Source organism: Nycticebus coucang, chromosome 11 (assembly GCF_027406575.1).
Source record: "Nycticebus coucang isolate mNycCou1 chromosome 11, mNycCou1.pri, whole genome shotgun sequence".
Taxonomy (NCBI): Eukaryota; Metazoa; Chordata; class Mammalia; order Primates; family Lorisidae; genus Nycticebus; species Nycticebus coucang.
The window spans coordinates 22383785-22455873 of record NC_069790.1 but is presented as its reverse complement, the minus strand read 5'-3'; the positions used below and the strand labels follow the sequence as shown (position 1 = coordinate 22455873).

Here is a 72089-nt window from a genome sequence, read left to right as displayed (position 1 = left end):
CGATTATGGTGCTGGGGGAAATCAAATTGCTCATGTCAGTTAGAGTTTCTCTTATAAATTGAGGTGCATTCTGGTTGGGTGCATAGATGTTGATAATTAAAATCTCATCATGTTGAGTGTTGCCCTTAATAAATAAGAAGTGATCATCATTGTCTTTTCTTACTTTGATTGGTTTAAAGGCTATTGTATCTGCAAATAAAATTACAACACCTGCTTTTTTTCTGATTTCCATTTGCCTGAATTATAGATGACCATCCCTTCACCCTGAATCTATGTTTATATTTAAGGTAAGGTGAGATTCTTGAATGTAGCTTATGTCTGGCCTAAGTTTTTGTATCCAGTCAGCCAACCAGTGTCTCTTTAGAGGGCAATTTAAGCACATTAATTGAGAATAATGATAAACCTGACAGAGTTTTGGGTATCCAGTTTTTCGAAAGTCCAGTAGACATTTTTAATCCTTTTGCCACTATGGAAGTTAGAATTTGATCAAAAGTTTCTGAGGGATTTTACTTTGGTGGTGGAGGATTGTGTTGTTCAGTATGGAGGATAGGTCTGAGAATTTCATGAAGAGCTGATTTAGTTATGGCAAATTTCTTCAACATGTGAATGTCATTAAGGTATTTAATTTCTCCATCATAGATGAAACTCCGTTTAGCTGGATATAGGATCCTGGGTTGTAAGTTATTTATTTATTTATTTATTTTTTATTGTTGGGGATTCATTGAGGGTACAATAAGCCAGGTTACACTGATTGCAATTGTTAGGTAAGGAGAGTAAAGGTCGATGACCACCCTCTTCTAGCTTCAAAGGTTTCAGTGGAGAGATCTGCAGTCATTCTAATGCTCTTCCCCTTGTATGTAATGTTTTTCTTATGTCTTACAGCTTTCAGAATTTTCTCCTTCATATTAACTTTAGTGAAATTAATTATAATGTGTCTATGAGAATTTTTATTTGGGTTGAGTCCTGCTGGTGTTCTGAAACTGTCTGCTATCTGAATTTCAGAATCTCTGGGCATGTCTGGAAAATTCTCTTTAATTATTTCATGAAGCAAAGCATCTGTATCCTTCGCAGCAGCCGCATCACTTTCAGGTATTCCTATAAGGTGAATATTAGACCTTTTCAAATTATCCTGGAGCTCTCTGAGAGAATGATCTGTTTTTGTTCTCCACTTTTTTTCCTCTTTGAGTGTTTGGGAGCGTTCAAAAGCTTTATCTTCAATATCGGAGATCCTTTCTTCTGCCTGCTCCATTCTGTTACTGAGGGATTCTACTGTGTTTTTTAGATCTTTGAGGGGGGCAAATTCTTGCTTTAATGTGTCAAAATCTTTGGTGATTTTGTCTTTAAATTTGTTAAATTCTTGAGACATCATTTGAATTTCTGCTTTAAATTTTAATTTCATGTTGAACTGTCTTTGCATTCCTGGGATAAGTCAAACTTGATCATAGTATATTATCTTTTTAATGTGTTGTTCAATTTGGTTTGCTAGTATTTTGTTAAGGATTTTTATGTCTGTGTATATTTACCTTCAGTTTTATCTTTCCCTCCCTCCCTCTCTCCCTCCTTCCCTCCCCCCCTTTCTTTCTTTCTTCCCTCCCCTCCCCTTCCCTTCTGTCTTTTTTTTTTTTTTTTTTTTTTTTGGTATCCTTGTCTGGTTTTAGTGTCAGGGTGATGCTGGCCTTGTAGAATGAGTTATGGAGAATTCTTTCCTTTTCAATTTTTTGGGGGGAATAGATTGAGAAAAAATTATATCAGTTCTTTTTTGTAAATTTTGTAATGAAGTTATCAGGTTCATGTCTTTTCCTTGGTGGAACACTTTTTATTATTTGAGTCAATCTCATTAATTGTGTTGCTTTGTTCAGGTTTTCTTTTTTTTTCTTTCTTTTCTTTTTTCTTCAGTTTCTTCCTAATTCAATTTTGGTAGGTTGTATGTGTACAGGTGGTGGGTTGGTTGTGTCCAGAAATTTATCCATTTTCTCTAGGTTTTTGTTTGTTAGCAAAGAGTTGTTTGTACTAGTGGCTGATGATCTATTGTATTTCTGTGGTATCAGTTGTAATGGTTCCTGTTTCATTGCTGATTTTTTTATTTGCATCTTATCCCTTGTTTAATTAATCTACTTAGGAGCTTATCAATTTATTTGCAAACTTTTTTTTTATTGATCCTTTTTTTAGTCTTTATTTAATTTAATTCTGATCTGATATTTATTATTTCTTTCCTCCTATTAGTTTTGTGTTTGGTTTGTTCTTGCTTTTCTATTTGTTTGAGGTTTATCGTTAGATGGCTTATTTAAAATCTTTTGTTTTATGTAGGTGTTTATTACTATATATTTCCCCTTTAGCATTGTTTTATCTGTGTTCCATAGTTTTTAGTATGTTGTGATTCCATTTTCATTTGTTTCAAGAATTTTTCTGATTTCCTTCTTTATTTCTTTTTTGACCCAATGGTCATTCAGGAGTACATTGTTTAACTTCCATGCATTTGCATTGTTTGCAAAGTTTCTCTTCTTATTGATTTCTAGTTTTATTCTATTGTGGTCTGATAAGATTCTTAATATAATTTTATTTTTTTTTTAATTTGTTAAGACTTGTTTTGTGTTCTAGCATATGGTCCATCCTGGACCATTTTCCATGTGCTGCTAAGAAGGCGTATTATTTGTCAGTTATGTCCATTTGATCTAATTTGAAGTTTAAACCTGATACTTCTTTGCTAATTTTCTGTTTAGTTGATCTGTCTAATGATGAGAGTGAGGTATGAAGTCCCCAACTATTATTGTATTGCAGTCTATACCTCCCATTAGATCTATTAATGTTTTCTTTATAAATCTGGGTGCTCGGGCGGCGCCTGTGGCTCAGTTGGTAAGGCGCCGGCCCCATATACCAAGGGTGGCAGGTTCAAACCCGGCCCCGGCTGAACTGCAACCATAAATCTGGGTGCTCCAATTTTAGGTGCATATATATTTAGAATTTTTTATCCTCTTATTGAATTAATCCCTTTATCATAATGTTATGACTTTCTTTGTCTCTTTTCAACTGTTTTGATTTAAATTCTATTTCATCTGATACAAGCGCAGTCAGTCCTGCTAGGTTTTGACTACTGTTTGCATAGTTTATCTTTTTCCATTTTTTTGCTTTCTATGTATATATATCCTTATGTTGAGGTTGGTTTCTTCCAGTACATATAGGTGGACTGCATTTTTTTTTTTTTATCCTTTAAGCCAGAGTGTATCTACTAGTGGAAAATTTAATTTGTTTACATTTAAGGTTATTATTGATATGTGAGTGCTTATTCCTGACATCTTATCAATTAATTTCTGGTTGTTTGTGTGTCTCTTGTTCTTTTCTTATTGCTTATTATTTTAGTTTTGGGGTATTCTGCAGGGTAACACTTGAGTCCTTTCTCTTTCTTATTTGTGTGCTTGCTCTACAAGTGGGTTTTATACTTTCATGTGTTTTTATGATGGTAGATATTGTCCTTTTGCTTCTTCGTTTAGGAATCCCTTAAGCATTTCCTTTTTTCCTTTCCTTCTTTCTTTCTTTTTTTAAATTAATTTATTTATTTTTATTGTTAAAACATAGCTGTGTACATTAGTGCAATCAAGGGGTATAATGTGCTGGTTTCATATACAATCTGAAATATTCTCATCAAACTGTTCAACATAGGCTTCATGGCATTTTCTTAGTAACTGTATGCAGGCATTTGTATTCTGCATTTAGTAAGTTTCGCCTGTACCCATTCTAAGATGCATCATAGGTGTGGCCCCACCTATTAGCCTCCCTCCACCCTAACCTCCCCCCTCCCTTCCCCTTCCTTGGCCCTTTCCCCCTAGTCTTGTGCTATAGTTGGGTTATAGCCTTCATGTGAAAGCTATAATTTAGCTTCATAGTAGAGTTGAGTACATTGGATATGTCCTGAGATACTTTGCTAAGAAGAATATGTTCCAGCTCTATCCATGTAAACATGAAAGAGGTAAAGTCTCCATCTTTCTTTAAGGCTGCATAATATTCCATGGTATACATGTACCACAATTTGCTAGTCCATTCATGGGTCGATGGGCACTTGGGCTTCTTCCATGACTTAGCAATTATGAATTGGGCTGCAATAAACATTCTGGTACAGATGTCTTTGTTATATTGTGATTTTTGGTCTTCTGGGTATAAACCTAGTGAGGGCAATCTGCCTGCGACATCTGTCACCCCATTGATCACCAGGGTTGATTCGGCTGATCTGGCTGGGTAGGCGTGTGTCCCCTTCCTCCCTCACTGGTCCATGTGTGTCCCTCCTGAAGCTGTGCTCTCGGTAGAAGAGGACGACCTTCCCTGATAGAGGAGGACAATTCTTCTGTCAAGGGTATATGAGTAGCTATGCTCCCCTGCTAGAACCTCTAAACAAGCTCTCAAGGTCCATTTTTTTTTTTTTTTTTTTTGAGATAGAGTCTCACTTTGTCAGCCTCGGTAGAATGCCATGGCATCACAGCAACCTCCAACTCCTGGGCTTAGGCTATTCTCTTGCCTCAGCCTCCTGAGTAGCTGGGACTACAGGTGCCCGCCACAATACCCGACTATATTTTTGTTGCAGTTTGGCTGGGGCCGGGTTTGAACCCACCACCCTTGGTATTTGGGGCTGGTGCCCTACTCACTGAGCCATAGGTGCCATCCCCCTTAAGCATTTCTTATAAGGCTGTTCTAGTAGTCATGGATTCTCTCAATTTTGCTTGTCTCGGATGTCACTGGAATTTTCATGTGAAGATGGGAATGTGAACATGCCAGAGCCATTGGGGTCCAGGGCAAGATGCAGTCTAATGGGGACTGGGATTTCAAAATATAATTGTTTAGGAATTGCAGTGTGAGGGACATAGTTAGAGCTCCCTCTCTGGAACAATGCCATTGCACAATCTCCAGGTAGCTCCCTATTTTAGTCTCAGGGCCCATGAATGTTGAGGGGCTTTCCGATGGCTAGGATTATAGGAATCTGGTAGGACTATAATCCACTAGTGATCTCTCACTTACTTTCTCCCCACATTGGAGAGCCTCTGGGGGCTCTCCTCTGATCATGGCCAACCCAGCTGCCTTATTCCCCTTTCCTTCCTTGCCATATGTGTTTCCTGTCTCTTCTCTGTTGAATTCCAGCATTCTCTCTCAGATGTGATAATCTACTCACAATTTTGTGGAAGAGACAAATACCAGATGCCTCTAGTCAGCTATATTGAAGCCCTTAATATTTCTAGTTTCTTTTTAATTGCTGAATAATATTCCACTATAATTTGCTTATGCATTCACCTATGAAAGGCTATCTTGATTTCCTCCAGGTTTAGCAAATATGAATAAAACTACTATATGCATTCATGTGTAGGCTTTTGTATGGACGTACATTTTCAAATCAGTTGGGTAAATACTTAGAGTGAAATTGTTGGATTGTATTCTAAGACTAAGTTTAGCTTTGTAAGAAACTGCCAAATAGTTTTCCAAAGTAGCTATACCGTTTTGCATTTCTGCCAGCAATGAATGAGCATTCTTATTGCTCAGAATTCTCATCAACTTTGGTATTGCCATATTTTTTCTTTTGCATTTTTACTATTTTTATATGTATGTAATGGTATCTTGTTGTTTCCTTAATTTATTTTTTAAGATGTGTTTAGGATATTTATTTTTTACAATTTTATTTATTCTAGCATAAGGATGGAATTTAGTACTTTTTACTTTCTTTTTAACATGTGCATTCTCAGTTAACATTTCTATTCATTCAAGTATCTTTGTGTTATGCATTTTTGATTTTGCTTTTATTTCAATTATTTTGATTTATTTATCAAAAAATTAATCATTCTGAAATTGGGTTCTATTCATTATCCTCTCACTACTGTCATCTGTAACTTTTTTTTGTTATTTACTCCTGCATCATAAGAGAGCTTATGAAATTTGACCTTTATAACTATGACTAAAGATTCTAAATTCAAATTTTGTCTTTTAATGGAAGTTTTAAATTCAGGTGCTGGATTTGCCTGTCTAGTTTGCTTATAGCATTCATCTCTCTTTGTATTTCTGTTTTTATTTCATTTCTGGTGATGGTATCATGTTCCTTTTTTTTTTTAATTTTAAAAAACTTTATATTTGTGTGACTATGTTTGTCTCTCATGACTTTTTTTTATTGTTGGGGATTCATTGAGGGTACAATAAACAAGATTACACTGACCATGTTCCCATTTTTAAAAACTCAGTTTATTCATAAAATAATTTTTTGGTAATATAATTCTCTGAAGTTTTTTAAATGATGAGATAGATTTATTGTTTGCCAAGAGTCATGTTTTATGGCTTGGCTTTTTCACTTAATTAGTGATACATTTTTTAAGAATCTTTCCTTTATTCTCAAAAAACATAAGCCATTGATAGATTATGCAAAAATATTTAACACAGGCTGCATTATGGTATTTTCCTCCAAAGGAAAATTTAGAAAAGTATCAAAAACACTACAATCTTTCATCTGCTTTGTCTAACTCATTGTTTTCTGGGGGTTGAAATCTCTGAAGCTACTTGACAAAGAAATTTTGGAGTGGGTGAGGGACAGTGTCTCATTACTTCAAAATTATAATGTACTGCCACAGAGAAATGGATTTCTTGTTTGGGGGTAAAAAAGGCCTGGGTTTCAGATGTTCAGTCAAAAATGTGCGAGAAATTTCATATTCTTTATTCTTCAGTTACTTTACCATAAGTGAAAGACATATGCAAATCTCTTTCATATTCTAATTCTCATTTCTGTTTCATACATTTTTAATTAGTAATTTCACAATTAGTGGTTTCACAATTTGTCAACACTTACTCCTGATGGTCTATCATTATGCTGACTGTCAGCCTTAGTTTTACATGTAGTTACAAATTACCATCATTTCCCAAGTTTCCATAGATATTCCCTTGGGAATTGAGTGACATTAAATTTTAAAAAGCTATTTTGCTAAGACATTTACATTCCACATAAAAATAAATAAATAAATAAATAAATAAATTTTAAAAAGCTAGCCAAATGCTATAATATAATGGCAAAAAAATATATATTTCAACAGAAATATAGGATGTTTTCTTACAAATACATCTTACAAGGCAGAAAATTTGTATAAAATACAGAAAAATAGGATAAGAAATCGTAAGGAAATTATGTCAGCAATAATTATATTTAATGAATTAAATTCACAATATTTAATGTTAATGAAATAAAATATCCTAGATAAAAGTATTAATCTAGTGTTATGCTAGCATTTTTTATGGTTTTCCCAGAGACTAAAACAGATTTTGAGATGCTTAGGGAGAAACTGAAAAAAAAAATTAATGAATAATAATAAATAATAATTTAGAATTTTAAAGTGGCACTTGAAAGCAAAAATTAGAGGCCTCTAGACACCTCCATTCATTTATAGGCATTATTAAGAAATAAAAAAGGATCTTTAATTAGTGTTTTATAACTTTGTAAGTGTATAATTTTCATACAACAAAATTCACCCATTTTAAGTGCAGTTTGAAGACTTTTGGTAAATGCATGTAGCCTTGCAACTGTCAACATTATCTATCACTCTGGAAAGTTTCCTGATACCACTTGGCAATCAATCCAGGCCACCAGCATCATTTTGGAACCACTGGTCTCCTTCCTGTCACTCTAGTTTGACCTGTACCAGAACATAACATGAATGGATCATACATAATGTGCTCTTTTTTTCTTGGCATCTTTCACTTAGCGTGATGTTTCTTAAATTTGTCTGTATTGTTAGTATTTCAGTAGTTGTTCTTTCTCTATTTCTGAGTGATAAGTTCATTGTATAGTTATCTTACATTTTGTTTATCCATTCAGCAGTTCGTAGATATGTTTATTCTTTTCAGTTTTGAGTTAATGTAAATAATGTTATAAACATTTGCATAAGTTTGATTAGCAAATGCATGTTTTTGTATCTTTTCAATTATCAATTTGGTAATGGAATTGCTGGGTCATATAGTAAGTTTACTTTTGATATTTGAAGAAACTGCCAACATGTTTTTTCAAAGTGGCTGCACTATTTTGAATTCCCACCAATAGTATATGAGGGTTGCAGTGGTTTCACAATTTGTCAACACTTGATATTGTCAGTCTTTTTAAATCTAGCTATCCTAAGTATGAAGAACACATTCAAAGGCAAAAGCATATTTGCTTGTCTCTCCAAGGTTGCACAAGCTTCCCTGGGGTCTCACAAGTTTATCAGTCAGCCAGACATGTGTGGACTGCTTACTATCTGTTTTTTATAGATCTCTGGACTTTTAGTTCCAAAATCTTTCTGTTAAATTTTCCACAGTTTCTCTGTAACCAACCCCAAATTGAACTTACCCACTGTGTTTGGGAAAAATGTGGGTTTTAAATATACATCTGTGGGAGATAGAGGAATGGCCACAGTATAAGGCCGCAAACCATTTTTAACAAATGAAGAATCAATTATTCTTGAGTAAACCTTTTCAAGTTGTTGCCTACCTTTGGCCTATTTCCTATGCCCTTAAATTTTTGATTTTAAAAATATTTTCAAAAAAGCTGTACTAGTTTTCAACAGTGCATCAATGTACCCCTCTCTCTGTAGCCAAACCAGAATCTGTAGCTGTGGGATCCTGTGATGTGGGCTATTTTCATAGAGGTTAGGTGATATCTCAAAGTGCTTTTGATTTCCATTTTCCTGATAATTAGGTATGATAAGCATTTTTTTCATGTGTTTACTGGCCATTAATCTATCTGGTTGGGAAAAGTTTCCATTCATGTTGGTTACCCATTGATTAATGGTTTTTTTTTTTTTTTTGCTCTTTTTTCTTATTAATTTGGTTGAGTTCTTTGTATATTCTGATTACCAGCCCTTTGATTCATAACGTGAATATTTTCTGTCATTCTGAAGGCTGTCTATTTGCTTTGTTGATTGTGTCCTTAGCTGTGCAGAAACTTTTTAATTTGGTAGACTTCCCATTTGACCCACAATCTCATTACTAGGTATCATTTTACCATAAGGACATCTGATTTAAATATTTATAGCAGTTCAATTCACAATCACAAAGATGTGGGAACAATTCAAGGGCCCATTCATGGATTAATAAACTGTGGTATATGTGTAACCACAAAATACTATTCAGCCATAAAAAGATGAAGACCTTGCATCTTTTGTATTTACCTGGATGAATTTGGAGAACATTCTCCTAAGTAAAGTATTTCAAGAAAGGAAAAGCAAGCATTCCATGTACTCAATACTAATCTGAAAATAGTAGACCAGCAACTCTAGTCCTACACAAGAAAAAAAAAACACAATTTAACTCAGCGAGGGGTGAGGGGTTGAATAGGTCCCACCTCTTGGATACAGAGTAGTGGGTATATGGCACACTTAACCAGGTGAAGGACTCAACCGCAGCTCAGACTCTGGACTTCACAAATGCAAATAATATTATCTATCATATGTACCCTCATATTAACCCATAATATAAATAAATAAATAAAACATGTGTATTACCACACACACACAAAAAAATGTTTTCAGTTTTTACCTGTTTTCTATGGAGGAGAATCTCCCCTCACTATACTTTCACTACCAGAAGTAGTATTTCATTTTTCATGAAGTGGGAAGATTTATGTATAGACACATACATATGTATGTACTCCTTAGAATGATGCTGAGTGCCATGTTGTTCTACCTTATCCACACAGTGCAGGCTCCAACCAGGAGTATAGCAGAGGCTACAGAAGTATTGGAGCTAAGGGTTTTCAGTGCAGGACCACAGGTTTTTATAGACACCTGGTCAGGGAAAAGCGTGAAAAAGGGTAAATCACAGTAAGGATGAGTTTCATTCTGCACATCAGAGGAGAGTAAAAGAACAGGAAGAATAAAACAATGAATGATTTGGCCATCTGTGAATGTATTCCATGTTATTTTAAAGATAATGATAGTCCATTACTCTGACTTCAGTTATAATTTTAATATACAGGAAAATGGTTAAAATTAAAATTAACAATAAAGAGAAAGTTCCATTGTTAAATATTTGAATGGGCCAGAGGGAGAAGTTATAAAACTCTCTTTTCCTTTTGTACATTAAGAGTAGGAAAAATAAGTCGGCAGCTTGAGGGTTGAACTCAAATAAAGATGAACTTGACAAATACTTGATATCATTTCTAGGTGTAAAAGGCAATAATTAAGCTATAAACTTTGATAGGATTTTGGAAAGGCATACATGAAAAATTACCTAAAACTGTTTCTAAGTAGATGAGGTCCAACTATGATGATTATTACAATGATTTCTTACACTTTTCCAATGACTATTGTAGTATTCAATTGGTTACATAAAAAAATCACATGACATATTAGAATTTTTAGTTATGTAAGATCATGAGAGCCTAGCATATAGCCAGAATATAGGTTTTAAGAGAAAAACATACCCATTTTATACAGCAAAGCCTTGGTATTACCACTATTTATCTTCTGACTACCTCCTGTTGGCTTTAGCTTCTGTATTCTGTGCCTTTCACCAAAGTAACTGTACATCTGAGATAAGGCAGTATTCACTGCATAGACTAAGAACGAGCAAATCACTATGTACCCTGTGTATTTTTAGAAGGGTAAATATTGTATGTGGGTCAGACAAAAAAAAAAAAAGAAAGAAAGAAAATTGTGCGTGTAACAAAAAATTGTCTTTGGTGATAGATGTAAGCAAATCTAAAGGAAGTCATTATAAATAAGCAGAAGGGTGACTGTCCCACCCACATTTATACCATTCCTTTGCTGTTTGAGGCTGGAGTTTTATTTTCTCATTTATATTTATAGATTTTTCATTTAGTTATATTGACAACACCCCTACTTCCAAGTACTTTATACATTTTGAAACATTTTCACTTTATCTGTTTGATCACAACAATTCTGCCATTCTTCTCAGCATACAGATGGCTTTCAGGAGTTAAGTAAGATAATTAGCATGTGGCTATGTTAGTCATAATTCTATCCAATAGCAAACACAGAATTTGCACCCAAGGATTTTTTTTAAGCCAAGTCAAATGTTCTTTCCATCTTCAATGCTAATGCAATCTTTGGAGAAGTCATTGTTTCTTTGGCAGTCAGAAAAATGGATGCAATCAGAAACATCAACAAGAGACATTCTTTTTTTTAATGGCATTGTTAGACACCTTAGCAAGAACTCAGTCATCCAAAGATTAAGTTCTGCTTAAACATTCACAATGGGAGGGGGGGGGATCATTTACAAGATCCACAAACTTTTGTTTCTATAGTACAGTCTTGTGTCACATAACAATGCTTTGGTTAACAATAGCCTGCATGTAGGACAGTGGCCGCGTAAGATCACAATATCGTAATTTTACTGCACATTTTCTGTTTATCTCTATTAGATAAAGATACATACAATTACATTGCACTTAACTACAGTGTGTGGTATAGTAACATGTTGTAAGAGTTTGAAGGAGTTGTAGGCTATAATGTATAGTCTAGGTGGGTAGCAAACCATAGCATCTAGGTTTGTGTAAGCATACTCCATGTTGTTCACACAGCAATGAAATCATTTAACACATTTTTCAGAATGTATCCTTGTCTTTAAGGCAATAAAGCTTTGAATGGTACTTTATCTGCACCAATCTAACACCCTTATCACAGTCTAATTTTTGTTATGGTTTTCTCTTCATGTATGTTTTTTCTCTTACTGAACTATAAATTACCAAAGACAGGATTTATGTCTATTTTTATTATGAATTTTACACCGTGTAGTTCATGATAAGTTTGTTAAATGAAATAATTACGCAATCGTACTCTTACCACTTATGTACTATCGTTATATTTCTTTGGTCTATTGACAAGAGCAATCAGATGAGTGTGTGCATCCCTGAACGAGTCTGAGAATGACGCACGAGTAAGCTACAAATGAAGAGCTAATGTGGATGGTATATAAGAAAATGTTACCAACATCAGGAAAAAAGCTAAAGAAAGTCAGGGAGAACTGGGAGTTAGCAAGAGGAAGAATGGGGTCCTAATAGGCCAGGGACCAGTACCAGTCAGCAGCTTGGTGGTTGGTGACCACAGAACTCTACTGGGTGTGGAAGCAGAAGGAAACGAAGGTAAGAATGATCTTTCCACTGTTAAAACAGATGAAGATCAACTCAGTAGCTGCGACTTCAGCCACGTGGGACAAATATTAAAACGGAGTTTAAGAAATAAAAAAGAAGCATGTAGGGTAATGACAACTGCAAATCTAACAGGAAACATCTCACAAGCGTTTAAAGAAAGAAAAAGATGCTGGAGGAGGTGGCTCACACCTATAATCCTAGCACTCCAGGAGGCTGCAGTAGGTGGATTGCTTAAGCTCAGGAGTTCAAGACCAGCCTAAGCAAGAGTGAGACCCTGTCTCTAAAAAATAGCTGGCACTGTGGCAGATGCCTATAGTCCCAGCTACTTGGGAGGCTGAGGCAAGAGGATTGCTCAAGCTCAAGAGTTTGAGGTTGCTGTGAGCTGTGATGCCATGGCACTCTACCCAGGGTGACAGAGTGAGACTCTGTGTCAAAGGGGGAAAAAAAGGAAAAATTAAAAGAGAAAGAAAAAAGAAAAAGATGGTTCCTTTAAGAGGAAATCACAGAATTCCTCTCCGAGAGAACCTGGCTTCTATGAGGGAAACACCAGCCATGAGTGATGAAAATGAGGCTGTTGGGATGGCACACACAAGTAGTAAAAATGTTTTGCCTAAGACTGATCAGCATAGGGGGTTGAAGGTGAGTGAGCTAGATGAAGGAAGATGAAGATCGAAAGAGAAATAAAAGCATGGAACCTTGGCAGGAGATCTGAATACTAGCCAAAGAATGATCAAAGCTTTTTTTAACCCAGAGATGTTTAATATACAATTTTATGTAATTTGCTGCGTGATTTGGAGATGTGGCCCCTCTCCATGATCATGAATCTTCAGTAAAATGTCCTGAATATTAGCTAGACTCAAAAATACTAGCAGGAGGTAAACAATTGGCTGCTATCCAGTTTGAGTGTGGAGGAGGTATAGAAAAATATTATGCAGGAAAAGAAAGGCAAATCAAAAATTTTCAGTCGAGGCAGGAAGTGAAAGTGAGAGAGGACTAGAGAAATACTGCCTCCCTGCCCAGCTTTCTCTCTCTGCAGTATCTGAGGGTTCTCTGTCTCCCACTATTTTGTTATGGTGGTTTGAGACAATCTTCATGGGAGAGTGAGCTGAAGAAGTGAAGTACTGGGATATCCAGGGGCTGCCATCAAGGTTCCATCAGAAGTTTAGGAAAACATTCACTCACTCATTCAATAAAGAGGTTTCCTGCATGAAGCACGATTTAGGCAGCGGGGACTGGACTTCTACTCAACTAACCCTGATCAGAGGACAGCTGAGAAAGAAAAAAATAGCTGGGTTAGCAAGAGGGGGTCTGGAAGTTAATTTCCATGTGTATATTATTGCTTGATGGAAAACCTAGCTGTAGAGTTCATAGAATGATAAGTCTCTTCCAAGAAGGTCCCACAGACTCTAGAATTGTGGGAACATACTTCAGTCAGGTAAGTCTTCACCTCCCAGGATTATTCACCATGTCTGACATCAATGACTAAAGAAGATAAGAGACAAGCAGGAAAGTGTGGCTAAGATTCCTGGACTTGGTTTAAAAAGAAAAAAAGATATTTCGACATATAGAGAGTCCATAACTGAGCACTCTGATTGGAACACACCTTGTTAATCTTGTGGAAGGCCCTGCAGGCCGGCCCCTTGCCTGCCAAGATGAGTGCAGGTGTGTCTGTGAGTGCTCACCTGACAGATGGCTGCTCATGGGAACAAATACCGGGAATATGTGAGATGAGAAGACATATGAGAACATGAGAGGATACATTTTCCTAATAATAATAATAATTATATTAACAATGTGCAAATACTAGTTCTCTGGATGGATGTATTACCTGTTTGTGCCTCCCATAAAATCCATCATTATAAGATCTTGCATTTATAAATTTACAGGGTAGTTTATATAATATGTCCCTACTCTTTTTCCTTCAGGTCACTGTATCTTTCCTTGAGCTTTTCTCACTGGGTGGTAATAATAGGTAGTATTTACTGGGTGCACACTAATTGCCAGGTGCCTGTGCACACTGAATCGGACTCGATCTTCACCAAAAACTCTAGGAGGTCATTGTTATTATTCTATTTTTTATAGATGAGGAAACTGCAGCTTGGAGAGTTTATTTCTCAAGGTTAAATGAATAGCAAATGGCATATCACTGACCGAGGACGTACAGATTTGACGGGACACTTCATGACAAGAATTAAGGGACAACATGGTAGTAACAAAGCTATTACTGAAATAAAGCCCTTATATCCTGGGTGTCAATAGGACACCAGGTAATGTTCAAATGCTTTCCTGTAGTCCTTCGTCATGGCACAAACTCAGTGTTGTCAAAATTAAGGTTTTCTTAAAGCGGATGGAGATGCTAACATGTAAAACAGTGTTTGTATTTATTTTCTGAGCCCATCTTGTGTTTGGGAAAGGTTACAGTCATTCCAAAGAATCACAGGCAGCAAACTGCACCGTGAGATAAACAGAAAGCCTAAAATATTGAGTGAAGAAGCTCAGCACATATGTAAACTGAAGCCAGATTAGCCCTTACAAGCACTCTAAACAGGTAGAGTTTTTGCTTTAAAATACATTCACACAATGAAATGGTCTGGGATAGTACAACATTTCTCTTTTTAAGTAAATTAACTATTCAGTATTTCTCCAATCAGTTATCCAAACTGGCCCAATATTTGATTGATTACTCCCCAGTGACCAGCAAAAAAGGCTGTTTGTACAAAGAGACCACTTATCCAAACCATCCCTGAAGATCCTGCACGCCAAGATTAGCATCAGTGTAAGCCCTGGGATGTACGAGTAATTAGGTGAGGTGTTTACTGAGATTTTAGCTCCAAATATTCAAAGGAAGAGTCACCTAATTGAAAGTATTTTCCAAAGAGGATTTTTTTAGCCTCCACTCAAGTCAGGTTTGGCAATGAACAATATTTAATAAAAGGGGCTCCTGGGCCAGGGAATAAGTCAACATAGAATTCGAAGTTTCTCTTCTCATGTGTATTTTTATTCCCTTGGGATAAACGTATTAGCAGAGAAAACTAAGAGCTGAGCATGAAGGGCTATTCAAAATTCAGATACTCATTTCTGTCATGGTACCTGAAGTTCTGATGATGAAAACAAAAAATACAGCAGCTCCAGAAAAGTCTGATTCAGAGAAGAAAGAAGGCTCAAAGCATCGTGAGCTTCAAGTTCAGCTTCAGAGTTTCAGTCCTTCCCTTTGCACAGGGAAAGAATTCAAAAATAGACAACTAGCAAACACGAAAGACAAGGAGAAATTTTAACCACCTGTATTATAAAATCTGACTTTCCAAGGGCTGGTGTATGAGGTCTATTAACTAAGTTAAAGAAACTACAGTTACCCTTGAAGTATTCCCCCTGGCCATCTGGTGACCATAGTGATATTAAACAGTGTAGGTGGCACTTTTTCCAGGATGATTTCATGAGCTTATTTGTCAGGACTTGAACATACCTCTCGATTCACTGATGTTCAGGATGTGCCTGTCTGTTTACATCAAAACCAAGGCCATTGTACAAAAATTCATTCCTCCATGCCAAGCCCTAGAGGAATATGGAAGGATGTGAGACAGATAACATAGCGGTAAACTTTTGAATAACAGGAAGATCCATAGCGTTAATATGGTCACATTACTATGCAAATGTAGTGGACATTAAAACTACTTCTTTTGCCTGCCACACTCTTTCCTTTCCCCTTTTACCATCTCTTTATGTATTTGTTTATTTTTTTGAGACAGTCTCACTCTGTGGCATTATCATAGCTGACAGCAATCTCAGTCTCTTGGGCTCAAGCAATCCTCTTGCCTCAGCCTCTCAAGTAACTGGGACTATAGGCGCCTACCACTAGCCCTGCAAGTTTTTCTATTTTTAGTAGAGACAGGGTCTTGCTCCTGCTAGGATTTCTGCCAGGGTGCTGAGCTTATCCCACCCTAGCCACTAAAGCTCTTTTTCTACATAGTAAGTGTTCAATAAGCAACAGCTTTTTTCACTGTTGATACTGCTAATGCTGATAAGAGAGGCCCCTGAAAAAAACAACAAAAGTCCCAATTAAAAAATAAATTTTGACATTATCCAATTATACTTCATGTCATGTGTATCTGGTCAAAATAAACCCAGCACAGTAAATTACTATCTCTGAGTAAACTAATATGTTCATAGTTTTACTTTGAGCTGAAGTTTGGGCACAGACCCCAGAATTGGGAGCTTAATTGACATGCTGCCCATGGGTGACCAACCATTTTTGTTCTCATTAGCAATCTGTAGCTAGCTGTCTTGGAAAATCATCTTGGATGATATTTTGGGCCAGGCTTCACCTCCTAGTGAAGGATTTGGTCTGGCTTTTTAACCAGACAGATGTGGTAGCACAGCGGGATTAATTTAATCTAATAAAGAAGCAAAAATGGCCTGACAAAATGTTGGTGATAAATCTTCCTTCTATTCCTTCTGAGAACTTGAAGGTTAATAGTGACACAGTTAAATGTGCAATCACTAGTCTGTCATACTTTGATAAATGCTTGACATTCCATCTCTGAAAATCTTGCAAAACTTGAATCCCATGACTTCCCTAAGCCAGTTTCCAATGTTTGAAGGACACTGCCTTATCTTGGGAAGCAAATCGCTATGTGTGCAGGGCACTGCTCTGCATACTTTGCATGTGTTCATTCATTTAATCCTCAAAGTTATATGAAGTAGTTACTTACATATCATTCCCATTTTGTAGATAAGGAAATACAGGCATCAATAAGGTAAGTAACTTTTGCACATTTACAGTTCAGACTCAAACCCAAGCAGTTTAGTCTAGTTCATACTATTAGCTCCTACAGAAACCCACGCATCACTACAACTGGTACTATTCCAGGGAAATGAAGGGAAGTACATGGACTGTAGAGTTATTTGTCTGGATGTCTGCGATGGCAAATGGAAAGATGTCAAAGACCAACTTTCAGTTCTGCCTTTTGGAAAAAGGCGCCACCCACTGACAAGAAGATATCCCCTATTCCTGACAATGTCCTCAGGCTCAGCAGGAGGTTTAGTTTCCTCTGATTATGGGAGTGCAAGGGGGAAGGCAATGTGCACTCGGGGAGCATTCGGACTTGAGATATGTGTACTTGCTTACTCAACTCTGTCGAGCTGAAATGTATCAGCTATTTGTCTTGTTCTCATTTTGAGTGGGAAAATTAGTAAGAACTTCTAGACTTTCCAAGCTGTAGTTGTCTGGGCACTTTCTTTGTAGTGAGGACTCTAGATACAAATACTCTGAAATGCACCCTGGGTCTTAATGTTTTTCCATCTCTCCCTTGGCATATTCAGCCCATCACCTACCTGTTGCTGTATTTACCATGTCCTGGCTACCACTCCTGGCCTTTGGTAGTCCACGTGACAATTGTCACAGTTCTCAGAATCCAAGGGAAATGTGTTCTCTTTTCTGAAATTATTTTTGTACATTTTACATATGCTATAAAAGTTTATTTTAAGAAACAACTTGGGGTCTAAATTGAGCTTAATTTTTCCATCTGGTTGGTCTCCATGTGTTTAGAAAATGTTTTTGTTTTAGAAATCCAGGTTATAAGAAGAAATGACTAGTTAGTTCAGGGGATTTGCCTGGTTATTGATGATCTTAGGAGAATTCAAACCTTTTCGAATTTTATCTTAAGGAGCAGATGGGGAGCTAAAGTCCAATAAACACCATACCATGTGGAAGAGAAAGTCCTCTTGGAATTCATCTAATCTGTATTAGGCATCAAGCTGAGTGAATTGTGTCCCCAAACATCAAGGAATATGCCATCTCATGAGGATGAACACACACAATGTTCATGACCCTTCCAGTATACCTCAAGCATAACCTGAAGGGAATTGAGCTCTTTTTTGGGAACTGGAGGAGAGAAACAGACAAAGAGACTTAACACATAGCCTTGTTGGAGTCACCTCATTTAAGGTCTGCTCTCAAAAACAGTTATAATCAGAGTCCCCAAACCAAATGAAATGTTGGCTGGGTTCAGTTTCAGTTCAAAAAAGATCTTTTGAATTCTGACTCAATAGCTCTAAAAATAGATTTGTTCCAACTCAAACTGATTTACTACTTTTGTTAAAAGAAAAAAAAATTAAGTAATTGAGGAGAAGAAATGAACACTAGGGTTTGCTGTGAAGCTTTCAGATAGGCAGGGAGTGTGACTGGGTTCATGTTTACAGCACAGTTTGCACCAAGCACCTTATGGGAATGCAGACATCTAGAAAAGGGAAGAACATTAATCAGAGCAAGCCCGTTGTTTCTCGGGTTTGGTGTATTCCCAATGGACTTGAGAAGGACGTGGAGAAAGCCAGCCAAATCAGCTGGCAGAGAACATCAAAACTGGCTGAGGAATTTTAAAAGGCAGAAAAGACTTTTAATCAGGAAGCGGCACCCTGAGGGAGATCAAAAGCCTGTTAGGTACAACTGTTAAAATGGAACTTAGCGCTAAAAGGGCCATTTGGATAATTAAAGACTCATATGTGATTTTTATTGCCTCTATCCCTGAATGCCTCTGGAGAGAACAAAGGATCCTGCCTATATGGTCGGAGGCATGAGCAGGAATCCTGTTACCATGTCTACACCAGCAGAAAGCAACGTGCTTTGCAGAGGTGTTGGCTGCCAGATACCCCCAGAGGTCACAGCCTGGCAGCCAATGGGCCATCCCTGACTTAAACAGAGGTGTTTTCTTGCCCTATATAGTGTTTAAAATTCAGATGACATTTATATATATGTTTTATAAATCTTTCCTTTAGTGGAAAGGAATGAGTGTATAACTATGCTGAGAAGCATGTATATTCACATAAATTGCTATTAAAAAAACCCCCAACTTTTGAGAACCAATAACCTAAGAAAGAACTGAGGTATATTAAACCAAGCCCTCAATCTTTAACAGAGCTTTTAAGGAGTATATATGTTTATATTTTACATGTCAGTCATATGTATGTATGCTTTAAAATTTCTAGATTGAAGTTATTAAATTTCAGTTCTCTTTTGTCGGAAAAAAAGATTCAGATGTATTAGTGGGGACAAAAAAAAAAAATCAAGTTCTGTGATTTCCCTTGAAAAACTAAAAGACCTGGAAACTCCTAATTCTCACATGGCAACATTTTGCCAGACCTGAGCAGCATCTGCTTCTTTTAGACAGGACAGGAAGTTTCTGGTTTACTCTAAGCCTAAGTGCTTGCATTATTGCTTATTTTTTTTAAAAAGTCTCTATATTATTATCTGTATAAATATGGGAAACTAAACAATGAAATACTAAACACATTGATGTGTTGGGCTAACATGACCTAATGCTAATCAACAGTCACACCCTGCCAAACTCTTCATTGTCACCTGCTTTTCAGCAGAGTTGCCTGCAGGGAGGGAATGTTCTGGTCAGGCTGACATGAACGTCTAAGCTGTTTGACAGCCATTTCATATTGGAAATGGATAAATTGTGATTCTGTCTTACTAGTCTTTGGTAAATTTGTTTTAGCCTGAATCAGCATTTCCACATCCAATTAACTTTGATACATACATAAGAATGTTTTATTTTATTTTATTTTTTATTAAATCATAGCTCTGTACATTAGTATGATCATGGGGCACCATACAGTTGGTTCATAGATCGTTTGACACATTTTCATCACACCAGTTAACATAGCTTTCCTAGCATTTTCTTAGTTATTTTGCTAAGACCTTTACATTCCACATTTACTAAGATTCACATATGCCCTTGTAAGATGCACCACAGATGTAATGCCATGTTTTTATGAGCCTATGTGGCTGACAGCCAGGAGCTCAACACTGGGTAAAATATGAAGGTAGTTTTACTTTGAAAGACCCTTTCCACATGGCCAGCCAACTTTCAGGGCCTACGCTCAACAATCACGCTGGGCTGCTTTTTCTCCATCGAAACTTTAGGTCCTTTCAGAAGGTTAGTGAAGGGATTCATTGAGTTATAACAAGTAAAATTATAATGTAACATAGTAAGACATAGTAAATGCTCAGTTAGTGTTAACTATTCTGATGATCATGGCTATTACCCTTTTTCTTAAAAGTTCTGATATTAAAAGATTATATTTCATTGGATATGGGTTTCTGGGATAGAAGGGATTATAATACATTGTCTCTAATTCTTTAATTGATTTAAAGCTGGAAATAGTTCCTATTCCAATAGGGTATGAAAAAATGTTTTCTTGGCCAGTTGTGGTGGCTCACAGCCTATAATCCCAACACTCTGGGAGGCCACGCCAGGTGGATTACATGAGCACAAGAGTTGGATACCAGCCTGAGTGAGAATGGACCCTATCTCTAGTAAAAATGGAAAAGTTAGCTGGGTGTGGTGGGGGGAGCCTATAGTCCCAGTTACTCAAGAGGCTGAGGCAAGAGTATCACTTGAGCCCAAGAGGCTGAGTTGTGAGCTATGATGATGGCAAGATACTCTACACAAGGTGACAGAGACTCTGTCTCAAAAACAAAAACAAAAAAAAAATGCTTTCCTGCTTACAATCAAGGTTACTAAAGTAGAGAAGGAAAGAGGCTCACAGATGGAATGAGCATTTATTCTCTTTCAGCATCATTAGATAGAAAACAAATCTGCAAGATATCTCTGTTTGTGATTCAGCACCGCAGGATTTCTTCTCTGACCTAAACATCCAGCTCTCTAGAGATTTAAATGCCATGGAAGGGTCAAGAAACTTAGTTCTGGTTTACTCCTGGTCTGTTTCATTCCAGGGCCTCATCTTCATTTGGACTGTGAATCAGGGCAAGTTCACCGAGAGCTGAGGCAAGGAGGTGGATGTATTGAAACTACAGCAGAGGAGGAACGAAATCAGATTATACCCTAGGGAGAACTTAGGAAGTAAGACAAATTACACCTTGGGAAGAAAATGAAGGGTCAGAGCCTAACACCACAGACACAGCAGATGAAGAGGAATTTAAATGAGACTAAACAGGAATCAGAGCAGATGGCAGCTTGCCATCAGCAAATACAAGCTCTAAACCAGTGGGGTTATTGCTGGCCCTACCAGAGGCTTGCTGGGTGTTTCAGGGCAGATTTGCAAGCCAAGACTTGGGACAGGGGTTCAGTGATGCTCTCAAAGGCAGTAGGAAATGCCAGCGCCTCAGGGTTCTTAAGATTGCTAAAGCAATGCTGTAAGAACTAAGGCAGCAGAAGTAATCCCTAAAAACCAAAGCAGGGGTCTAGGAGTGAGACAGAGGCAAGAGTTCAGAGACAGGATTGGCAGGGCTGGAAAAGATCAAATAAAAGTGGTGGGAAGAGGAAGAGTGAGAAGCAGATAGAGAAAGGAAGCGAGAATGACAGGCTGGCATTTGGAGTGGTTGATTCCCAGGCTGACAGGTGTTCACGACTTAGTTGAGGGATTGGCAAATAGGGAAGATTTACAGTGTCATGAGCAGAGAGAAAGACATAAAGGTAAGCCTCTAAAACTAGGACAAACACATAATTCTGGTTCTCAAATTCTTTAGGAAGCCAAGCCCAGGATGGACAGATGAACTGAAGGCAGGATGACAGAATAAATGGAGGGTAAACATACAGAGTGTGTCCTACTTAGAGTGTCTCACATCCTGTTATAGCAAGGCATGCACTGTGTGGGCTTCCCTGGGCCCCAGTTTCTTATTCTGCTCCATGAAGATCATACCACTTCCAGCAGCTGTGATAAGAAATTAGACAACAGAAGGAATGTATCTAGCATGAGGAATACCACGTCACAGGTGCTCAAGACATGACACTTCCTTGCATGTGCTCTTGTGCTTGGTGGAGACACACCTGCATATCTATAAGGCTGGTCTCTGCAGCAGATGGGGTTCTGCCGGTGCCCTGCCTGCACTGGCACAGATTTAAAACAGAAATAAAACAGAAACTCATTTCAAACCAGGCCTCTCTGCTAATCCAGGTTCCTTCTTCTTCCACCCAGGTTGGGAGCACCAATCCCAGATCTATTAGACTGTTAAAATTTTAGTGTTATGGTTTTTTATTTCATCTTTAGTTTTCTATCTACTATTTAGGAGTGTCTATTGGTAGCTACAGGAATGTCATCTTGCACTGAATCCTCTAACTCTGTACATATGAAACATATTTAATATTTTGGCAGTTGAAATTCATAAATGCAACTTGTATTGGTACTGAAATTATAGGGGCATAATGAAAAGCCAGGTTTTTGGTGTTGATATTGTGAAGATCTTAAGATGCTACATGGCATCCTAAGAAACTTACCAAATTAACACATACTAATGTTCTGCAAGTTGCCTTATTTTTTTAAATCTACACTTTACTTTCCCTGGTTTGGGTCTTCATCATGGCTTTCCGGGACTATTTCAAAGTTTCCTACTGATTTCTTTCATTCCAGACAAATTCCATTCAATCAGACCTTAGCACTGCTCCAAGTTCAAGTCTGACTATAACCCACTGCAACTCAGAATGTTTCTATGGCTCTCCATTAAACATAGAATAAATCTCAGCTTTCTTATAATTATATACAATTCTTCATGATCTGGCCTCTGCCTACTTTCCCAGTCTCACCTCTCCCCAAATCTACTCCCTAATAATGTACACTCAAGATATACTACATTTATACCCTATTTTCTCTTGTCTTAATGTCTGCCCAGGCTGTCTTCAATTTCAATTCCTTTCTTCCCCATGCCTATGTGGCTAACACTGTCTTTGTCCCAAAGCCAAGTCAAGTACATTATTAGCTTCCTTGATGCTGCAGGCAAAGTTAGCACCTCCTCTTGCCTGTGAATCTTGTGATTCCAACCTTGAGTATTTATGAGTTTTTCTACCTGTTAAGTCACCTTTTTTTTTTTTAAAGTCAATTGAGTCTACATCTGCTGTGGATAATCCTTCCACTGCCTCTTTCCTTCATTATGTTCATCAGTTGATTTCCTGGCTTTCCTCCTTCCTTTTGTAGAGATGTTAACAGGGAGAGTACAGTCTTACCTTCAATCTCAACTCCTGCTTTCATTTTCAGAAGGTTCAGTGTTTGTATGGATGACCTGGTGAAGCCCCTGTGCTCTGAACTCCTTTACCTTTTTATCAGGAAGAACTTCCCGTCACTGCACTTTAGCCACGCAATTCCAAGGTCACTTTCTGGACCTATCATCAGTATAACTAACCCACTCCTAAAATTACAAATGCTTAACCTATTCTCTAACCACAACCTTGTAGCCTTCTGGCTCAATTATGTAAATAATATCATACACAGTCTTCACCTACACTCTCAGTATTGATCTCTGAGATGCATACTGCTTAGGCATTGCAGGAGAAAATTTATTAGACTGTGAGGAGAAAATACTCTAACTTCTATTAATTTTTAAACTCATCTTTTATCATATGTTTTATCATGTACATGACATACTAGTAGAATAATGCATTAAAATAGTTTTGTGTACATACATAAGGGCAGGAACTCTGCAGCAAGAGTCTGTGAGTACTAGTCCTGTGGCAGTTAGTAAATGCGTGACCCTTAGAAAGTTATCTAAGTACTCTGTCTAGTTTTCTCACTTGTAAAATTATAAACAGGTTTCTACATCATAGAGTCCTTATAAAGGTTATGAAACCTGAATGAGTTAATATTTGTGAAGCACTTAGCTTAGTTCTAGAATATAGAAAGTACATGTAAATAAATGTTAAATAAGCAAACAACCCATCCTATATGTTTGAAGGCTACATGTCCAACATGGTCTGATTATAGGGAGGATCTATTTACAAACTATGAAGGCAATTCCTCTTATGCATTCTGGCACCGTTGTTTTCTACCATAAAATATTTGCTTTCCTCATTTCTTCTCTGTCCAGTTTAGATAACACTCTTCTCAGTTCCCTGCTCATTCTACCCTTCACTTGTGCTTTTACAAATTAAAACCTCTGGATAAAATTAAAACTGCCCCTGTTGGGAGAACTGCCACTTTAGTCAGGAGTACTGAAGAAAATTACCCTGGCAGGCTGGTGTCCGTCCACATCGCTGACCACCAGCTCCACATGGGTTGTCTACTGTGACTGTGCCTCCTTCTCAGTTCCCAGCGATCTGCCTCATTCAGCCACTATTTCACATCCCTTCCTCTTCGAGGCTTCCAACTCTTCTCTCTCTGTTAGATTTTCAGCTTGCAACATTTTCCTGTTCTTTCACTAAAAAATCTTTAAATATTCAAATGATTTTCCATGGAAGCTGACCAGTTCTGGAGATCTATCAATATCTGCTTATGATGTCTTCTTCTTTGCGGTTTCTATAAGAGCTCTTCTTTTCCCAAAGGCCAATAATCCCCACTTGAAGTCTGGACCCTTACCCTGTGACCTTAACATGCCTCTAGGTCCTTTACTGCCTCCTCTTTCCTTATACCTCCCTAGTGGATCCTTACAATCTCCTACTAGATCATGTTCTGCCCTATCCAGAGAGGCTTCAATATGTCCTATTTTAGAAACAAAAAATAAAAGAGAGAGAAAAGAAGAGAGAAAAGACAGTATCTGTGGCTCTACAATACTCTTCAGCTATGACCCTATTGCTCTCATCCTTTTTATAGTCAAAATTCTTAGCACCTCATCTTTCGAGCTCCCTCCATTCATTCTGCAAACAGCTGTCTCCTGAATGTTGCTCACGACCACACCAACAGTGCTATTTCAAAGATCCATGCATGTTTCTCTGCTCCTGTCCTACCTCACCTGCCAGTAACATTCCACCCAACTGAAGCTCCCTCTAGCTTCAGCAGTTTTCTGGGAATGTTACCACTTTTCCTCAGACTTCTGTGGTTGATTTTTTTTATTTTTTTGTCTTTTAACTGTGTCTATCTTTCAAACATTAGAGAAACTCAAGTTTTCTTGGATAACAGTTCTTGCTCACATATTCTCATAATTTTCACTCCCCCTCCCTCCACACTCTCTAGGAGATTGCAACCATTCCCTGGGGCTTTAAACACCATCTCTATGTGTTTCCTGACATCTCCATCTATGAGCCTCTTGCAGGGGTGTACAATCTTTTTTCTTCTCTACTGCACATTGGAAGAGAGGGTATCTTGGGTCACACATCAAATACACAAATATTCATGAAAGCTGATGGGTGTAAAAAGGCCCATGTGTAATTTTCATGATATCTGACACCACAGATCAGCAAAAAAGTCCTCATATAATCTGCATGTAGCCCACAGGCCACAAGTTGGGAACTCCTGCAAGCATTATCTTCAACAATCTGTTGATTTACTCCCTAGACTAGTACTAGAACCTATCTCTCACCCAGAGTAAATCACCTTTTACCTGATCACTGCCATAATTTCTTTTTCTACCTTTTCTTTTGCCCCATTTTACCCAATCCATTCTTTCTTTGGCAGTTTTTGGCCGGGGCCGGGTTTGAACCTGCCACCTCCAGTATATGAGGCCGGAGCCCTACTCCTTGAGCCATAGGTGCCACCCCACCCCACCAATCCATTCTTCAAACAACAGTGAGAATGATCTTTTAAAAAAATGAATTGGTTTAAAGCCCTTCAGGTCCTCACTGTATTTCTAAGAAAATTTGCATTCCCTATTTTGGCCTGCAAGGCCTCCACACATCCCACCGCTCTGTCTGCCTTTTCTTTTCTTTTTTAATGTTATAGCAAATAATTTTTATTTTAAATTTCTAATTTCCAAAGATACCTAAGTATTTAGACCAAGGCAAGCAGCCATTTGCAATAAAACTACACCATTTCATGTTGCAGACAATAGTAAGATTTTCCAGGACAATAAGATACACATGGATGTCAGAAGGTCAAGTTCTTCCTGGTGCTGTCTACTACATTTTTTAAAATAAGATTTTAGAAATTTAGGTTTTGAAAATTTCTTCCCCAGTCTGACTCTCAGAAATTTACTCAAATCTCCTATCTAACTTAAAAAAAAAAATTATTCCAGGTGATTCTTCTTTTTTGTTTGTATATGAGAAGCTCAAAGGGCTTTTTTTTTTTTGTCATTTCAGATTAATATAAGGGTAGACATGATTAGATTACATTGTTAGTATTCGTTAGGTAAAGTCCAAGTTGGAGTTGAGCCTTAGCCCAGGAGGTGTGTCAGATACCCCTGCGTGGTACCTGATAGGTGAAAGCTTACCACACCCTCATTCTCCTCCCTTCTCCTCACCTATTTGAATTTAATTGTTTTTATCTCGTGTGGGCATGTAGTTGTTCATCTACTACTTTCATATTAATATTGAGTACATTGCTCGGTGCCTGTAGCTTAGTGCCTAGGGCACCAGCCATATACACCGGGGCTGGTAGGTTCGAACTCAGCCCGGGCCTGCCAAACAACAATGGCAACTACAAAAAAAAAAAAAATAGCTTTGTGGGCAAGCACCTGTAGTCCCAGCTACTTGGGAGGCTGAGGCAAGAGAATCACTTAAGCTCAAGAGTTTGAGATTGCTGTGAGCTGTGATGCCACAGCATTCTACCAAGGATGACCTAGTGAGACTTATGCCATGGCAATTTACCAAGGGCAACATAGGGAGACTCTGTCTCTCTCTCTCTCTCTCTCTCTCTCACACACACACACACACACACACACACACAAACCCTTGAGTACATTGGATGCTTGCTTTGCCATTCTTGTGGTAGTTTACTTAGGAGGATGTCTTACCTGTCTGCGTTTTCAGTCTCAGTGTGTGCCAGTCTCCTCCTTGGCCCCAAGGTGTAGCCACACTGACTGATCCCCAAATACAAGTTTTGTCCAAGACCAAGACCTCAGTGTATACGGTTATATCCTGACCAGAAATGCTCCACTTACCCTTGCAGTGTGGCCCCTTCCTCTCAGTCTTTAGGTCCCAATGTAAGTATCATCTTCTGGGGGATGATTCCTCCTTTCTCTTTAAATCAGTATCACCCTGCATTCTGATTTTCTGTTTCTTTTTTAGCTTTTTGCTGTTTGCAATCACATATCTGTTTATTATTTCTTGTCTATGTCCTAGACCAGTGTACCTCACTGCACAGTACGCTCAGTTCTGAGCACAGTGGCAATCAAGACGTTTTCATATTTTAAGTCAAATTCTAGCTCCAGCATTTACTATTTGAAGAAATTGAGCAAGATGTTTTAACATCTCTATGCCTCTGTTTCCATGTGATCATTTCCATGAGAATGATAATATGTAACCTTATTGGGTTATTATGAAGATAAAGATAATATACTTACATCATGCAGAAAAATGTTTAGTAGATAGTAATTACTACTACCATTACTGCTACTACTGCTACCACAACTCCCATTGGTGGTGTTATTATTGGTAGCATTCAATATCTGTGAATAAAGATGCAGGTTTATTTTATTGTGCAACTACAATGTACTGGATCATGCTATTTGCCATTACATTGGGTGTATTTTAAAAATTATATTCTCATAACAACCTCATGACACAGCATTACCATCAGGAAAAGGTATTCAGATAATTTGAATAACTTTCACAAAAATGCATAGTTCCAAAGTGATGGGACTAGAATTTGAAACCAATTTTCCTCTAAGTCTGAGGCTATTTCTAACAATCTACTGTCCATGAACCAGGGCCAACCTGCCCCCCAAAATCACCTGGAATCTTTTAAAAATTACAGATTCTTGGTTTCGTCCCTGGCGATTGGGATTCTTTAGGTCTGATGTAGGATCCTGAATTCTGTGTCTTTTACAAGAGCTTTTATGCCTCTAAAGGCATCTTGTGGATTTCTGGCTTTGCCTATTTCTCTCAGGCTAATGGGAGCTCATTTAGAGCCACATCAAGAAGGTAAAGAGGTCCTTTTGGCAGATTTTTCACTTTCATAATCATAACCTGAACTGCCACTCAGGCCTGAGTGTGGCTAAGGATGAGCTTGTTTGTGGCCGCATCACCATTATCCCATCACCTGCAAAATACCACAATAATGTTTTGAATTTTTCTCTTAAATCTCCATGAGTCTAAAAGCAACGTCTAAGAAGACTTGGAAAAAAAAAAACGGCTTTTTTTTACATCAGGTAAAAAAATAAAGTGATAAATCAATTTTTAACTGACTAATTATGTTACATCGTTAGAGACTCTAGTAAAATAGTTTGCCTAAGAAAAGTCTAGATGTGATCCGGAAGAGGCAGACAACCAAAGCTATGAGGAAATGTTTACAAAAGCTCCAAGTTCACCTAAATAGAGGACCAGATGTTACCACAAACTGCTCCATGTTTAAAAAATTCTTCTGCATATTTCTGGCCAGGAAAAATAATTGACAATTTCTTGAAAACATGGGCAGCTTTTAGTGCTAGCAGTTAGGTACCTCAGTTTTTTTCAGCTATTATGCAGCGCTATCACTTCTATCAAGCCAAGTAATAACAAGTTCGGACACATTTCAATACGAATTTGGAAATGTTCAAGGAACATTGGAATTATAATCCCTAATGATCCTTTCAACTTCCACCCTTGTTTCTATGACCTAATTATGTCCAGAACAGGAAAAATAAAATTGCTTTCCTTAACTATAAGTACATCAGAGACTGTCTAGGGTAGGGTAGTGAAAACTTGTTCTAGAAACATAAGCTTCTGGCCGGGTGTGGTGGCTCACACTGTAATCCTAGCACTCTGTGAGGCCCAGGTGAGAGGATTGTTTGACCTCAGGAATTTGAGAATAGCCTAAGTAAGAATGAGACGCTATCTAGTACTATTTTGGAGTTTAAACCTACAGGATTTGCTTACATGGAGGGTACAAGAGAGGGATAAAAAAATGATTTCCAAGTTTGTGACTTGAGTAACCAGAGAGATAATAATATCATTTATTGAAATGGGAAAAGAAAAGTGGAAGCCCAGAGATTAGAAAAAAATCAGAAGTCTAATTTTGAACATACTAAATACGTAACAGATCTGATAATTGCAGTACAGACATCAAGTAGGCAAGTAGGTATCTAAGAACAATGATCCAAGAAGAGCATAAATGTGGAATTCAAGGACACAGAGATGGTGCTGTCTTACACTTTTGTATTTACTCAGTATATATTTACTGATGGACAATGTGATAATCATGTGCTTGATACTGGAAATACAGAGGGAATACAGGAAAGGTTCCTGCTTTTGGATTTCCCATTCTAATTGCTTAGGCACGCTCTTCAATCCTCGAGGCAGACTTGGGCAGTGTTATCACTCCCTGTTTATTAACAGGGACACCAAGGCACAAGAAAGTCTTACCCAGTCGTTGAAAAGTGGTGGCTCTGGGGTTTAAATCTCCTCAAAATGACTTTAGAGGGCCTGATTTCAATCATCATGCCATGCTGCCACAACTGAGGCTGAAGGAGCACATTCTTTTCTCTTCTCCACAATGAGATAGTGGTACTTTGGAAAAGGGAGGTAAGAGAGAGCAGGCTGTGTTACACGGTCCAGTGTGGAGTCACATGCTGAACTCAGTTCCACATCATCCTGTGTGAAATAGCCTAAAAAGCTCAAGCCTTCTAAGTGTCCACTCTGTTCACTGTACGTAGATACCCTTCTTCCTAAGCTGGTGAAGTTGAAGAGTCTGCTCATCCCAGAAAGAAATGAATTAAGAAAACCTGCCTTCAACTTCTAAGCCCAGGTTAAGTCAGTGCAGGGCGCTGGCAACCAAGTGGCATATGTTTGAGTTCCAGTCCTATTCCCAGTGCCTGCAATGTTGGGTGAGTCACTTAACCATTCTGAAACTTAGTTTTCTCATCTGTAAAATGAACATAATAATAGTATTTTCTGCATAGGTTTATGGAAAGATTAAAAATGATAATGCCTGTGAAGCAGAGTCCTGGAACATAGAATGCTCCCAGCAAATTATTATCCCTAGTGTCAAATGCCCTAATGTTCCTCTTTACATAAGAGCTTAGGGGACCTTAGCAGGCTCTGGATTAGAAAACTCAAAAGAATAAAGATTATCTGTGGAATGGGAGGGTGGGTACAGGACTATGCAAACTGCCCTAGTCCCTTCTCCCTTGGCCAAGTAGAAAGGATTATCCCACATTTCTCTCTAAAGTCTCCCTTGTCAGGCTCCTAGCATTCCTGTTCTAATCACACTTTGTCTAATTAACATTAAATTCCAATCCATAATTACTACAGGGAAGAGCATCCCCCAGGCAGGACTTCTCTTAATTCCTGGTGGTGTGTAATCGAGGAGGGTATTTGCTGAGCCTGGGACAAATGTTGCTAGTCCAAGACTTAATCAAGAAATGTAGAGACTCACCTATGAGCAAGTGAGCTACCATGATTAGGAGAATTTTCCTCCAAAGGCTATTGGTTCCCTGAAGGAAACGTATCAAGCACTACCATGAAGGGAATTCAGGACAATTTGCTCTCAAGGGGCTCAATTATTTCTAAATATATTTTCAAATAAATGAGACTTCCTTAAACCATTTATCACCATAGCAACTAAGCTGGCAGGGTTGGTAGTTTTTGCTTCTACCAACTGTGAAATATGCTTGTTGCTTCCAAGTCTTAAGAAAAAGGTGTTACATTGAATAAGAAAAGCAATAAATTAATGAAGGCTCACAGGAAATTAATGAATAAAGGAATGACAAGAGAATTTGCAAAGATGTCCAACTTTACTCTGAGGTTTAAATAAATAATCATGATAAGCATGATAATAAAATTCCATTAGGCAAGACTTCTCTATGCCCCCAATTTAGTTATCTCTTAAGTGATTTCCTTAAAATATGAACACTTTCTTCTAATCGTATGTCCTACTCTATGAGGTGCCTAAATAGTGATGGCCTAGAGACAAGGAGACGTGGATTCTAATCTTGATTCTGAAGTCAATTAGCACTGTGCATTAGGAATGGCTTTTAGCTGTTTCCTTTTTTGTGATGAAGGGACATTGGGTTCTATTACTCACTTTGAATAAGCAAGATAAACACTACATTTTAAAACCTCTTTATGGCTTTTAAAAATGTCTTTCCCTGTTTGCATAGTTGCAATTTGCTTATTTACTTTTTAAAGTTCTAGGAAATGAATCTAGCGCTCAGACTCATGAGCTATGTACCTACATAAGACCATGACTGGCCACTTGTCTTTGAGGAAGGGGAGCAGGCAGGTATATATTGAGAAACTTTGTATTTATGGGCACTTTAACCAGCCTCAAGTGATGGAGCCAGAGCTTTCACCCACATCTTTTTGAGGACAAAGTCAGGACACAGAGCTGTCTTTCCTTTGAAACTGTCAGGTTCAAAGGCACAAGTAGTGGAAAAAGGCACGATCAGGGGGTCAAGATCTGAGCTTCTAGTTTTAGCATTGTCACCTGCTGGCTGTCCGATTTCCAGCCCCAAATACATCCTGTCCTTGGGCTTTAAAATCTTTATCTGCAAGAACACTCCTAGGAATGACCATTTGTTAAGTGAGTGGGCAATCTCAGAAGAAGAATATGAGGATGGCGTCCCAGGGAGGAGTCAGAGGGTGAAGTTCAGACCTGCTGTGGCTATGGGGATTTACTACGGGGAGGTAGGGAGACCATCTGTGGAAGAGCAAGTTCAAGCTGCTGAAACCAAGGATGAGATTGGTTAGCACAGGTTTGGAAAAGGTTAATTCAGCATTCACATCTGGAAACAGAAGTCAGACACTGAAATGAAATAAGCTAAAAAAGAACTTTCTGGCAGCTGAAGCCAGGGTCAGCCTAAAAACAGCAACCCGGGTCAGCTGTGTCTGTGTGTCCATGCACATAAGTTACTTTCAACTAAACCCAGTATCCAAACAGGAGCAAAGAAGAACGTATTCGATTGGAAGAATAGACCTTGCTTAAAAATTTTGGTACTACCTTTCATAGGGATCCCTTTTCAAATTATCTCATACTGCGTAGATAGGGCAATTATATTTTCACTGGAATCACACAGCTACCTTTTCTATCTCCCTCAAATGAATAATCATCTTCAGTGGAGGGAAGAAAACACACTGAACCCTCAGCCCTCACTCCTGGCAGCTGTTCCTCAAGGCTTAGTAACTATCAAACACAGTCCAGCTCTAGATCCCTAATTTGTGGGTTAGAAGAGAAGCCATTGGTTACTTTTCTTGGATATTATACCTCTGAATACAAGTAGAAGAGGAAATTTCTAATAACATGGCAGCAAGGTCATAGATCTGGAGTCTGCCAGGTGAGTCCAATCCTAACGCCTTCACTTACTAGTTGTGTGACTTTCACAAATTACTTAATTATAGTGTACTTCACTCTCCTCTGAAAATGGCTAGGGAAGTTCTAACAGTGACCAGTTTCCAAGGAGTTAGTGTGGAGATAAAAGCAAAAGACAAAGCAAAAGGAGTCAAAACTGAGAAACCTGGCAGAGGCTGGGGATTAGATTCAAAGCAGGATGAGGTTTTGAGGCCAGAACTCTGATGGTATTAGGAGTTGGGTGTCTAGAAACTATTCACTGCTATAGCTGAAGGCCTGATCTACAACCAGCTGCAGAAGTATTTCAAGCCAGGTGCTGTGACTAAATCACCAAACACGGAGAGGGAGAAGCAAGAAGTTCTCAAAACCAGAACGATAAAATGAGGGCTGTATGGAGGAGCTTAGGTACAGGTTGCTTTATTAATAACACACTTTAAATTTGCATTCCAGGGGCTACCGAGGTGGAGAAGCCACACGAAGACCCTTCAGTTCTTATGATTGTCATGTCAAGGATCCCAGCAATGAGGCTTTCACTGCTCTGTACGTGGCATCCACCCAGGTACCCCTCTCACCTGAACCCAGGAAGGAAGAAGGGTTCTGAGTGAGGCTCTTGTGAAAGTAGCAGAATTGGAGTGAGCAAGGGCAGTTCTTCCCTTCACAGGCGGTAGTAGTGTGTCCCCACTCCTGCTTCCTGAGTCTGTGCTGGGCTGAAAGTATACCACTTATTCCACCTGCATGGTGTGGCACATGGAGCTGCAGCTGTCAAACCCACGCCTGGATGATATGGAAGATGGCCAGTGTCATTTGCAAACCAGATGCATTACCCAGAAAGGCACGTTGAGCAGCACCTGGTTGGAGCCGTGGATCACTCTCTCCCCTTAGGCCTTACCCTTATATAGTTAATAACCATCCAGCTAGGCTATTTCCAAACAGTTTCTAGTTTTTAAAAAAGGATTATTTTGTATATATATATATACTTTTTTTGAGACAGAGTCTGACTCAGTCACCCTTTGTAGAGTGCCATGGCATCATCACTTATAGTAACCTCAAAGTCTTTGGGCTCAAGTGATCCTCTTGCTTCAGCCTCCCAGGAAGTTGGGACCCTGGCAGCCAGGCACCCACCTGGCTATCTTTAGAGACAGGGTCTTGCTTTTGCTCCTGTTGGTCTTGAATTCTTGAGCTCAAGCAATCCATCGGCCTCAGCCTCCCCAAGTGCTGGGATTATAAGTGTGAGCCACTGTACCCAGCCTTGTTTTGTGTTTTTTATTATTTTTTTCTTAAATAATTCCAAACTTACAGAAAACTTTTAAAAATGATACAATATACTCTCATACTTTCACCATGATTTATTTGCAAGGAGCAAGAAAATGTGAAGAACTCTCATCCAGCCTTCACCTAGGTTCACTTGTTAACAGTTTGCCACATTTGCTATATTACTCACCTGTGTAATCTCTCTTCTGTATACATAAATATTTTCCCTGAACCATCTGATAATAAGTGGCAAACATCATGCCCTTTTACTTATAATCTTTATAGTATATATTTCCTAATAACAGAACATTCTTTTGCCTAATTTTAGTATAGTTATCAATATCAAGAAATTTAACATTTATACAAATCTATTGTCTAATCCACAGTCCATATTCAGATTTGGTCAGATTCTCTAATGATGTTCTTTACACCATTTTTCTTCTGGGCAGGTTTCATATGCTGCCTTTAGTTGACATGCCTTTTTAGTCTCCTTTAATTCAGAATTGTTCCTCCATCTTCTTCATCTTTCATAAATGACATGGACATTTTTGGAAAGTGCAGTACTTTGTGTATTTTTGTGATGCCTCTCGGTTTCTGTTTGTTGATGTTTCCTCATAAGTACATTCAGGTTGTGCCTTCCTGGCAGTAATATCACAGGAGTGACTCTGTCCTTCTCAGACAGCGTGATGGGATGCACAGGATGTTCGTTTGCCTCGTACTGAGATGTTCCCCGTGGTCACTGCATAATTTTTCCTGCTCCTTATGATACCATATGAGAGTATGGATCAGTGCTCCTCAATACTTTTGATACATTAGAATTGTCTTGAAATTAAATAAGAACAAACACAATCTTGAATGTCTAGCTTTCACCCTAGATTAGTAATTCCCAAATCTTGGCTGAATATTGGAATCACTTGGAAAGATTTTTTTTTAAATTTATTTTTATTGTTAAATCATAGCTGTGTACATTAGTGCAATCAAAGGGTACAATGTGCTGGTTTCATATACAATCTGAAAAATTCTCATCAAACTGTTCAACGTAGCCTTCATGGCATTTTCTTAGTTACTGTATGTAGGCATTTGTATTCTGTTAGTAAGTTTAGCCTAAAACACTGATGTCTGGCTTCTACCCGCAGAGATTATGACATACAGGTGGTCCCGAGTTGCAAACATCCAACTAATGTACAACTCACACTTAAGAACAGAGGCTATCACAGTATTACAGGTAAGAGGTAAAGGTATCTATTCCAACTTAAGAACAAACCTACAGAACCTATTTTATTTGTAACCTGGGGACTGCTTATATTTGGTGTGAGTGTGGCCTAGGCATTAGAATTTTTGAAAAGCTTTTCATGTGAAACCAAGGATGAGAATAACTGCCTTACACCAATACATTACATTTTCTGAGAGTGGACATTGGAATGTTTCAAAGAGCTCCAGGGAATCTTGGTGTACAGATCAATAACCACAAATGTACACCAGGAAGATTAGCATCCACGTTGGGCCGGAGACATCAGAACTGCATTGGCTTTCTCAAGATCATACAGCTGTTCACTGGTGGGGTCAGCCCCAGCCTTCTTTCCTGCAAACTGTAAATCCTCTCTGAACAAAGAGGTTGTACAAAGAGGTTGTGTGAGCTCTACTTCAAAGATAACTTGGTTATCAATACATACTTCACCTGGGAGGGGACTAGAAGTGCTATTTTTCTGTTCTCAGCCTGGGAAAACTCAGATAAAAGTGGACAGTACTGTTCAGGTTGTTCTGTTACTGACCACATCCTATCTGTTCAGAGTAGGACTCATGGACCTGTAACATGGACATCAGAATGTTGGGCCCCACCTCACACCTCCTGAATCAAAATCGAATTATAACAAGATTGCTAAGTGTTTTAAATGCAAATTCAAGGTTGACAAATGTTGGACCATGCTACAGTGCAGTAATGCAGAGACTGGCAAACTGTTAGTCTTTATGGGTCATGCAGTCTCTGTCCCCACTGCTCATTCTGCCTTTTCAGCACAAAAGCAGCTACAGACAATATGCAAATGCGTGAGTTTAGGTATTTTTAGGACAATAGGTAACAAGCTGGATTTGGCCCAGATGTCATAGTTTGCTGATCTTGGCAGTGATGAAGCAGGTTTGAGAGGAAATGGCACAGGCTCACAGAATTGAGACATTACAATTCAGATGCTGGCTCTGGCACTTACTGGGTTTGTGATCTTGGAACAAATTACTTAACCCCTGTGGGCCTCATCTGCAAATTGTATAAAGAAAAACCTCACGGTGTCAGTTGACAATGAACAAGTAATGCTTACTGTCTGTCATGTAGAAGGCATTAGGTGAACATGTTTCCCCTTTTCCTTCCAACTGTCTTTGTGTGCAAACTCAGTGAATCTGGGAGTGTTTTTTCCAGGACTGTAACACAGATAAACCAAACACACTTTTGTCTTTAATAACATTTTAATTTGAATTTGGAGGGCTCTTGTATATGTATTTGATGGTGGGGAAGTCTGACCACCTGAAAAATCTTCTGTATGTCTAATTAAATGATGTCCAACTATAAACAAACAAATAAAAAAACAGCCTCAAACAATTAATGACAATTAAGGTCACGGTGGAGGTGGGGGAAGGGGAGAGCAGGGAGAGAAAGAAGGAGGGAGGGGTGGGGAAAGGAAGAGCAGAGAGAGGGAAGGAGGGAAGTGGGTGGGGCCTTGGTGTGTGCCACACCTTTTGGGGGCAAGACATGATTGCAAGAGGAACTTTGCTTAACAAATGCAATCAGTGTAACCTGGTTTATTGTACCCTCAATGAATCCTCAACAAATTAAAAAAAAAAAAAAAACAGCCTCAAATACTGGAAATTGATCAGCTTGATCCTTCTCCCTCCTCACCCAGTCCCTTCCCTTCCCCAGTCTCTATAGCTTATTCTCTCTAGAAGATGAAAGACACCCACTCTAGTCAACTTCTGTGTCTAAGTTCAAGTCTTTCTGACTCGTAATTTCCTTAAGGGAGAGAAGAAAATAGAAAGTAAAAGGCTTTTGCTTAAAAGACCTTTCTGAGTTAGGTTTTAGGAAAGGTAGATGCTCTGGAAGGAGGATGAGATTCCCAAATACCTATAACAGGATGATTCAACAGCAGAGAAAAACATCAAACAGGACTTGCACGACATCAAGAATGGTCTACTAGGAAATGCTGACAGCAATTAAGAAGGAGGTAGTCAGTGACATTATGATGGTGCATAACCCTGAACTCATTATAAAACAAGGGCACATGCAAAAGACTGGTATCTTTTCTAAGCACCTTGGATGTCAGCAAGAAAATACAATTTTTATTTTAGTTGTCAAGAAATTGGTAGCAGGAAGCTGATGGATGAACACATATGGAGGGCCACAAAAAAAAAAAAAACATAAAAATAAACTTGGAGGACAGAAGGAAGTAGTAAAATGAGATCAAGTCACATCATCTTCAAGGCTCATTCAGCACAGATAACCTCTTCCCAGAAATCTGAAAAGATGGCCTATGCCAAATGGTATTTGGTTGGAGAGGACTTAGAGTTCTTTAAGATATCTAACTTCTTATCAGGCCTCTCTGGTACAAGCGACCTTGGAGATTTCATTTAGGATGATAATTTCATCACCCTTATTGTTACCTTCTCTCTAACTCAAGTCCATTGCAGTTGTGAAAGCTCAAGAAAATATAATAGAGGTCTCTGGATCCTAGAAGAGTGCTATTTGGATTTCAGAAAGGGTACAGAGTAGGCAATTGAGGTAAGGGAATGGTAACTCTGTTTTATAATACCCAAAAAGAAAAAAAATCTTGTAAATAAGTAGATGCAAATCCAGAATTCTAAGATAAAAGGGTGTGTATTGTATACAAGAGTTGGCTATATGAGTGAGAGATTGACCTTGATTTAGGAAGTATTCCAGAGTTGAGGGCTGTGGCTCTCACTCCAAAGTTATACTTGGCCTGGATGCTTCCCTGTTCTTCAGGACAGTAGGTACAGATGAGGGGGTCTGGGTCAGTGACCCTTAGGTTGCTCATAACACAGAGAGGACATTCTGGCAAGACTCTGTTATTTCCTTGCCACCTTGCATGCACATAGGAATAAATAAAAAACACTAGATGAAAGGATTCATCAGTTCAAAAGAGACGACAAGAACAGAAACTTTCTAATGAAGATAGACTGATGGCTAACAAACACATGAAAGAAAATATTCAATGTCTCTAATCATCAGGGAAATGCAAATAAAACCACATTGAGATGTCACCTAACAGTAAAAATGGCTAACATTATAAAGTCTAAACAACAGATGCAGGCGTGGATACAGAGAGAAAGAAAGTAACTCTTACACTGTTGGTTGGACTGCAAACTAGTAAATGAAAGTTTTTAATGAGACTTTGAAGAAAAGGTTTGGAGACCTTTTTTTTTTTTTTTTTTTTTTTTTTTTTTTTTTTTATTGTTGAGGATTCATTGAGGGTACAATAAGCCAGTTACACTGATTGCAATTGTTAGGTAAAGTCCCTCTTGCAATCATGTCTTGCCCCCATAAAGTGTGACACACACTAAGGCCCCACCCCCCTCCCTCCATCCCTCTTTCTGCACCCCCCCATAACCTTCATTGTCATTAATTGTCCTCATATCAAGATTGAGTACATAGGATTCATGCTTCTCCATTCTTGTGATGCTTTACTAAGAATAATGTCTTCCACTTCCATCCAGGTTAATACGAAGGATGTAAAGTCTCCATTTTTTTTAATGGCTGAATAGTATTCCATGGTATACATATACCACAGCTTGTTAATCCATTCCTGGGTTGGTGGGCATTTAGGTTTGGAGACCTTTTGAGGGGAACAGATTCGATATTCAGCCTTGCTATAATTTATGCATGAGATCATTGAGATTTATTCTTGCATTCCCAGATATGCGAAGACTTCATGAAACGTTACTCAGTGAGATAATTTAGATATCTGAAAAATACACATAAATAAAACAATTAGCTTAAGAAAAGTGAAGATGTGATATAAAAATCCAGATATAAAATAGTAAAATGACTGAAAACTAATTTAATGTTTGTTTTAGTCTATTTTCTGCCCCTGCAAAGTAATACCACAGACCATAATTTTCAAAAAACTGAAGTCTATTTGGTTTATAGACTAGGAAGTTTAACAGCATTCAGCATCTGTCAAGGGTCATCCACGGCAGAAGTGTGAAAGGTGGGAGTGTGTGTGCACTCGAAACAGTAAAAAAGGAGGCTGGCTCTCCATGTAACTAATGGCAATAATCTGTTTATAAAAGCAGAGACCTCATGACTTAATCCCCTTTTAAAAGTCCCACCTCTTACTACTCTTACAACTAAATTTCAGCATGAGTTTGGAGGGAACATTCAAACCACAGCAATGTGCAAATAATTACTGTTAATATGTTTTCCCCTATAAAAGCAAACATGATTTAATTTATTCCCAAATAAAACAATTTTTCTTCTTCAAAATAAGATTTATTTATTTATTTATGTTAGCTTTTCTTAAATTTCAGATTAATATGAGGGTACAAATGATTACATTGTGTTTCTTAGGTAAAGTTCATGTTGTAGTTGAGCCCTTCCTTCACCTAGTGGGTGCACACCTTAGTTGAGAGCTTACTAATCACCTGCCTTTCTCTCCTTCCCCCATTTGAAGTTAATTGTTTGTCTCTCCTGTGGGCATGCAGTGGTTTAGTTTCATATTAGTACTGAGTACATTGGATACTCGTTTTTCCATTTATGTGATACTTTACTAAGAAGACTGTGTTTCAACTCCCTCCAGGAAAATACAAAAGAAGTGAAGTATCCATATGCTTTATGCCTGAATGATATTCCATGGTATACATACACCACAGTTTATTAATACATTCATGGGTTGATGGGCAATTGGGTTGATTTCATGTCTTGGTAATTGTGAATTGAGCTGCAATAAACATTCTAGTGCAAATGTCCTTATGATAAAATGACCTTTTTTTCCTTCTGAATAGATACCTAGTAATAGGATTGCAGAATCAAATGCAAGGTTGACTTTTAGCTCTTTGAGGATTCTCCAGACTTATTTCCATGAAGCTGTATTAGTTTGCAATCCCACCAAAAGTGAAAAGTGTCCCCTTCTCTCCAATTAATGCCAGCTTTAGGATTTTGTGATGGATTTAGGATTCTGTAGCTTTAGGATTTTGTGATTTGGGCTATTCTCACTAGGGTTAGGTGATATCTCAGGGTGGTTTTCATTTGGATTTTTCTGATGATTAGGAAAGATGAGTACTTTTTCATGTGTTTTTTTGGTCATTCATTTGTCCTCTTCAGAGAAGATTTTGTTCAAGTCTCTTGCCCACTTATACATGGGGTTGTTTGCTCTTTCCTTATTGATTAATTTGAATTCTCTTTTATAGAAACTGACACTTTCAGAAATGGATATTTTTCTTTTACATACTAAACCATCGCATCCCCTTTCTTCTTCTGGGAATAGAAAATTTATTATATCAAAAACTTTACAACTCCTGTTATAGTATTTGTGTTTATGGTTCTTGCCTCCAAACATGTTCCTTGTCATTTGTCTTTTTAGTTCCTTGTCATGGTTCTTGCCTCCAAACATGTTCCTTGTCATTTGTCTTTTTAGTACCCATTTCTTCCTTATCTGACCCTACACCTTTCCCAACATACTACTCATTTGGAAAGGAAAATTTACCTTCCAAACTGAGTATCAAATAAAAGATTTTCCTACGAGTAAAATGTCTTGGTGCCCATTTTGGATAGCTTTAAACATCCCTTAATGATAGTAGCTCAAGAATTTTGCTTTTTGTCCTACTGAATATGCTCCATGTTAAGTAGGCTGCACGTGCACAAAAGTGCACCTCTTGGCTAACAGGTATGTCTTTTACACTATATTTAAGCATGTATATACATTTATTATAGTCATGCAACTAACAAGCTTGCCTGTCTGATTTCTTGACCAGTAGCAGCTAAGGAATGGCATAGCCAGAGCAACTAGAAATGCACATAAACATACACATGGGTGTGCCACACAGTAAAAGCAGCAATGAAAAATGAGTAGATGGCATAGGTTCTCTCCCAGCAGGGCAATCTCAGGGCACTTAGTATGCAGGCAAATGGCCAGTCCCTCACTCACAGGCAGAATAGGGCGTGTCATCATTTTGTGGTACATTGAATAATAGTCCTCAAAAGATGTCCATGTCTTAATCTACAGAATTTTTGTGGGTTTTATTCTGATATATATATATATATATATATATATGTATATATTTGAGATAGGATTTTTCTCTATCACCCAGTGTCAGCACACAGAGGTCTCATCATAGCTCATTGCAAACTCAAACTCCTGAATTCAAGCAATCTTTCTGTCTTGCCTCCAGCGTGGCTGGTACAACAAGTATGCACCATCACGCCCAGATAATGTTTCTATTTTTTGTAGAGATAGGGTCTGAGTCTTAGGCTATTAATCTTCAGAATTGATGAATATGTTAGCTTACATGGCACAGGGACTTTGGAGATTGATTAAATTTGGGATTTTGAGATGAGAGTGTTATGTTAGATTACCCTGGTGGGACCAATGTAATCATAAGCATCCTTAGCAAGAGGAAGGCAGAAGAGGAAGAGAAAAAGAAGATGTAAGGATGGAAAAGAGAGATCTGAAGATGCTACATCACTGGCTTTATATATGGAAGAAGGAGCCATAAGCCAAGGATTGTAAGCATCCTCTAGAACAGTGTTTTCAAAATTTTTTAATCTCATGGCATACTTGAACCTATAATTAAACTTCTGCAGCCCACTTAAATTATCTCAATTAAAAAAAGATTAAAAGGGCGGTGCCTGTGGCTCAGTGAGTAGGGTGCCATCCCCATATGCCGAGGGTGGCGGGTTCAAACCCAGCCCCTGCCAAACTGCAACAAAAAAATAGCCGGGTGCTATGGCGGGCACCTGTAGTCCCAGCTACTCGGGAGGCTGAGGCAAGAGAATCGCTTAAGCCCAGGAGCTGGAGGTTGCTGTGAGCTGTGTGATGCCATGGCACTCTACCAAGGGCCATAAAGTGAGACTCTGTCTCTAAAAAAAAAAGGCAAAAAAAAAAAAAAAAAAAAGATTAAAAAAAGAATATACTCACTGTGCCTTGAACTTCTTTCAAAAATAATTTAATTAATGAGCTTTAAAAATTTTCCCAGCACAACTAAGATCTTCTCATGGCACACCAGTGTGCTGCAGCACTCCAGTGGAAAATCACTGCAAGGGAAGGGAGCTGTGTGTATGTAACCTGGGACTTCTGACCCAGATAGTGGTCTCAGGGCTCTTGTGTGGCTATCACAAGTGGTACAGGGCAAGATTTTATCTTCTGGAGTGTTCCTTCCTTATTTCTATTTCCTCCCATCCAGGCAGGACCTTGTGGATTTATCAAGGACCTGGGGACAGGGCTGGGTACATAATATGCAGGTTTTATGGCAAAATGAAAGTGCAGGTCCTTCTGTTCAAAAAGCAGGGTGGAAAGTATCATTAATGGTACATTTTGAAGTGTTTTTCTTTCTTCTGAAGTCTCTCTAATGTCACAGTTCTTTCTATATGCTACTTAAAGTCATTTTAGGTATAGGAAAATCACATGGTTTAATTATTAGCATAAATTTAAATATTCATTTTTAAAACATAAAATATCAGTTCTAAATGCAAATATTTTCATATTTAACTCATAAGTGAAATCATAACAATATAAAATAATAAAATCATCCTGGCTGGTCACTGGAAGATGCCTTAAACTGGCCAGAGCAGGCAAGCACAAACCAAGTTTAAGAATGTTAGAAATATTAATAAAAAGAAAAGGTGCTCTAGGTATGGAGGCTGATGCTGAGGGGGTGCCACTGGGCACAGGGTCACTCACAGGGTGTCTTTGGACTCTCACTTGTTCCTGGGGCCCCACCACACAATGTTGGGCACCTATAAACTTGCTAAGGTCTGCTACCTGCCAGACCACTGGTTGGAAGGGCAGGTGTCTGAGAACCCATCCTGGAGAGGTAGGGAGGTGGGAAGAGTCCACACCACTGGGAGCCTAAGCTGGAAGTCCTTGCTGCATACTCCATTGTCTCATTGGACTTCACTTGCAAATCACAGATTCAAAGATGCGGTGGCTCATGCCTATAATCCTTGCACTCCAGAAGGCCTCAGCAAGCTTCAGGATCACTTGCAGTCAGGAGTTTGAGACTGGCCTGAGCAAGAGCAATACTCCATCTCTACCAAAAATTAAAAAAAAAAAAAAAAAACCAGCATGGTGGAATTGACCTATAGTCCCAGCTACTTGGGAGGCTGAGTCAGGAGGATCACTTGAGCCCAGAAGTTTGAGTGCAGTGAGCTATGATGACCTGGGTAACAGAGTAAGACACTGTCTCAAAAAAAAAAAAAAATTCAAAATGATGACCACAGGGCCACAGAGCATTAAACCCAAATTATAAGGATCTTCTAAGAGTGGGTCCTGGAACAACTACACTGGTTGCATGTCTGTGAAGCTGACCCTGTCTGGGGGGAACCTACGCTTTGTTTCTCCTATGCTCCTAAGCTGTCATCAGTTTTCCTTGTTATCACTGGTACTGTGTGTTGTTGGTAGGTGTGGACTGCAGTGCCCTTGCACAGCAGGCATGCATCTGTAGTCTTTCCAGATTACTGACCACAGATAGGTATCAAATTCTCTTTCTCAATATCTTCTAACACCACTACTATGATTTAGCCCTTGTTTGGCTTCATATGTTACTGGAAGAAACTAAATATCACTGAAAAATCAATTAATTTTGGAAAGATTATAAAATACATAGATTTTAAATACTTTTTCATCTATAAAGGAATCATGTGTTTTAAAGAAACAAGACTAAATCGAATGCCTTATATTTTCAGCAGAGCCAGAAACAGGATCATTTATAGTTATATGTAAGATGAAAGCATTTCTTTCTAACGTATCTTAGAGCAAAACACAGTGTAACCGATTCAAAAATGTAATGAGGATGGATGCTTATTTAACATTTGGTGCCAAGAAAAAAACAAACAAACAAAAAAATTCCAGATGCATCCAATATTGAAATATTAAAGAATATTACAGAATTTTAATAATTTTCAGTACGATAAAAAACAATCCATAAAAATGACTCATAAGTTTAATTCTGTATAATTTAAAAAATATCTTTTGTTGCAGTTTGGCCAGGGCTGGGATTGAACCTGCCACCCTCGGTATATGGGGCTGGCCCCCTGCCTACTGAGCCACAGGTGCCACCCTCTTAAAAATTATCTTTCATCATAAGAGACAGCATGAGTAAAGTCAAAATTAAAGATTCTGGGAAGAAATATTTTATAAATTATATTAAAAACAAAATAGTAGTTTTCAAAATAAAGACATAGTTTTTATAAATCAAGAAGAAAAGACTGACAAGAGTAGAAAATTAGCAAAGAATAAGAACTGAGGTTTACAGCAAAGAAAATATGAATGGTTCTTAATTAAATATTTCTTCAGGTGTATTTACAATAAATTAACATAAACTAAACTTTAACAAAATATAATTTTCCACCCATAGAGTCATAAAGATCCAAATGTATGATGACAGGCCAGGCATGGTGACTCATGCCTGTAATCCTAGCACTTTGGAAGGCTGAGGCAGGAGGATCACTTGAGTTCAGGAGTTTGAGACCAGCCTGAGCAAGAGCAAGATTCCATCCCTGTGTGTAAATTCTCCCATGCAGAAGAATTTCATGTAATTTATGTAGATATCCCACCTTCAAATAAATGGAGTGTAACTCTATTTCTTACACGTAGTTGGTATCGAGTGACTTTTCCCCAAAGAGCTTAGTGTGGAAGGAGGGTACAAGGGAGTAACTCTACAGTGGAGAAACCTATGATTAAGTTTACTACCAATAGTGATAAATCATTTTGACAGCATATACCCTTGATACAATGTGATGAAAATGGGCCTTTACTCTGTGATCTCCCTCAGTTAATCCTGAGTAAAGCATTGGACAAATCTCACTGCAAGGAAATTATACAAAATACTTGACTCATACTCCTCAAAATATCAATGTTATCAAAAACAAAGAGGGAAAGTCTGAGAAACTCTAGCAGCCAAGGAAAGTCTAAACAAGCATGACAACCACAATGGTCCCCCTTACTAGTGGTATCACTTTCCACAATGTCAGTTACCCTCAGTCAACTATGATGGGCAATTCCGCTACAGCTGATCTGATATCGTAGATGGTTAGTAGATGACTAATGGGAGAACCAGTATGAGATTCATGGCACTACTCAGAAATGCACACAACTTTAAACTTATGAGTTATTTCTGGAATTTTGCATTTATGTTACAATTCCTATGTAATTCACCTCATTTCATCTCTTCATGTAGGTATTTTATCATCTCACATAAGCACAAGAAGAAGATTATGGACAATATAATAATACATTGAGAAAGAAAAAGATCACATTCACACAACTCTAATTACAGGATATTTTTACAGTTGTTCTATTTTATTATTAGTTAATTCTTGTTGATCTCTTACTGTCCCAAATACACAAATTAAATTTTATCATAACTATATATGTATAGGGAAAAGGAGTGTATGTAGTTTGATGCTATTCACAGTTTCAAGCACCTGCTGGAGCTCTTGGAACATGTCCCCTGCAGATAAGGGAGGGCTACTATAAACATGATGTGGTGTCAGGGGTGGGCTCCTGAAACGGTAAAATGGGATGTTAGGTAACATCCAAGGAAATCCAAATAAAGTAAGAACTTTAGTTAACACGATATATCAATATCAATTTATTAGTTGTGACAATTGTGTCATACTAATGTAAGAAGTTAAGAATGGGGGAAACTGGGCTAAAAAATACAAAGGAAAGGAACTCAATTAGAAAGTTGGGCAAAAGACGTGAAGGAGTAATTTCACCAAAGAGGACATACAGATGAAGAATAAACACATGTTCAATATCTTTACCCATTATGGGAGTGAAAATTAAAACAACAATGAGATATCACGACACATCAATCAGCAGAACCACTGAAGTAGAAGGTCGCCATAACACCAAAAGCTGGGAAGAATGCAAAACCACTGAATCACTTACACTTTGCCTGTGGAATGAACGATGGTACAACCCTCTGGAAAACAATTCCCTGTAATAAACACATACTTGCACATGACCTAGCAATTGTGTCCCTTAACATTTATCCCAGAGAAATAAAACTATGATTATGCAACACCCTATACATAAATGTTCATAGCTACATTACTTCTAATACTCCATAACTGGCAACATCTCAGACGTACTTCAAAAGGTTAATCTTTAACAGGTAAATCAGTCCGTGTTACATTCATTTCACAGAACACTACCGGGTAGTACAAAGGAACAAACTGTTAATACTTGCAGCCATCTGAAAATTGTATTTAGGGGGGGAAAAAGGACAACCACAGTAGTTTACGTACTGAGTGATACCATTTATATGAGATTCTTGAAATGACAAAATTATCGAAAGGGATTAGTGGTTTCCAGACATTACAGAGTGATGTGGTTATGAAAGTACAATATTAGGGATCTTTGAATGATGAAAAGTGTTTTATATCTTGACTGCATCACATCAATTTTCTGGTTGTAATAATGTACTATAATTTGTAAGATGTTACTATTGGAAACAAAGTAAAGTACATATACAGTGTTCCTGTATTATTTCTTGAAGATACATGTGCATCTACTATTATCTCAAAATAAAAAGTTTAATTTTAAAAAAGTGTGATGACACTATCTTTGCCATGAATGCAAATTTGGTTGAATGCAAATAAGCACCTACAAATAATGCTATGAGAAGTGAAAATTAAGAAAATACTAGGGAAAAATTTAGCAATATCCACCAAAATTTTAAACAGACCTTTGTTTTAATTCCACTTCTGGGATTTCTGACTACAGATATATTATGAATATGAAGTAAAGGACATAAAAGAATATTTGGTGTGTCACTGTTTGTAATAATAACAACTGGAAATAAATGCCTATAAATAAAAGATTAAATAAATTTTTAAATCCATAAAATGAGAATAAGAAAATGTAAAATACAGATAGCAGATCTTTTGTATTGCTACAAGATAATCTTTAAGATATATTGTAAGGAAAAAAAGCAATGTCCAGAACATGCTTTTTGTTTGAACGCTTTGATTCTTTTAAAGACTGTGAGGAAGACAGAGGAAGAAAAAGAGAGAGAGGAAGAGGAAAAGTGATTTACTCCCTGGCACATGCAGAGAATATCTTTGGAATCATATATAAGAAAGTGGTAACATAGTTTTCTTTCTGAGAGGGAAACTGAAAGAATGGTGAGAGGGAGAGTTTTTACTTTGGGATTTGGATCAGTTTCTATTAGTGAGCTTGGGCTCGGCTCTGATGCAGTAACAAGCTGAGAAGTCTGATGCAGGTATAAGCTCCTCCACCCCCACACTCTTCCCCAAGCAATGGCTCAGTAAATAGGACATGCAGCCGTTTGTACCCTTGCCCTCCAGGCTTCCCTGGGCAGAGGTCCTCAAACTTTTTAAACAGGGGGCCAGTTCACTGTCCCTCAGACTGTTGGAGGGCCGGACTATAGTTTAAAAGAACAAACAATGAACAAATTCCTATGCACACTGCACATATCTTATTTTCTTTTCTTTTTCTTTCTTTTTTGTAGTTTTTGGCCAGGGCTGGGTTTTGAACCTGCCACCTCCAGCATGTGGGGCCAGCACCCTACTCCTTATTTTGAAGTAAAAAAACAAAACGGGAACAAATACAATCACACCCACACCACCTCATGTAGCCCACGGGCCGCAGTTTGAAGACCCCTGTAAGGGGAATAATGAAGTATCTTTTGTATTAACTTTTTATGGATAAAATGATATATATTCCATGGTATACATATGCCACAGTTTATTAAGCCATTCATGGGTTGATGGGCACATGGGTTGCTTTGAGTTGAGTTACTATCAACATTTTTATATTTATAAAAAGGACATATGGTAAATGTCCTTTTACCGTAAGTACATTTGCACTTGACTTGAGCGGCTGTAAACATTCAAGTACAAATGTCCTTGTGGTAAAATGATTATTTTTTCTTTTGGTTGGATACCTAGTAATGGGACTGTGGGATCAAATGGATAGTCTACTTTTAGTTCTTTGAGGATTCTCCGTACTTATTTCCATAGAGACTGTATTAGATTGCAATCCCACTAATGTTGTGTAAGTGTTCTCTTCTCTCCATACCCAGGTCAGCATCTGCAACTTTAGGACTTTGTGTTGTGGGCTATTCTCACTGGGATTAGGTGATAACTCAGGGTGGTTTTAATTTGCATTTCTATTTAAAGTATTTTGAAAAGCAAGAGATATTTCCCTAGTTGAAAACATGTCCACACAAAAACCTGCGCACAGATGTTCATAGCAGCTTTATTCATAATTTCCAAGTCTTGGGAGCAATAAAGATGTCCTTCAGTAGGTTAATGTGTAAGTAAACTATTGTACATCCATACAATGGACTAATATTCATCCCTAAAAAGAAATCAGCTGTCATCAAGCCATGAAAAGACATGGAAAAACCTTAAATGCATATTATCCTTGAGGGGAAGAAGCCAGTCTGAAAGGGCTACAAACTATTATTCCAACTAGACAACATTCTGGAAAAGATGAAGTGAAGGCAGTAAAAATATCAGTGGTTGCTGGAGATTAGGGGAAACGGAGGGATAAACAGACAGAGCACAGGTGATTGTTAGGGCATGAAACTATTCTGCATGGTACCACAAACTGGATACATACATGTAAGTGTACACTTGTCAAAACCCACAGACTGTACAGCACCAAGAGTGAGTGTAATGTAAATTACATACTTTGGGTGATAATGACGGTCAGAGTAGGTTCATCCATTATAACAAATGATCCCTCTGGTTTGGGATATTGAATTAGAGCTCTGTGTATGTGGTATCAGGGTATATGTGTGAACTTTCTGTCATGGACTGAGAACTTGGTGTCCACCTAACATGTGGAATTCTTAGTCCGCAATGTGATGGCACTAGGTCTGTGGAGGTAATTAGGTCCTGAGAGTGGAGCCCACATGAATGGGAATAATGACCTTATAAAAGAGACCCTAGAGAGCTCTCTCACTCTTTCCGCCATGTGAGGATATGAGAGGACAGCAGTGTGCAAACCAGGAGGAAGACCCTCACCAGAGCCTCAATCTGCCAACACCCTGATCTTGGACTTAATAGCTTCCACAACTATGAGACATAAATGTTTATCTAAGTCACCTGATCTATGGGAATTTATTATAGCAGCCTGGACTAAGATGCTCTCAGTAGTTTCTGCTCAGTTTATATGTGACTCTAAGACTGCTCTAAAAAATAGTCTATTAAAAAATTCTAAGCATCTGCAAGTGAGTAAGAGAAGTATTTTGAAGAGCAGGAGATATATCCAAAAGCCTGTATATTTAGATCACTGGCAGCTCCTTTGCTAAGGCTTCTTCCCAACTCAGTGCACAGCCACTGTGGCTGTGGGGTTAACCCAGGTAATGCTCCTTTCCCTATTTATTGATGTCAGTTTGTAACCTTGAGCCTATCATTTAACTACAGCATTTCCTCTCCTTCACAGGGTTGTTGCCCTGATAGAAGAGCACACATTCAACAGAAAATTTTAATAAAAAGAAGTTGCTGTGATTTTTGTCATTTAATACACCCCAGAGGACTTTCATGAGAAGTAGGGAAACTGGAAAAGAAGTGAACAGTCAATGGTTTTCTACACCCACCATACATGCATATATATATATATATATATATATATATATGTGCATCCCTGTCCTATAAATGGCTCATTTACAATCCACTGCATTTATGGAAATGCCTTCCTTCAGAAAAATGTTATCAGATGTTGGAGCTGTTGGAACAGTTAAGGGTTCAGAGCCATGGCACCTCAGCTTTATTCTCACAAGATGGTAATCTAATCAGTTTATGTAAAGACACAAAACAACAATAACAACAAGAACAAAAAATGAAGGAAAGAGCAAAGGAAAGTAAGGAGGGAAAAACATGATATAAATTTTTGTACATAGATAATGAAATGATGGGAGACAAGCTGAGAGCTACTGGGCAGTTTCTGTTGGGTCAGTGGTGAGTCATCGGTGACTCTGCTGGGTGTGCAGACTCAGCTGCTGCCCATATTCCAGCTGACAGCATCATGAGACACCTGCCATATACCTCTGCCAGGTTCAAGAGGTACGGGGCTTAAGTCTCCATTCCAAGTAGCTGGGCGTTCCCACAGCTAATTTTCCTGAACAAGTAGCAGATAATCTTCCAGCTGAAGTATCCACTGTCCTTTATTATTACTGGGCCAGTGAGGCAAGTGGAGAAAGTCATCAGATGGTGAAGAGCACAGGGAGGAACCCAGGTTGCAAGAATACAAAAAAGTCCTTGGAAACTCAGACCATGCATATCTTCAACGACAACTTCAGTGGGAAGATCCTCAATATCGCCATTATTGGCTATCTCAGACCAGAAAAGAACTTTGACTCTTTAGAGTCTCTTGTCTCAGCCATTCAAGGGGATATTGAAGAAGCTAAGAAACAGCTAGCTTTACCAGAATATTTGAAACTCAAAAAAACCCAATTTCTTCCATGTTCCCAAAAGCAAAATAATGAATGGCTACTGATGAAAAATCATATTTATAAATTCACTGTTTTCTAGTATTTTACTGATGTAACTGTCCAGTCTTATCTTGGTTTTATTTTAAAAATAGAATATTTTTCTTCCACTATGAATTAGTTTATACAGTACAAGGTAGTTACCATATTGTGTTTAAATTGTTAAACCCATTGTGTCACAACAGGAAAAAGATTCATTTAAAAACTAAGGTCTTTTTAATGTTAAATACTCACAAAAATGTACCCTTAAAGAGGTATCATATTAAGTGCCTTATGATAGAAATGAAATATATGTAAGTATGGATAAAAAGGCAAATCACTAGTTTGAGATTAGAACTACAATTCTCATGGTAAAATACCAGTATATATTTACTTGTATAGCATATACTACTAAATAGAGAAAACTTGTAAAAGTAAATGCATGAAATAGAAGTTTGACAGTTTATTATAAATGTAAGGGATAATATTTTTGATCTTATATGTATTAATATATTATTACAAATGTGAAATTTTGTTTTAGTTATTTCCTTTGAAGTCACATCATTATACCATCTTAATTTTTGTACAGAGCTGCCTCAGTTCTAAGTGGTCTAGTTTCCCTCTGCCTATCTTTTTGTTGTTGTTGTTTGTATATTGAGACAGCATTAATGTACATAATAATGAAAAAATAGCTTTTATGAGCAGGGAAGAATAGTGCAGTTATTTATCACATGTTACCTACAAAAAGGGATTTTTTTTCCTTTAACTGTTTGTTGCTTATGGAAATACTTCTGAGTTGAGTCTTTGTAGTTAAACAAATCTTTAAAAATATTTACTAATGTAATTCCTCCAGAATATGTATTTATTTAAAACATTTTTAATAGACCTGATTTTAATTACTATAATTTTAAAACCAGGACTATTGTTTGACAACTGTGTTATTTGGGTCCTTTGCACAGGCAACCACTTCCTGAAGCGGCCCTAAGTGCACATCACCCCATCCAAAGCCCTCTAAGACCCCATCTCCTGGCTCTGACATTTGTAGGGCACCATTGCTCTGACTGTAGGCAGCAAAAGGAGTGAGGGTACCTATACTGAGCTTCCCTTCTAATTGGAAGAGAAAGACAATAACAAATAATTTGAATAATTTCAAGCAGATTAAAAGTTAAGCAATAGCATGGGATAAAAAGGGGAACTCTTGGCAAGAGAAAAAACCATCTTGAAAGTTGGTAGTGCCTGTGGCTCAAAGGAGTAGAGTGCTGGCCCCATATGCCAGAGGTGGTGGGTTCAAATTCAGCCCGGCCAAAAACTGCAAAAAAAGAAAAAAAAAAAAAGCATCTTGAGAGTAATTAGGGAAATTTTATGGAAAAAAAAAACACATTTGTTATAAACTTGAATGACAAATAAGTACTTCCTGCAAAGTCTTTGAGAAGAAGTAGAAGAAAGGATTTAAAGAGCAGAAGTAATCTTGAACTGTTCCAGGAAAAGGAAATATCTGTCATGACTGGGAACACAGGGAACTGTGGGGAAGTGGTGGAAAATAAGGTCATGGAATCTGGCAGGAGCAAGGTCATGGAAGCCTTACAGATCATGCTAAGGGGTGTGAATCTTGTGCCAACTACAAAGGCAGATATTAAAGAATATTAAGCTGAGGAGTAAAGTTACTTATACTTCATAAAATTACTCTGATAATGGATTCCAGAGGCAAGAGATATACAAAGATCAGGAAAGAAGTTGTAGCAGTAGAGCAAGCAACTGAGGTGGAGAAGTGCAGTGTTAGCACTGAAAATACTGAAATGTGACTAATTAAGAACTACATTTCTGAATGTGATGGTAGAGGCACCACATTAAGAGACCAATGGATGTTAATATCATTCAAGAAAAGATGCTGAAATTTATCAAGTACATTTTCAGAATTTATGGGGCTAATATGATTATTTTTAGGTGTCTTAGTTTATTTTTAGGTGTCCTAGATTATTAATAGGTGTCTTAATATTAATTTTTGCATTCCAGGAATTCTATCCAGATATTCTTTCTCTATTAACTCCTTTATAATACTACTGAAATAGCTTGCTAATAATATGCTTATTGACTTTTTTACATTAATATTTATATTGTGATTAATTTGCAATTGTGTTTATCTTTGTAAAATTTTTGAAAGAGTATGCATGCTTAATTTTAGGATTTAGAATTTTTTTATGTTCTGGATTAGAATATTTTACATGGCATTAAATGATTTTTTTTTATGTTCTGTTTTAGAACATTTTACATAGCATAGCATAGCATAAAGTCTCTAACTATAATGATGTGTTTCTGCCTTTGAATGATCTGTTCTTTAATGGTTTGTAACATTTCTGTACAAAACTATTTTAATCCCATCCTTTTTGCTTTAAAAAGCTCATTAATGAATTTTGAGTTTCTACTGTAGCTGCCTGTTTAGAATAATTTCTATATCTTTTGGAGTCCATTTTTTAAGTTTATATTTTCCTAGAAATGTATCTTTTTTAGTTAAATTCTAAAATTTATTGTATAAAATTAAGCATATTGTTTCTTATCGTTATTTCAATTTTCTCCATATTTTTAAATATTTCTCCATTATCTTTTTTCATATTTTATATTTTTAATGTACTTTATTTTTTATTGTTCTCATAACTGGCACTAGGATTTATTTGTTCTGCTCCTTTGTTTTCTAATGCATCATTTCTTCTTTATACTTAATTAAAATTTAGTATTTAGCTTTCCTTACATTTTTATATTTTTCTTGACTTCATACTTCTAACTGGATTCATATATTTTCATTTTTTCTATTTTATTAATATAAGTATGTAGTATCACAAATATTTCTCTGAGCATTGTTGTAGCTGTACCTGTAACTTTTAACTGGAGTGTTTCAATTAATGTGTTTTAATGTTTTGAATTTTTTATCTTTATTTAGTAAGTTAATGAGCATTTATTAATCATTGCCTGTGTGAGCATCAGGAGAAAATACAAAAATAATAGCATGAATACACAACAACCATACTATCAGAATTTCTGAATTTGACAGAAAAGTCAAACTAACTGTCTTGGAAATAGAAATTCTGTTTGCTTCTATAACAGAGCTGTTGTCACTCAAGACACAGCTGGATGTAACTAAATCTGGAGCAAGGTTCCCAGGGTATCTCTCTCTCTTTCCATCTGGCCTATCCTCTGCTTATATGCAGGCATTATGGCTATCCTGTAGATTTGTTCTAAAATTTTAATTGAGCTTTACTTAAACAGGAAGTATTTTAAGAAAAACTTTTACTTTCCAAGTGTTAGGAATCCTTATTTTGACCCTATTTCCATACTTAATTTCTAGCTTTATGGAAACTATGTAATCAGGGAGGATAAGTATTTTCTACTTTGATGACTAAAGTTTTGATGTTTTATCTGTGGTTTAATCTATGGCCAATTTTTGTGACTATTCAATGGAATCTTTGTTTTCCGGCTCTGAATTAATGTATGTTAAGTAGGTTTAAGTAATACATATGTAGACTTTTATATCCTTATATATTTTTAACCATTTGAACTGTTATGGACTGGAAAAGGTGAATAAAAGTCTCTATAATGATGTGTTTCTGCCTATTTCTTATTTTTTTTTATGAGGGTTGATGCATAGTTCTATGGTACATGGATATTTATAAATGTTAAGACTTTTATTATTGATTATACTTTCACCATTATGAAGTGCCACCATTTTCTCATTTAATTCTTTTGATTTGAATTCAGGTTTATGAGATATTGAGATCTGGATTGTTCTTCATTTTTTGTCTGCATTCATGTCTATGTCTTTGCCCATTCTGTCATTTTTATCCTTTCACAGTCATTTTGTTAGGTATTCTGCGTGCGTCTGGTACACATTCAGCTTTGTGATTCAATCTAGGAGTGTTATTTCCTTATATGCCCTATTTCACTTTTTTTTTTTTTTGCTTTTACTGTTTCTTTTATTATGTCATTTTTCAATAGGCAATTTTCCTGTTTTGTTATACCTATATTTCTTTCTGCTTATTTGAGTTTACATTTTTCTTTAGTAACTATGCTTGTAATTTTATATAATTGCTTAATTTTTCTTTTGCTGTAAATAGCATCTACTCATCTCTACTAAATAGGCAACTACAGAATTAGTATACATTTTCTTCCACCCCCATCCTTAAAATAAAATGAATGAGTTGGAAATATCCTAGTTAAAAATTTTTCAGGAGGAGAAAATTTAAGATGTTTTTCAGTCCAATAAACCTAAAATTCAATATTATCAAAGGAAAGTACAAGTACAGGGCTTAAAATAAAGACGAGGGCAGTCACTTTCATCAGCACATTGCTTTGGGAACATACCGGCTAGTTGAGATCTTCAAGTCCAGATTCTCTCTCGATTTCAGTTGTTTCAGTATCCCTGGGCTGGATAATTCAATTAAGCTTGAGTCTTTCTTTATCGGAAATGGTTTTTAATGGATTTTGAATTAATGACTTTCTATAATTGGTTTCTATAATATATAAAGTTGAGAAGACCTTATGCCAGAAGAGTGTTAAGAAAAAAAGGCTGAAACTAAATGGAAGATTTCCACTTGCATCTTCCTTTGCCTGCTTCTTGAACTTGATTAAGAAGTTTATATTCAGACCACCTGAATATAAACTGATTAAGAAATTTATATTCAGACCACCTAACAATAAAGCTCAAACTCTTTTTTAACAAGAATATGTAGAGATGTCTTAACTTTCCATACTATAATTCTGTATCTGATTTCTTATAATTTGTGTGTATCATTAATATAATAAAAACTGAGACAAAAGAACTCTTTTGAGATGTTTGAAAAAGCATTGATTTCCTCAGTATCCAAATGTATATTTACTTAATAATTCTTTCCCCTTTTTCTCCCTTCCCAAAATTTAACTCCCTAACTAATCAAATAAATGTTAGGAACCCAGCTACAGTGTTAGGAACCCAGCCTCAGTGTTAGGAACCCAGCCACAGTGTTCTTTCAGAGCTCAGCTTCCCAGGTAGAACTGTTCTTCGTTTCAGGTCTCACTGTTTTTCACTTTGATAGAGATTTGAATAAAACATTGGGAATTTTCCAGGAAAGGCTTTTAGTGGTGAGCACATGCCAGCTGTGTTTTCAATAACAAAATTGCCATTGGGCTTCTTGCTGTCCCAGCTGAGCAGAAGGCCCTCTGCCCGCTCCCTAATCTCATGATGGTGTTTTACAGAAAGTTTTTTTCTCACTTCCTTTATGGAAAATCTGTAGATATCATGTCCTTAAAAGTATATTTCCCAATTCTCCTCTCTTCCTGGTATATTCCCGTTCTTGAAAGAAGTGGGTCTGAGGTAAGGACAGAGTTGTCAGGTCTCTTAAGGATATCAGTTTGATTATTTTATTGGGGAGGGGGGAAATCCCACAGAGCACATAGAGGATGGGTTTGCATATATCTAAAACTATACATGCTAAGCGCAGATCTCAGTTAGCAGATCTCAGAGAACATGTAATTGCTCTGCCAATATAATTGAACGCAGGTAACACAGTCAGCCATAGACATATATGAAGATGTGTTTCTGCTAGTTTGGAAGGGTAATAATTCTGAGGCCAGAGTGGGGATGCTTGTTTGCACACTACTGTTGAGTGTCCACCTGGGCACTGTCCACATTTCTACTAAGTGTTTGAGAAGAGGGTTAAAAATGTCCAATGTAATTGTAGATTTGTCAACTTCTCCTTTGGTTTTCCAGTATACATGCCAAAGTTCTGTAATTAGGCACATAAATATTTAGCGTTTTATGTGTTCTTAATGAATGGATCCTTTTATCATTATGAAATGTCTCACTTTCTCTCCAGAAACAAATTTTTTCTTGTAGTCTGTTTTGTCTGATATTAATATAACAACTCCAGTTTAGTTTTGACTAGTATTTGGTGACATAATTTTATATTTTGTTCTTTATTTTTAACCTGCGTCTTTATTTCTAATTTGTATCTCTGGTATATCACATATATGGATCTCTCCTGTGTATCCAAATTGGCAACATTTGCCCTTTAATTGATTATTTGCTCAATTGACATGTAATGCAATTATCGATAAGATTCGGTTTAAGTCTCCTATTCTAGTGATGCTATTTGTTTTCTATTTAACCCCTATTTTTTCTGTTTTGATAATCCTTACTTAAAAAAATTAATTATTTCTTATGTCCCATTTTATCTCCTTTATTGTCTGTTTGTCTATTCTTTTTATTTTTTAGTGGTTGCTCTGGAGTTTACAAGAATTTTTAACTTACTACAATCTGTCTTCAATACTACTCCATGTATAATTTATTTATTTATTTATTTTTATTTATTTTTTTGAGACAGAGCCTCAAGCTGTCACCCTGGCTAGAGTGCTGTGGCATCACAGCTCACAGCAACCTCCAACTCCTGGCTTAAGTGATTCTCTTGCCTCAGCCTCCCAGCCTCCCAAATAGCTGGGACTATAGGCACCCAGCACAACGTGTGGCTATTTTTTGGTTGTAGGTGGCATTGTTGTTTGCCAGGCCCCGGCTGGATTCGAACCTGCCAACTCTGGGGTATGTGGCTGGCGCGTTTCGTCAAGCCAGCTCCATGTATAATTTAGAGAACTTACTACAGCATATCTACACTTACCTCTTTTTGTTCTTTGGTTTATAGTTGTCATGTATCTCACGCCCTTGTATATAATAAACCTCAAAATGTCCTTGTATATAATAAACCTCACTGCAGCCTCAAAATCCTAGGCTCATGCAATCCTTCCACCTCAGCCCCCTGAGTAGCTGGGACTACAGGCATGAATCTCTGGCCAGTCAATTCTGTTTTTGTTTCTGTTTGCTAATGTATAATATTTGTTATACTATATATTATTTCATTTTGGTTTTCTTGAATTTAATTAGTTTTTAGATTTAAATTTCTTGAGTTAAAAAAACCTAGCTCATTTACTTTTATTTTCAATTTTAATTTTAACAACATTAGAAGGTATTAGTTATTTTCTTGAAGATGATTTATTATATTATTGTTCACTTAGAAGATCAACTTTAAATTGTCAAGATGATTAAAACATATGTTTAACTGCATTACATCACATGACACCAGCATACTTTTTGACTTTGAAGAAATTATCAAGAGCTTCTTTGTGGTCCATGAAATGATTATTATGACTCATTCTTCACGTACAGGACAAGATCTTAGATATAAATGTATTAAATAAAGCCTTACAATTATAAATTTCTTTTATAATCTTAATATTTTCTACTTGATTTTTAAATTACAAAAAAAAGCCTTTAATATTTTCCACTCTGTTATTTTATTAATTTCTTTTTGGAGGCAAATTGAAGATTTCTTTCATATAAAGCATCAGATAAAAGTGCCTACTTCTTTAAGAAATTGATCTCAGTGAGAACAACCAGTGCCTTAATACAGAAGTAGATTTCCATGTGCTTGAAATTCTGAGAACATTGATTTGATGATGATTATATTCTCTTCTATTTATTTTCTATTTTTTAATTTTAATTTCATCTTAATAGGAGGGCACAAATGTTTAGGATACATGTTTTTAATTATTGTTAGGGATTCACTGAGGGTACAAAGAAAGAACCAGGTTACACTGATTGCATTTGTTAGGTAAAGTCACTCTTATAATTGTATCTTTCCCCCAACAGGTGTGCCACACACCATGAATCCCCACTCCCTCCTTCTTTCCCTCTCTCCACTCCCCCATTCACCCACCCCCCACCATGTACTAGGTTATCAATTGTCCTCATATCAGAATTGAGTACATTGGATTCTTGCTTCTCCATTCTTATGATTAAGCGGAATGTGTTCCACCTCCATACAGATTTATACAAAAAACATAAAGTCTCCACCTTTTTTAGTGGCTGGATAGTATTTTATGATATACATATACCATAGCTTGTTAATTCATTCCTGGGTTGATGGGCATTTAGACTGTTTCCACACGTGGGCAATTGTAAATTGAGCTGTGATAAACAGTCTAGTGCAAATGTCCTTATGATAAAAGGATTTTTTTTCTTTCTATCTGAGCAGATGCCTAGTAATGGAATTGCAGGATCAAATGGGAGGTCTAGTTTGAGTTCTTTGAGGGTTTGCCATACTTCCTTCCAAAAAGGTTGTATTATTTTGCAGTCCCACCAGCAGTGTAAAAGTGTTCCCTTCTCTCCACATCCACGCCAGCATCTGCAGTTTTGAGATTTTGTGATGTGGGACATTCTCACTGCAGTTAGGTGATATCTCAGGGTAGTTTTGATTTGCATTTCTCTGATGATTAGGGACGATGAGCATTTTTTCATGTTTGTTAGCCATTCATTTGTCTTCTTCAGAGAAGGTTCTATTCATGTCTCTTGCCATTGATATAAAGGATTGTTGGCTCTTTTTATGTTGCTTAATTTGAGTTCTCTGTAGATCCGAGTTATCAATCTTTTGTCCAATTCATAATATGCAAATATTCTTTCCCATTCAGATGACTGTCTATTTGCTTTGGTTGTTGTCTCCTTAACTGTACAGAGCTATTTAGTTTAATTAAGTCCCATTTGTTGATTTTTGTTGTTGCAATTGCCATGGAAGTCTTCTTGATAAAGTCTTTCCCTAGGCTAATAGCTTCAAGTATTTTCCCCACACTTTTTTTGAGGATTTTTGTTTCATACCTTAGATTTAGGTCATTTATCCATCTTGAACTAATTTTAGTGAGTGGAGAAAGGTGCAGGTCCAGTTTCAGTCTTTTATATGTGGTTATCCAGTTCTACCAACACCATTATTGAATAGGGATTCTTTATCCCACTGTATTTCTTGTTTAATTTATCAAAGATTAGATGCTGTAAGATGTTAGTTTCATCTCATGGTTTTCTATTCAATTCCAGATGTCTATGTCTCTATTTTTGTGCCAATACCATGCTGTTAGGATCACTATAGCCTTGTAGTATAGCCTAAAGTCTGATAGGCTGAAGCCCCTGGCTTTGTTTTCATTACTAAGAATTGCTTTAGCTATATGAGTTTTTTTCTGGTTCCATACAAAATGAAGAACTATTTTTTAAAAAAAAAATTTTTTTGACAGAGTCTCACTTTGTCACCCCTCAGTAGAGTGCTGTCACATCACTACTCACGGCAACCTCAAACTTTCTTGGGCTTAAGCAATTCTCTTGCCTCAGCCTCCCAAGTAGCTAACTGGGACTATAGGCACCCGCCGCAACACTCAGCTATATTTTAGAGACAGGGTCTCACTCTAGCTCAGGATGGTCTCAAACCTGTCAGCTCAGGCAATCCACCCACCTTGGCCTCCCAAGTGCTGGGGATTACAGGCATGAGCCACTGACCCTGTCTTATTTTTTCCAAATCTTGAAAGTATGATGTTGGCATTTTAATGGGGATGGCATTGAATCTACAGATTGATTTGAAAAGTATAGATATTTTAACAATGTTGATTCTTCCCAGCCATGAGCATTGTATGCTTTTCCATTTGTTAATATCTTCTGCTATTTTTTTTCTTAGGGTTTTGTAATTTTCTTTATAGAGGTCTTTCCTTCACCTCTTTTGTTAGGTATATTCCTAGGTATTTAATTTTCTTTGAAGCTACTGTGAGGGAATTATGTCCTTGATTATCTTCTCTTCTTAGCTTTTATTGGGAATATACAAAGGCTACTGATTTGTGGGCATTGATTTTGTATCTTCAGACATTACTGTATTCTTTGAACACTTCCAGGAGTCTTGTGGTTGAGTATTTGGGGTTCTCTATGTATAAGATCATATTGTCAGCAAAGAAGGAGAATTTGACCTCCTCTACCCCCAATTTGATGTCCTTTATTTCCTTTTCTTGCCTAATTTTATTGGCTAGAAGATGTGGCATTATGTTGATATGAGTGGCGATAGAGAACAACCTTGTCTGGTTCTAGTTCTGAATGGAAAACTTTCAGTTTTACTCCATTCAGTATGATATTAACTATGGGTTTGTTGTAGATGACCTCCATAAGTTTAAGAAATGCGCCACCTATGCCTATATTCTTCAGTGTTCTAATTAAGAAGGATGCTGGATTTTTTTTTTTTTTTGTAGAGACAGAGTCTCACTTTATGGCCCTCCATAGAGCGCCGTGGCCTCACACAGCTCACAGCAACCTCCAACTCCTGGGTTTAAGCGATTCTCTTGCCTCAGCCTCCCGAGTAGCTGGGACTACAGGTGCCCACCACAAGGCCTGGCTATTTTTTGGTTGCGGTTTGGCCGGGGCTGGGCCTGAACCTGCCACCCTCGGTATATGGGGCCGGCGCCCTACCGACTGAGCCACAGGTGCCGCCCATGATGCTGGATTTTATCATATGCTTTTTCTGCTTCTATTGAGAGAATCATATAGTCTTTGTTTTTGCCTCTGTTGATATGGTGAATTATGTTTATGAATTTGTGTATGTTAAACCAGTCTTGCATCCCTGGGATGAGACCTACTTGATAATGAAAATTATTTTTTTAATGTGTAGTTGTAATCTACTGGCTAAGATTTTATTGAGAATTTTTGCATCTATATTCATTAGTGAAATTGGTCTGAAGTTCTCCTTTTTAGTTGAGTCTTTTCCTGGTTTTGGTATCAGAGTGATGTTTACTTTATAGAACATGTTGGGGAAGATGCCTTCCCTCTCAATCATTTGGAATAGTTTCTCCAGTATGGGTATAAGCTCTTTTTTAAAGGTTTGATAGAATTCTAGTGTGAAGCCATCTGGACCAGGGCAATTTTTTTTTAGGGAGTTTTTTATCGTTTCTTTGATTTCAGTGCTTGAAATTGGCCTGGTCAGGAGATCTATTTCTTCTTGGTTAAATTTAGGAAGAGGGTATGCTTCTATACATTGATTTATTTCCTCCATATCATCAAATTTCTGGGCATAGATTTTCTTTTTTTTTTTCTTTTTTTTTTTTATTGTTGGGGATTCATTGAGGGTACAATAAGCCAGTTACACTGATTGCAATTGCTAGGTAAAGTCCCTCTTGCAATCATGTCCTGCCCCCATAAAGTGTGACACACACTAAGGCCCCACCCCACTCCCTCCCTCTCTCTTTCTGCTTCCCCTCCCATAACCTTAATTGTCATTAATTGTCCTCATATCAAGATTGAGTACATAGGATTCATGCTTCTCCATTCTTGTGATGCTTTACTAAGAATAATGTCTTCCACTTCCATCCAGGTTAATACGAAGGATGTAAAGTCTCCATTTTTTTTAATGGCTGAATAGTATTCCATGGTATACATATACCACAGCTTGTTAATCCATTCCTGGGTTGGTGGGCATTTAGGCTGTTTCCACATTTTGGCGATTGTAAATTGAGCTGCAATAAACAGTCTAGTACAAGTGTCCTTATGATAAAAGGATTTTTTTCCTTCTGGGTAGATGCCCAGTAATGGGATTGCAGGATCGAATGGGAGGTCTAGGTTGAGTGCTTTGAGGTTTCTCCATACTTCCTTCCAGAAAGGTTGTACTAGTTTGCAGTCCCACCAGCAGTGTAAAAGTGTTCCCTTCTCTCCACATCCACGCCAGCATCTGCAGTTTTGAGATTTTGTGATGTGGGCCATTCTCTCTGGGGTTAGATGATATCTCAGGGATGTTTTGATTTGCATTTCTCTAATATATAGAGATGATGAACATTTTTTCATGTGTTTGTTAGCCATTCGTCTGTCGTCTTTAGAGAAAGTTCTATTCATGTCTCTTGCCCATTGATATAAGGGATTGTTGGCTTTTTTCATGTGGATTAATTTGAGTTCTCTATAGATCCTGGTTATCAAGCTTTTGTCTGATTGAAAATATGCAAATATCCTTTCCCATTGTGTGGGTTGTCTCTTTGCTTTGGTTATCGTCACCTTAGCTGTACAGAAGCTTTTCAGTTTAATGAAGTCCCATTTGTTTATTTTTGTTGTTGTTGCAATTGCCATGGCAGTCTTCTTCATGAAGTCTTCCCCCAGGCCAATATCTTCCAGTGTTTTTCCTATGCTTTCTTTGAGGATTTTTATTGTTTCATGCCTTAAATTTAAGTCCTTTATCCATCTTGAATCAATTTTTGTGAGTGGGGAAAGGTGTGGGTCCAGTTTCAGTCTTTTACACGCAGACATCCAATTCTCCCAACACCATTTATTGAATAGTGAGTCTTTCCCCCAAGGTAAGTTCTTGTTTGGTTTATCGAAGATTAGGTGGTTGTAAGATGTTAGTTTCATTTCTTGGTGTTCAATTCGATTCCAAGTGTCTATGTCTCTGTTTTTGTGCCAGTACCAAGCTGTCTTGAGCACTATGGCTTTGTAGTACAGACTAAAATCTGGTATGCTGATGCCCCCAGCTTTATTTTTGTTACTAAGAACTGCCTTAGCTATACGGGGTTTTTTCCGGTTCCATACAAAACGCAGAATCATTTTTTCCAAATCTTGAAAATACGATGTAGGTACTTTGATAGGAATGGCATTGAATAGGTAGATTGCTTTGGGAAGTATAGACATTTTAACAATGTTGATTCTTCCCCTCCATGAGCATGGTATGTTCTTCCATTTGTTAATATCCTCTGCTATTTCCTTTCTGAGGAGTTCATAGTTTTCTTTATAGAGGTCCTTCACCTCCTTCGTTAGGTATATTCCTAGGTATTTCATTTTCTTTGAAACTATGGTGAAGGGAGTTGTGTCCTTAATTAGCTTCTCCTCTTCACTGTTATTGGTGTATACAAAGGCTACTGACTTGTGGACATTGATTTTATATCCTGAAACATTACTGTATTTTTTGATGACTTCTAGGAGTCTTGTGGTTGAGTCTTTGGGGTTCTCTAAGTATAAGATCATGTCGTCAGCAAAGAGGGAGAGTTTGACCTCCTCTGCTCCCATTTGGATTCCCTTTATTTCCTTGTCTTGCCTAATTGTATTGGCTAGAACTTCCAGCACTATGTTGAATAGTAAAGGTGACAGAGGACAACCTTGTCTGGTTCCAGTTCTAAGAGGAAAAGCTTTCAGTTTTACTCCATTCAGTAAAATATTGGCTGTGGGTTTGTCATAGATAGCTTCAATCAGTTTTAGAAATGTGCCACCTATGCCTATACTCTTCAGTGTTCTAATTAGAAAAGGATGCTGGATTTTATCAAATGCTTTTTCTGCATCTATTGAGAGGATCATGTGATCTTTATTTTTGCCTCTGTTAATATGGTGGATAACGTTTATGGACTTGCGTATGTTGAACCAGCCTTGCATCCCTGGGATGAAGCCTGCTTGATCATGATGAATGACTTTTTTGATGATAAGCTGTAATCTATTGGCTAGGATTTTGTTGAGAATTTTTCCATCTATATTCATGAGTGAGATTGGTCTGAAATTCTCCTTTTTGTTTGGGTCTTTTCCTGGTTTTGGTATCAGGGTGATGTTTGCTTCATAGAATGTGTTGGGGAAGATTCCTTCTTCCTCAATTTTTTGGAATAATTTCTGCAGTACAGGAATAAGCTCTTCCTTGAAGGTTTGATAGAATTCTGGAGTGAAGCCATCTGGACCAGGGCATTTTTTAGTTGGAAGCTTTTTTATTGTTTCTTTGATCTCAGTGCTTGAAATTGGTCTGTTCAGGAGGTCTATTTCTTCCTGGCCAAGTCTAGGGAGAGGGTGTGATTCCAAATATTGATCCATTTCCTTCACATTGTCAAATTTCTGGGCATACAGTTTCTGGTAGTATTCAGAGATGATCTCTTGTATCTCTGTGGGATCAGTTGTTATTTCCCCTTTATCATTTCTGATTGAGGTTACTAGAGATTTTACTTTTCTATTCCTCGTTAGTCTGGCCAATGGTTTATCTATTTTATTTATTTTTTCAAAAAACCAACTCCTTGTTTCATTAATTTTCTGAATGATTCTTTTGTTTTCAATTTCATTGATCTCTGATTTGATTTTGGAGATTTCTTTTCTTCTACTGAGTTTAGGCTTAGATTGTTCTTCTTTTTCCAATTCCATAAGGTCTCTTGTGAGATTGTTGATGTGCTCTCTGTCTGTTTTTCGAATGTAGGCATCTAAAGCGATGAATTTTCCTCTCAAAACTGCTTTTGCAGTATCCCACAGGTTTTGGTAGCTTGTGTCTTCATTGTTGTTATGCTTAAGGAAGTTAGTGATTTCCTGTTTGATTTCTTCCTTCACCCATCTGTTATTCAACAGAAGATAGTTTAATTTCCATGCCTTTGGATGGGGTCGAGCATTTTTGTTAGAGTTGAGTTCCACCTTTAGTGCCTTATGGTCTGAAAAGATACAAGGTAAAATTTCAATTCTTTTGATTCTGTTGATATTTGTTTTGTGTCCCAGGATATGATCAATTTTGGAGAATGTTCCATGGGGTGATGAGAAGAATGTATATTCTTTATCTTTGGGGTGGAGTGTTCTATATACGTCTATCAAGCATAATTGTTCTAGGGTCTCATTTAAATCTCTTATATCTTTGTTTAATTTCTGATTAGAGGATCTGTCCAGCTCTGTAAGAGGTGTGTTAAAGTCCCCTGTTATGATGGTATTATCAGATATCATATTGCTCAGACTGAGTAAGGTCTGTTTCAAGAATCTGGGAGCATTTAAATTTGGTGCATAGATATTTAGAATTGAAATGTCTTCTTGTTGTAGTTTTCCCTTGACCAATATAAAGTGACCATCTTTGTCTTTTTTGACTTTAGTTGCTTTAAATCCACATGTATCTGAAAATAAGATTGCAACTCCTCTTTTCTTCTGAATTCCATTTGCCTGAAAAATTGTCTTCCAACCCTTGACTCGGAGCTTTAATTTGTCTTTTGAAGCCAGGTGTGTTTCTTGCAGACAGCAAATGGATGGCTTGTGTTTTTTAATCCAGTCAGCCAATCTATGTCTCTTCAGTGGGGAATTCAAGCCATTAACATTTATGGAGATAATTGATAAGTGTGGTAGTATTCTATTCGTCTTATTTGGTGAGAGTCCATTGCTTAGTTTTATCTTTTGCATCAGTGTGGAGGTTAGGTTCTGTCCTTTGATTTCTGAGTTCTTACTTTGCTGCTGATCCATTGTGGTGGTCAGTGTGCAGAACAGGTTGAAGTATTCCCTGTAGAGCTGGTCTTGTTGTGGTGAATTTCCTCAATGTTTGTATATCCGTAAATGATTTGATTTCTCCATCAATTTTGAAGCTTAGCTTAGCAGGGTACAGAATTCTGGGCTGAAAATTGTTCTGTTTAAGTAGATTAAAGGTAGATGACCATTGTCTTCTTGCTTGGAAAGTTTCATTAGAGAAGTCTGAGGTCACTCTGATGGATTTGCCCCTGTAGGTCAACTGGCGCTTACTCCTGGCAGCTTGCAGAATCTTTTCTTTTGTCTTGACTTTGGACAGGTTCATCACAATGTGTCTTGGAGAAGCTCGGTTAGAGTTGAGGCGACCTGGGGTCCGATATCCCTCTGAAAGCAGTGTGTCAGAATCTTTGGTGATGTTTGGGAAATTTTCTTTTATAATATTCTCTAGTATGGCTTCCATTCCTCTGGGGCATTCTTCTTCCCCTTCTGGAATTCCTATAACTCGTATGTTGGAACGTTTCATAAAGTCCCATAATTCTGACAGTGAACGTTCTGCTTTCTCTCTCTTCTTTTCTGCCTCTTTTACTATCTGAGTTATCTCAAAAACTTTGTCTTCTACCTCTGAAATTCTTTCTTCTGCATGGTCTAACCTGTTGCTGATACTTTCCATTGCATCTTTAAGTTCCCTGATTGACTGTTTCATTTCCTTCAGCTCTGCTATATCCTTTTTATATTCTTCATATCGTTCATCTCTGATTTGATTCTGTTTTTGGATTTCCTTTTGGATATTTTCCACTTTATTAGCAGTTTCCTTCATTGTTTCCATCATTTCTTTCATTGTTTTCAACATGTGTATTCTAAATTCCCTTTCTGTCATTCCTAACATTTCTGTATAGGTGGAATCCTCTGCAGTAGCTACCTCATGGTCCCTTGGCGGGGTTGTTCTGGACTGGTTCTTCATGTTGCCTGGAGTTTTCTGCTGATTCTTCCTCATGAGTGATTTCTTTTATCTGTTTCCTTGCCCTAATTTTCCTTTCACTTCCTCTTGCTCTTTAAGTTCTTGTGCCTGTGGACTAAGGGTTACAGGACCAGAAAGGTGAGAAGGTTGAAGAGCAAAAAAGGGATGAAAGAAAGGATGACCGAGTGATAAGAAAAAAAAGAAAGATAGAGAAAGGAGAGGGGGTAGGGATAAGGAATATTGACAAAAAGAAGAGAGGCACAGAAAGAGGGAGACAGGGCAATATAGGTGTACAGTAGGGTACTTTGACACAACCTTAAAAAACCCCACCTTCTGGGGGTTGGGTGCCCAGTTGGGTGGTTCCCTTGAGGTCAGCAGCTCTTTGCTAACCTGGTCAGACACAGTACCCCACCTCCACGAAGTAGAGAGGAAAGACAAAAATGCTATAAATCAAACCAAAACAAGCAAACAGAAAACTTTATGGCGATAAAATTGGGTGAAAAACCAAGTGATAGCGGTAGAAACACTAGCAAAAATGAAGTTGTAGTTATTAAAAAAGGCAGCAATGGGAAATTATAATTAAACTAGAAAAATTGAGAAAGAAAAAGGGATCTGTATGGAAAAGATTGAAATTAAGAGAGAAAAGAACATCAACAACGTCAAAATAAACAAACAAACAAACAAAAAAAAAAAACCCAACCAAACAAAAAAAAAAAAAAAGAAAAAAAAATACACAACCAAAAACAAAGCAGTTTGTATATGTTGTTGAATATTGTCTGGGCAACACGTGGTCTTTTGGGGTAGGAGATGTTAGTCAGAGTTCTGATACGACTGGAGGCTGCTGATTTCTCAAACCCCAGCAGGTAGACACCCTAAATCTCTCTTCAGCCCACTTAAAAGGCACTTTGAACTTGTAAACTTGCTGAGCAGAAGCTTTCCCAGCTTTCTCGCTGGAATCACTGCTGAAGTGGCTATCCACTTACTCAGTGTGCCAAAACCGGTCTCACTCTGCCCCTGAGGGTTAGGGCTGCAAGGCGGCTCAGACCCCACCCTTAGGCTACTTGGTTGCTGGGTTACCAGCTCCCACCCGTTTCTAGCTCTGCTACCCTGAGGGCGGAGCTTGCCGGGGCAGATCACTGACAATGGATCCGTGTGACCCACCGCCAAACACTATTAGCTCCGTCTGGCTCAGCGGCTCAGACTGGGGCCCTAGACAACGGCCAAAGTTCTCCGCACTCCCACTCAGGCCTTCCCCAAGGCAGTTCAACTCAGTGCCAAGTCCAAGGACATCAAAAGAGTTCACAGGTAAGGCCTTTCTGGTTTGCAGTCTCGCTGCTACTGAACTTACAGTTGTGGGCGGGTTTAGACGGGTTGAACACACGCGACCACTTGCCGGTTTTCCACTGTTTTAGTCCTCCTCTTGGGGTCCAGAAGTCTCTCGCTGACTCCCTGTATCCTCATAGGAGTGATGATAGGCAGTTCCCACCAGCCAGAGATGCCTGGAGTCCTATCTCCCCAGACTCACGGTGCCCAGATGCAAGGAAGCTGTTACTCGGCTGCCATCTTGCTCCGCCCCCCAATCTGGGCATAGATTTTCTTATAGTACTCAGAGATAATCTCTGTATCTCTGTGGCATCTGTTGTTATTTCCCCTCTATTGTTTCTGATTGAGATTACTAGAGATTTTACTTTCCTGTTTCTAGTTAGTCTGGAAAAGATTTATATATTTTATTTTCAAAAAAACAACTTTTTGTTTTGTTAATTTTCTGAATTTTTTTTTGTTGTTGTTGTTTTCTATTTCATTAATCTCTGATTTAATTTTGGTTATTTCTGTTTTTCTGCTGGGTTTAGGGTTAAATTGTTCTTTTTTTCCCCAATTCCATTAGATGGTTTGTATGTTGATACACCCTCTTTTTGTTTATTTTAATGCAACTAGTGCATTAAATTTTCCTCCTAAGACTGCTTTGGCTGTATCCCACAGTTTTTGGTAACCTGTGTCTTCACTGTTGTTATGTTTGAAGAATTTAAATGTAACCCTAGAACAAATGGGGTTAATAGACATATGCAGAACAGTGTTTTCAATGCTAAGGTAAAGTTCCAGTTGTAGTTGAGCCCTTCACCTAGAAGGTGTGCTGAATACCTTCACATTGTGCACAACAGGTGAGATGTAGTTTCTATTTTTGACCAAATTTTATTTTTATTCAACTATATATTCACAAAATTATTTCTATTTCTTAACATATTATTGACTTATTTTAAGTAATTATCAATAAAATATAATTTCACACAATGGGGATTCCAAAACTGAAGTTTTAAGAATTTACGTATTGATGTAAATGACTCATTTTTCTTAACAAAGATTGTAAGAAGAAGGCAGACTCATGGACTGAAGTATACTGAACATAGCACTTTCAATTTTAAAGCAAACAGAACTTAATTTTGTGGTATGGATATCAGAGAAAGAGTGAACAGTTCATGCCATTCAACTGAGCTACCACTTACTAGGCATTTTCTTTGAAAATAATAGGCACTAATACGATCAATTTTACCTTTGCCTATTATGTGAATATTCTCTTTGTCAAGAAACTAAACTTTAGTTTGAGTGACAGAAAAATCCAATTCTAGATTCTTTTAAAAGCTCAAGTGAATAGAGAAAATAGATGGCTATTGATGTATTTACAAGCTGTCTAGGCATTAGCTTGTAGAAATGTGTGCTATATATCTTGTCAGGAATATTGCAACTCTTTTTGAAATGGTCTCCATAATAATAATAAAAAAAGACCAAGACTTGTGAAGGGCTCATTCATAGAATTATAATATGATGTTAAATGTAGGAATAATAAAGATCATCTAAAATGTATTAGTTAAGTTCCTTGCAGGGAACAGATGACATGTCTAAAATAGAATAATTCCAATAAGAGTTTTTAAAAGGCACTAATTGAAAAAACTGGGAATCATGTAGGGAGAGGAGGAGGGCTGATGCAGTATCTGGGATTAGTAATAGTGGAAGACAGTTACCACCACTAAGCCTGAAGGAGAAAAGGGAGAAGCAATCACTTGCATGGAGAAGGGTACTCATATGGAGAGCACCAACCTGAGAGGAGTTGTGAGTTGTGAACCCAGTTGAGAGACACGACTAATCAGTGATACAGAGGAAGAGCTGAGAAAATAAATACCCAACTTCAACCTCTTCCCTTTCTCCAATCTCTAGCCAGGGTCCCCAAGGGCCAAACTTAAATGGAAATCAGAATGTCAATGGGTCAATGGGTGCTATTTATACAGGTCAGCTTCCTAGAATAAAGAGCAACATGCAGAAGGGTGAACATGTGCTTAGGAAGCACAACAAAAATATGCAACACACGATTCAGTGGTCTAAGTTTTTAGATGAAGACTCCTATGGATGAACTACTCAGGTTCAACCAACATATTAGAATGAACTAAAGCCAGAGACTTGTTCTCAGTCTAGTTCCTATTTCATGGAAGTCTGCTGTGTCCCACTTACCAAATATCTTCTTTTAGGGAATAGTCATGATCGAAAGGGATCTGATGAGACTCTTGGGTCAAAATGGCAGTTTTCTTCCCTCTGTTCTTGTGATAAACTGATGTGTTATAAACCTCTCAAAAATGATAGCATTCAACGGCAACAATTTCATTTAAGTAGACTTTAGATTATGTAAGTCATAAATTTAGGCAGAGGCAATAGAGATGACTTTCTCTGACCTTCAATGTTTAGGAGCTACCTGGGAGGACTTAAGTGGCTGTTGAATAATAAAATGGCTGAAGGCTGGAATCATCTGAGATCTTTGTCATTAACATGTCTGCTACTGAGCTGGGGCAGTAATGACCCAAAGTCTAGGTTGAGCTGGTCATCTTTACATGGACTTTCTATGCAACTTGGGCTTCTTGCTACATGGTGGATAGATTCTGAGAGAGACAGAGTCCTGAGATGAGGCATCTGATGAATGAGCACTGCAAGAAAACCAAACCAAAATAGCATTATTCCTTCTGACCTAGCCTGGAATGTTATGCCACATCTCCCCTTTTCCCCAAAAGGGAAATTCTTTTGGTTACAAATAAATCACTAAATCAAATCCATATTAAAGTAAGTTACTAAATCCATTCCAGCTCTTAATGGAGGAAAGTCAAGTTCACATCTTATGTGACCAAGAATATGTGGAACAAAAGATATTTTGTGGCCATCCTTGTGAAATGCCATATCCCAGCTTCCTCAAAGATCATGTTTAAATAAAAGCAAAGAAACATAAAAGTGGGAATTAATATTGAAAGGGGAAATGGAGTTGAGAGCCACCTAAGGAAAGAAACACCAACAAATTTTTGGAAGAAAGAAACTGAATAAAGGAGAGGTAGCTGATGGGGTAGAGTAGATAAAGCCACATCTAATGCAGTTGGCCCTTGAACAACTCTGCTTTAACCTTCCAGGGTCCACTTAGACGTGGAATTGTTTTCAACACATATGTTGGAAAATTGTTTGGAAATTTGTGAAAATTTGAAAAAACACATAGACAAATGTCATAGCCTAATGTCATAGCCTAGAAATATCGAAATATTAAGAAAAAATTGCTTATATTGTAAATGCAATACATAAATACAGAACTTCATGGCCACCCTGTATATACACACTGGTCTATTTTATCATTAACCATGACAAAACACAAGTCCATCATAAAGACTTAAAATTTATCAACATTTACTTACAGATCATACATGGCAGCATTTGCAAGGAAGAGAAATATGAACAAAAATGCGGTATTAAATTATAGCTGCATGGTATATTACCCTTAATAATAATCACAGCCACTTCCTGTTGCTATGTGGTAAGCTCAAGCGTGTATCTGCTTAAACAATGTTTTACACTAATTGTCGTCATGTGAGCAGTTCGTTTCTCTGGTAAATGGCAGTAACAAGTGATCTTTTGTAATTCTCCTATATTTCTCATTATGTTTAGTACAAAACTGTAAACCTTGAATGACACCACGAGGTCCATACAAAGTGCCACTATTGTGTTGGAAGTGTTCCCAAGAAACAAAGAAGAGTCATGACGTCACATGAAAAAGTTGAATTGCTTGTTATGTGCTATAGATCGAGGTCTGCAGCTGCAAGTGCCACCATTTCAAAATAAATGGATCCAGCATTAGGACAATTGTAAAAGATGAAAAGGAAATCTGTGAAGCCATCACTGAAGCTAGGCCAGGAGGTGTGAAAAATGTTGCACTTTATATGAAATGCGTTTTTATCTCTTATTAAAAATACAACTTCATGTGAGTGCATGATTGCTATAAGAAAGGCCCATAGACCCTAAAATGGTTCAAGAAAAAGAGATTTATCATCTGGAAGGTGAAGGATGTAAAGCTGGAGAATTTAATGCCAAAAAAGAATGGTTTGATAATTTTAGAAGAGGTTTGGCTTTTAACAATGTCAGGATAACAGCAGAAGCAGCTTCTGTGGACCAAAAGGCAACAGAGGTTCCCGGATGCCATTAAGAAAATCATTGAGGAAAGAAGATATGCGCATGAACATGTTTTTAATGCAGATTAAAGGGCCCTATTCTGGAAGGGAAATACCGCAAAGAACATTTCTTAATAAGGAAGAGAAAGGAGCACTCGGATTAAAGGCAGGAAGGGGTAGGTTACTGCAACAGTTTTGTGCAAATGCAGTCTAGTTTATGATCAGGACTTCCCTAGTTTATAAAGCTGCCAATCCTTGAGACTTAAAGGGGAAAGGTAAACAACAGCTGCCACCTTTGGATTATATAAGAAGACCCGGACACAAACCTTTTTTTCTGGATTGGTTCCATTGATCCTTTATCCCCAAAGTTAGGAAGTACCTTGCCAGCAAGGGACTGCTTTTGGAAGTTTTGTTTTTGTTGTTTTGGGTTTTGCTTTTGCTTTTAGATTTTTTTTTTCTTTTAGTATTTGACAATGTCCCTGGCCACCTAGAACTCCATGAGTTTATCACTGAAAATGTCAAAGTGGTCTCATTGACCCCAAACAC

General features: G+C 37.5%; 1 pseudogene; it reads left to right on the top strand.

The window, feature by feature from the left end:
• Positions 1–49641: 49641 nt before the first annotated feature.
• On the top strand, positions 49642–50124 carry LOC128560396 (riboflavin kinase-like; annotated as a pseudogene).
• Positions 50125–72089: the final 21965 nt, after the last annotated feature.